The sequence below is a fragment of the Hemiscyllium ocellatum genome, chromosome 8 (assembly GCF_020745735.1).
Source record: "Hemiscyllium ocellatum isolate sHemOce1 chromosome 8, sHemOce1.pat.X.cur, whole genome shotgun sequence".
NCBI classification, from domain to species: Eukaryota; Metazoa; Chordata; class Chondrichthyes; order Orectolobiformes; family Hemiscylliidae; genus Hemiscyllium; species Hemiscyllium ocellatum.
The window spans coordinates 69438486-69510574 of record NC_083408.1 but is presented as its reverse complement, the minus strand read 5'-3'; the positions used below and the strand labels follow the sequence as shown (position 1 = coordinate 69510574).

Genomic DNA, 72089 nt, shown 5'->3' with positions numbered 1-72089 from the left:
AAATAAGGATAAACTGTCATTTAAGTCGGGATTTTAATACAAAGCACTTCCATTTTTTTGTAGCAAAATATGATCAAGACCTTACTTAAAAAGGTTGCAATTGTACAATATGTTGCCATTTATCTAATGATAGATTTAAGTTTAAGTCTGATGTGAATAATTAGGATATGTCGTCAAAATTACTGCTACAATACATAAGAGGGGAAAAACGTGACTTGAGATATCTTTGGCAAATAGGGTGAAGGAGAATCCAAAGAGATTCTACAAATGCATTAAGGGAAAATGAGTAACTCGGGAGAGAATAGAGCTCCTTAAAGATCAACAAAGCCTTATATTGTGTGGAACCATAGGAGATAATAAAGGAGCATTGTGTGTCAGTATTTACGGTGGAGAAGGATATCGAAGCTAGAGAACTTGAGGAAGACAGTGATGTCTTGAAAAGTGTCGAGAGTGTGGTACCGGAAAAGCACAGCAGGCCAGGCAGCAATCGAGGAGCAGGAGAATCGACATTTTGGGCATAAGCCCTTCATCAGAAATTAGGCTTGTGGGCCAGGTGTTACTGAGAGATAAATGGGAGGGGGTGGGGGGTGGGATTGGGGGGAAGGTAGCTGGGAATGTGATAGGTAGATGAAGGTGAGGGCGAAGGTGATAGGTCAGAGAGGAGGATGGAGTGGATAGGTGGGAAAGGTGATGGACAGGTTTGGTGATGGGAGGTGAGGTTGTGGTTGAGGGGACAGTAGGTCCATATTACAGAAGAAAAGGTGCTGATCGTCTTAAGATGCTTAAATGTCGATAACTCCTTGGTACCTGATCAGATGTATTCTGGAACTTTGTGGAAAGCTAGGGAAAAGATTGCTGGGCCCCTTACTGAGATATTTTCGTTTCTTGATGGTGGATAGGATAATGAAGAAGGCATGGCACACTTGCCCTAATTGGTCAGTGCACTGAGTATATGAGCTGGGATGTCATGTTACACTGTACAGGACATTGGTGAGGCCACTTTGACAACACTGCATTCAATTCTGGCCTCCCTGCTATAGGAAAGATGTTATTTAACTTGAAAGGATTCAGAAATGATTTACAAGGATGTTGCTGGGATTGAAGGGGGTGAGCTATAGGGAAACACTGAATAGACTGGGGCTGTTTTCCTCAGAGGCTGCGGGGTGACCTTAGCGAGGTTTATAAAATTTTGAGGAGAAAGGATAGAGTGAATAGCCAAGGTATTTTTACCCCTTGCAGAGAAATCGACACTAGAGGGATTTGGTTTAAGGTGAGAGGGTAAAGATTTTAAAGGGACATAAGGGGCATCATTTTTACACTGAGGGTGGTGCATGTATGGAATGAGCTGCCAGGTAGAGGCAATTACAACATTTTAAAAGGCATCTGGGCAGTTACGTGAATAGGAAGGGTTTAGAGGGATGTGGTCCAAATACTGGCAAATGGGTCTAGATCAGTTTAGGATATCTGGTTGGCATGGATGAGGTGGACTGAAGGGTCTGTTTCTGTGTTGTATAACTCTATGACTAAGATATTATCTATCACAGCGGAAATCAGATAAGGTCATATCGCGAGGATAGAGGGAAACTGTCATCACAACTGGAACAAGTGACTTAGGACAACATGTCATTTGTTATTGGTGAGGTCCACTCACAAGCTGTACTTTCACTGTTTCTGTGACTTCTTATACATGGACAACAAAACAAGTACATACATTTGTAGAATTCAAGACAAATAATTCCACAGACCATTGCTGCCCTCTCCCCACCACCCAATCATAAATAGTTAACCTCACTATTTTCTCCCTATTGACTAATGGGTCACAATTTGCTAAACAGCCATTCAGTAACAGCCATCTTACATACACTTGATTAATGGGGGGTACGTTGGGGCAGAATTGGGTGAGATGTTCTTCGAGGCTTATCTTTACATTGGGACCAACTCACGGCAGTTTGTAACTAACTTTCAAGCATCACACTCAGCAACAGCCAGTTGACTATTAAGGGGGTTGCTGGTTAATGACCTTATTAACTGTAGATTTTGCCTCAATAATATTCAGTTTCCTATCCTACCACCCAGCACAAAAAATGCGCACTGAGAATTCTCAACATGGAAGTCAGAGCTGTAACTGGTAACTGAGGAACATGAGAGGTTGGTGGCAGATAGGATCAAGGAAAACCCTCAGACCTTCTACAAGTATATCAGGAATAAAAAAATGACTAGAGTAAGATTAGGGCCAAAATCAACGAGGTAAAAACAATGACTGCAGATGCTGGAAACCAGATTCTGGATTAGTGATGCTGGAAGAGCACAGCAGTTCAGGCAGCATCCAAGGAGCAGTGAAATCGACGTTTCAGGCAAAAGCTCTTCATCAGGAATAAAGGCAGTGAGCCTGAAGCGTGGAGAGATAAGCTAGAGGAGGGTGGGGGTGGGGAGAAAGTAGCATAGAATACAATAGGTGAGTGGGAGAGGGGATGAAGGTGATAGGTCAGGGAAGAGAGGGTGGAGTGGATAGGTGAAAAAGGAGCTAGGCAGGTCGGACAAGTCTGGACAAGTCATGGGGACAGTGCTGAGCTGGAAATTTGAAACTAGGAATAGGTGGGGGAAGGGGAAATGAGGAAACTGTTGAAGTCCACATTGATGCCCTGGGGTTGAAGTGTTCCGAGGAGGAAGATGAGGCGTTCTTCCTCCAGGCGTCATTCAGGTAGGCAGCGTTGTGTATAGTGCCAAAGAATGTTGTAGGTTACAGAGGGCCATAGATAAGATGCAGACCCGGGCTGAGAAGTAGCAAATGGAGTTTAATGTGGAAAACTGTGAGGTAGTTCACTTAAGAAGAAGTAACAGGAATGCGGAGTATTGGGCTAATGGTAAAAATCTTGTCAGTGTAGATGAACAGAGAGATCTCGGTGTCCAGGTGCATAAATCCCTGAAAGTTGCCACCCAGGTTGATAAGGTTGCTAAGAAGGCATTTGTTGTGTTGGCGTTTATTGGTAGGGGGATTGAGTTTCGGGGCCACTAGGTCATGTTTTAGCTGTACAAGACACTGGTAAGGCCACACCTGGAGTATTGTGTACAATTCTGGTCACCGCATTATAGGAAGGATGTGGAAACTTTGGAAAGGATTCAGAGGAGATTTACTAGGATGTTGCCTGGAATGGAGGGAAGGTCTTACACGGAAACACTGAGGGAACTCAGGCTGTTTTTATTGGCGAGAAGCAGGTTGAGAGGTGACTTAATCGAGATGCATAATTGGAGGGTTAGATCAGGTGGACAGTGAGAACCTTTTTCCTTGGGTGCTGAAGGCTAACACGAGGGGACATAGCTTTAAATTGAGGGGTGATAGATTTAGGACAGATATCAGGGATGGTTTCTTTACTCAGAGAATAGTAGGGGTGTGGAATGGCCTGCCTGCAACAGTAGTAAACTCACCGACATTAAGGGTGTTTAAATAGGCATTGGACATACTTATGGATAATAATGGAACGGTGTACGTTAGATGGACATCCATCAACTTCACAGGTCAGCGCAAACTCAAGGGACAGAGGGTCTTTACTGTGCTGTAAGGTTCCATGTTCTATGTTCTAAATTCCATTTGCCACTCCTCAGCCCATTGGCCATCTGATCAAGGTCCTGTTGTATACTGAGATAACCTTCTTTGCTGTCCACAACACCGCCAGTTTTGGTGTCATCTGCAAACTTACAAACGTTCCTCCTATATTTCCTCAACATAGTATCCTAGGTTCAAACATCTTCAGCTACTTCATCAATGACCTTCTTCCATCATTATGTCAGAAGTAGGGATGTTCATTGACGATTGCACAATATCCAACAACATGCATGACATCTCTTTGTAGCCATCCCTGTCATATGCAACAAGACCTGGACAACATTTAGACTTGGACTGTTAAATGGTAATTAACAATGCACCTCAAAAGCTCCAGGCAATAACCATCACCTATAAGAGAGAATCCAATAGTCATCCCTTGACATTGGAAAGGCATTACCAACACTGAAAATCCCACTATCAACATTAGAGGGGTTACCATTGATCAGAAACTGAACTGAGCACCAGTCATTTATAGACTGTATCTACAATAGGTAAGTCAGAAGCTGAAAGGTCTGAGGCAAGAAACTCAATTCACAACTCCTCAAAGCCTCAAAACCATGTGAGAAGTACAAATCAGGAATGTGATGGAATACTCTCCACTTGCCTGGATGAATGCAGTTCCAATCATAATAAAACAACTTGACACCATTTAGGAAATGTTACTCACTTAATGGGCATACCATCTAACACCTTAAATAATCATTTCCTCTGCCCTTGATGTACAATGGCAACAGTGTGTATCATTCAGAAGATGCTTTGCAATAACTAATGAAGGTTATTTAGTTAAGATTCCTTAGATAATACCTCCCACTTAGAAGGACAAAGGCCCTGGATCCGTGGGAATACCACTATCTGCACATTCTCCTTCAAGCCAGACACCAGCCTGACTTGGAACTATAACACAGTTCCCTCACTAACATTGACACTAGAAATCCATTCTTAACAGCCTTGTGGGTCTACCAACACCACAGCAGTATTCAAGAAGGTAGCTCACCACCATCTTTCCAAGGGATGGTAAACTCCAAAAATCCCAGATCTGAATGCTTTTGGACTTCACCCTGAGATACAGCCTCAAATAAAGCAGAACACCATTGTTAATTGTGGAATGAAATGTTTGTTCTATTTGATTTGATGAACATTTTTGGTTCATGCTTTTTCATCCTAATATCTATCTTCATGGACAAGGTAGAACATATTCCTTCATAAATCTGAATAGTTTTTGTTTGCAATAAAAAACAATGTTTAGTTCTGAATTTCATTAAATATGACATTGGTTTTAATAATGTAAAGATAACTTTCATGTTGAATTCGAACAAATCTGGAGATTATTAAAAGTGGGTGTGGAACTTATGGTTGTTATACAGCTAAGATGACCCCACAGGGGCATTTACAGTAATAGCCACTGTTTAATCCAACTGCAAAAACAATGTTGTTTAACAGAAAGAGATCTAAGAAATAAGCAATAAGCCCAGTATCCATTACTGTCTGATTTTGCAGATAATCCAAAACCAATTTTTACATGAACAGAAATGCTCATCAAAATAAAAAAAAGACCATGGCAGAAGTGAATAAATGTGCCATACATTAGAAGTGATGTTAATAATGTAAATGTTATTCACTGTAGAACTATAATACACCCCACTTGTCAGATGTGAATGCAATTGCAATGGAAATTAAATTCAGTGAATGTATGTACGTGACTTACTAAAGCAGTTAGTCCATTTAATGCAAAGCTAGCCCTTACATAATAAATAAGATTTTAAGAACAGCTGTGGCTTTGAAAACACTACAAATCTGATTAATCTAACATCTAGGTGATTTGGAACCCTCCCTAAAATATTGCCTGCTGCAGCTTCCACTGTGTATGTCATGGGAAACAAAAACTGCAAACAAAACCTTTAGGGATGATTTTATAGTGAAAGAATATCTTTTGAACAAATTAAGATTATTTTAATGGGCAAGAAATATCACCATACGAAGAGACAAAATGTAATGAGAAATCTTAACCTAATAGATTCCTCCTCAGTTCAAAAGTTACAGGTTCATTAAGCTTTATGATTTACTGGGTTAAATTGTTGGGGATATTTATATGATGGAATATTTGTGCTTTAAGGCAATATTATTGCAAGTGGCTTGTTTCAATGTGACAAAAAGAGAGTTAACCCCTTCCTTCCCATCTCTTCTAAAGATGGGGTGATATACATTCAAAAGTGGAACATGAGACACATTGAAAAGTCATGAGAAGTCGGGATTGGATGATGTTTGGCATGAGGTAATTAATGGCAGGTAAAGTGGGGGGGGGGGGGGGCAGCAATTGTAAACCGTATTCTGCAGGTCTGTGAGTGAGAGTAAGATAAATGACATCCAACAACTATATCCATTTTCTTTTGCGATAGCATTTGTAGTGATGATAACAAGGTCAGCCAGGTTGACCTCATAGAACATGAGTTCCTTGATGGGGGCTGTAATCTGGTTCAGTCAGAGAGCCCTGGCTGCCAGATATAAGCAACAGTGTCAGAGGTTCTGTTCACTCTGAGAGCTGCTTCTAAAGGAGCTGGATCAGTGTCAGTGACACTGACTGCTGACACGTCAGCCTCAGGACTCTGGTGTTGCAGTGGTAGAGTCCCTACCTCTGGACCAAGTATACCTGCTCCAGAGATGTAATAACACCGCTGAACAGGTTGATTAGAACATTTCTGGCACAGCTGCATCACAACACTGTGGAGCTCCTTAACAGGAAGGGCTTCGATTCACACATAATCTGCAATCACTGATTCCACTTTTTTAACGTGCTTGACTGCTAATGTGGCAACCATTCCTCTGTCCTGGAACACTCTTAACTACCCACTGCATTTGAGGGTCCAGTGGCTAACAATGTTGTTTTCTGGGTGATAAAGACTGCCCCACTGTGACCATAACTGATGACATCATTGTGCAAGACCCTGACTGACGTGGAGCACAGACATAGAAAGGGAAAATTCAACAATTGTAAAAGGGAAACCATTTGTAACTAATTGTAGTTCCTTGAAAGAATAACATTTTCTGTGGATAAAGGGGAGAGTTTAGACATGCTGTATTTGATTTTCCAGGAAACATTTGACAAGTTGTCTTATAACAGGTTCTTGTAGAAAGTGGATACTCTTGTAGAGTTTTACAGTTTAGAACAGGTAGATTATCTGGTGGGCAAAAAATAGAAGTTGTACATAGATACGTATTTTTCTGATTGGCAAGATGTGGCAGATTGTATCCACTGGGGTCTGTATTAATGTCTCTGCATGTTACAAATTATATCAATGATTTAGATGAGGACAGTGAAGGCATTGTAACTCATTTTGCAGATTATACAAAGATAGGTAAGAAAATATGTTGTGAAGGAAAAACAAGGAGGTTGCAGATGGATATGGATAGATTAAGTGAGTAGGCAAAAATCTCTCAGATGGAATACAATCTGGGAAAAATACGAAGTAGTTAACAATAAAGACTGAAAGAATTGCAGATGCTGTAAATCAGAAACAAAAACAGAAATTGCTGAAAAAGCTCAGTAGGTCTGGGTACATCTGTGGAGTGAAATCAGAGTTTTGGGTTGAGTGATCCTTCCTCAGAACTCCCATAAAGTTCACTTTGGGAGGAAGAGTGAACAGGCAGAGTATTACTTAATGAAAAATGCAGAATTTCAAGGTTCAGAGGCATTAAGGTATTCTAGTGCATGGTTTACTAAATATTGGGTTGCCGGTACAACTAATAATTAAGAGGAGTTAATGGAATGTTACCTTTTATCACAAGAGGAATGGAACATAAAAGCAAAAATGTTATGCTTCAGGAATGCAGGGCATTGGCGAGTCCACATTGGAGTACTGTGTAAAAGTTTGATTTTCTAATTTGAGGAACAATGTAAACATAACTGGAAGCAGTTGAGAGAAGGATTTTCTTTTATTCATTCATGTGACGTCTGCACCATTAGATCGGCCAGCCCTCATTGTTCTTGAAACAGTGGTGGTGAGTTGCCTTCTTGAACTGCTGCAGTCCCATTAGAGTAGGGACAGCACAATGTTGTTATGGATGGAGTTCCAGGATATTGAGCCAGTGACAGTGAAGGAATGGTAATACATATTCAAGTCAGATTGCTGTGTGGTTTGAAGGAGAACTTACAGGTGGTCATGTTCTCAGACAACTGATGCCGCTGTCCTTCTACTTCTTCTGGTAGAGGCTGTGAGTTAGAACATAGAACATAGAACATTACAGCGCAGTACAGGCCCTTCGCCCCTCAATGTTACGCCAACCTGTGAAACCAATCTGAAGCCCATCTAACCTACACTGTTCCATTATCATCCATATGTTGTCCATTGTCCATTTAAATGCCCTTAAATTTGGTGAGTCTACTACTGTTGCAGGCAGGGTGTTCCATACCCTTAATACTCTCTGAATAAAGAAATTACCTCTGATATCTGATCCGCATCTATCACCCCTCAATTTAAAGCTATGTCCCCTCGTGGTAGCCATCACCAACTGAGGAAAACGGCTCCCACTGCTCACTCTATCTAATCCTCTCATCATCTTGTATGTCTCAATTAAGTCACCTTTCAAACCTTCTTCCCTCAAATAAAGAAGCCTCAAACTCCACTGTCTTTCCTCATAAGACCTGCCTCCATACTTGGCAACATCCTGATAAATCTCTTCTGCACCCTTTCCAATGTTTCCACATCCTTTCTAATGTTTCCACATCCTTCCTATAATGTGACAATCAGAACTGTACGCAATACTCCAAATGTGGCTACACCAGAGCTTTGTGCAACTACAACATGACCTCATGACTTCAAAACTTAATCCCTCTACTAATAAAAGCTAACACACTGCACAACTTCTTAACAACCCCATCAACCTAGGTGACAACTTTCAGAGATCCATGTACATGGACATCAAGATCTCTCTGCTCATCTATACTACCAAGAATCTTACCATTAGCCCAGTACTCTGTATTCCTGTTATTCCTTCCAAAGTGAATCAACTCACACTTTTCCTCATTAAACACTATTTGCCACCTCTCAGCCCAGATCTGCAGCTTATTTTTGTCCCTCTGTAACCTGCAACATCTTTCCGCACTGTCCATAACTCCACCGACCTTAGTGTCATCTGCAAATTTATTAGCCTATCTTTCTGTGTCCTCATCCAGGTCATTTACAAAAATGACAAACAGCAGCAGCCCCAAAACAGATCCTTGTGGTACTAGTAACTGAACTCCAAGACAGACACTTCCTATCAACCACCACCCTCTATCTTCTTACAACAAGCCAATTTCTGATCAGAACAACTAAATCACCCTCAATCACATGCCTCCATATTTTCTGCAATAGCATACAGTGGGGAATCTTATCAAATGCCTTACTGAAGTCCATATACAACACATCAACTGCTTGACCCTCATCTACATGCTTGGTCACCTTCTCAAAGAACTCAATAAAGTTTGTGAGGCATAACCTACTCTTCACAAAACCACGTTGAATATCCCAAATCAAATATTCCTTTCTAGATGATTATAAATCCTATATCTCAGTCAAGTTAAACCTTGATGCCAAGACTAATCCTTCTCACCATTCACTCTATGATTCAACTCTTTACCCGATGTTCGAACCAAGGCTGTAATGAAGTCAGGAGTTGAGTGGCCTAGCAGAACCCAACTGGGTATCAGTGAACAGGTAATTGGTAAGCAAGTACACCTTCTAACACTTACTGATGGTTGAGAGTAGATTGAAAGACCAGGAAATTACTGGCTACTTTCGTGCACAGGTCATACCATAGCAAGCTTCCACATTGTTGGGTACATACAGGTATTGTGACTGTTGTGAACATAGCTAGTCTGGGAGACAATTTGTCAATATTATTGAAGGACCATCATCAGAGCCCATAGCCTTTGTGGTATCTAGTGCTTTCAGCCATTTCTTGATATCATGCAGAGTGAATCTATTCGGCTGCAAGCTGGCACCTGTGATGTCGGATATGTCTGAAGGCAGCTGAGATGGCTTATCCTCATAAAGTCATAAAGTCATAAAGATGTACAGCACAGAAACAGAACCTTTGGTCCAACTCGCCCATGCCAACCAGATATCCCAACCCAATCTAGTCCCACCTGCCAGCACCCAGTCCATATCCCTCCAAACTCTTTCTATTCATATATCCATTCAAATGTTGCAATTGCCTTTTAAATGTTGCAATTGTACCAGTCTCCACCACTTCCTCTGGCAGCTCATTCCATACACGCACCACCCTCTGCATGAAAAAATTGCCCCTTAGGTCTCTTTTATATCTTTCCCCTCTCACCCGAAACCTATGCCCTCTAGTTCTAGACTCTCCCACCCCAGGGAAAAAACGTTGTCTATTTATCCTATCCATGCCCCTCATGATCCATTCAGGAATTCTAGTTGAAGGTGCAAGGCTGATGTCATCCATTGTTCAGGATGGGAATATTTGTGGAGATTCTATGTATTTTTAGTTCCTTAATTGCTCACCACCATTCACGACTGGATGTGTCAGGTCTGCAGAACTATGTTTAGCCTCATTAAATTAACCCTCATTTTTAGGCATGCCTGGCACTGCTCCTGGCATTCCCAATTGAGTTCCTCATTGATCCAGTTTGGATCTCCTAGCTTGATGGTAATGATTGAGTGAGGCTTAAATCGGATAATGAGGTTACAATTAAAAACAATTCGGCTGCTTTTCACGACAGCGCATCATGGATACCTAGCTTTGAGTTCTTAGATCTGCTTAAAATTTGTCTGATTTGTAATGGTGATACTGCCACACAACATGATGGAGGGTCTCCTCAACATGAAGATGAGAATTTGTCTCCACATGAGATGTCTGTCAATTAATCCGAATGGTATTGTCATGGGCAGATCCATCGGTGACAGGCTGATTGCTGTGGACAAAGTCAAGTAAGCTTTCCCCTTTGTTGGTTCCTTTATTACATGCTATAAACCCAGTCCAGCATCTGTGTCCTTCAGGAATTCGCACGCTCAGTCATCAGTGGACAAAAGATAGAAGAACTGGCGATGGTATAAATCAAAAACAAAAACAGAAATTGATGGAAAAGCTCAGCAGGTCTAGTAGCATTTGTGGAGAGAAATCAGAGTTAACATTTTGGGTCAAGTGACCCTTCCTCAGAACTGTAAGTAAAAAATGAGGTCTGCAGATGCTGGAGATCACAGCTGCAAATGTGTTGCTGGTCAAAGCACAGCAGGCCAGGCAGCATCTCAGGAATAGAGAATTCGACGTTTCGAGCATAAGCCCTTCATCAGGAATAAGAGAGAGAGAGAGAGCCAAGCAGGCTAAGATAAAGGGTAGGGAGGAGGGACCAGGGGGAGGGGCGATGGAGGTGGGATAGATGGAAGGAGGTCAAGGTGAGGGTGATAGGCCGGAGTGGGGTGGGGGCGGAGAGGTCAGGAAGAGGATTGCAGGTTAGGAGGGCAGTGCTGAGTTGAGGGAACCGACTGAGACAAGGTGGGGGGAGGGGAAATGAGGAAACTGGAGAAATCTGAATTCATACCTTGTGGTTGGAGGGTTCCCAGGCGGAAGATGAGGCGCTCCTCCTCCAGCCGTCGTGTTGTTGTGTTCTGCCGGTGGAGGAGTCCAAGGCCCAAGGCCGACCCATTGTCTCAGCCTGCTCCTGCCCCACCGAACTCATCTCCCAATACCTCGACACGGTCCTGTCCCCTTTAGTCCAAGAACTCCCCACCTACGTTCGGGACACCACCCACGCCCTCCACCTCCTCCAGGATTTTCGCTTCCCCGGTCCCCAACGCCTTATTTTCACTATGGACATCCAGTCCCTGTACACCTCCATCCCCCATCACGAAGGACTCAAAGCCCTCACCTTCTTCCTTTCCCGCCGCACCAACCAGTACCCTTCCACTGACACCCTCCTTCGACTGACTGAACTGGTCCTCACCCTGAATAACTTCTCTTTTCAATCCTCCCACTTCCTCCAAACTAAAGGAGTTGCCATGGGCACCCGCATGGGCCCCAGCTATGCCTGCCTCTTCGTAGGATATGTGGAACAGTCCATCTTCCGCAACTACACTGGCACCACCCCCCACCTTTTCCTCCGCTACATCGATGACTGTATCGGCGCTGCCTCGTGCTCCCACGAGGAGGTTGAACAGTTCATCAACTTTACTAACACCTTCCATCCCGACCTGAAATTCACCTGGACTGTCTCAGACTCCTCCCTCCCCTTCCTAGACCTTTCCATTTCTATCTCGGGCGACCGACTCAACACAGACATCTATTATAAACCGACTGACTCCCACAGCTACCTGGACTACACCTCCTCCCACCCTGCCCCCTGTAAAAATGCCATCCCATATTCCCAATTCCTTCGTCTCCGCCGCATCTGCTCCCAGGAGGACCAATTCCAACACCGCACAGCCCAGATGGCCTCCTTCTTCAAGGACCGCAGATTCCCCCCAGACGTGATCGACGATGCCCTCCACCGCATCTCCTCCACTTCCCGCTCCTCCACCCTTGAGCCCCGCTCCTCCAACCGCCACCAAGACAGAACCCCACTGGTTCTCACCTACCACCCCACCAACCTCCGCATACAACATATCATCCGCCGCCATTTCCGCCACCTCCAAACGGACCCCACCACCAAGGATATATTTCCCTCCCCTCCCCTATCAGCGTTCCGCAAGGACCACTCCCTTCGTGACTCCCTCGTCAGATCCACACCCCCCACCAACCCAACCTCCACCCCCGGCACCTTCCCCTGCAACCGCAGGAAATGTAAAACTTGCGCCCACACCTCCACACTCACTTCCCTCCAAGGCCCCAAGGGATCCTTCCATATCCGCCACAAGTTCACCTGTACCTCCACACACATCATCTATTGCATCCGCTGCACCCGATGTGGCCTCCTCTATATTGGTGAAACAGGCCGCTTACTTGCGGAACGCTTCAGAGAACACCTCCGGGCCACCCGAACCAACCAACCCAATCACCCCGTGGCTCAACACTTTAACTCTCCCTCCCACTCCACCGAGGACATGCAGGTCCTTGGACTCCTCCACCGGCAGAACACAACAACACGACGGCTGGAGGAGGAGCGCCTCATCTTCCGCCTGGGAACCCTCCAACCACAAGGTATGAATTCAGATTTCTCCAGTTTCCTCATTTCCCCTCCCCCCACCTTGTCTCAGTCGTTTCCCTCAACTCAGCACCGCCCTCCTAACCTGCAATCCTCTTCCTGACCTCTCCGCCCCCACCCCACTCCGGCCTATCACCCTCACCTTGACCTCCTTCCACCTATCCCACCTCCATCGCCCCTACCCCTGGTCCCTCCTCCCTACCCTTTATCTTAGCCTGCTTGGCTCTCTCTCTTATTCCTGATGAAGGGCTTATGCTCGAAACGTCGAATTCTCTATTCCTGAGATGCTGCCTGGCCTGCTGTGCTTTGACCAGCAACACATTTGCAGCTGTTCCTCAGAACTGGTCAGTTTATATGCAGAAAATGGGGTGGGGTACACAGTAAATGACAATGGGGACCCTAAAGAGAGAGACAAGAACAGTGCACAAAGGAGTGGAGAACAATCTGGCCGGAAGGATGAATAACTAATAATGGGGACTGTTAGTGGCTAACAATTGGTTGTGTGTAGTAGCAGATTTATGAGGAAGGGTCACTCGACTGGAACCTATTTATCTCTGTCTTAAATACACTCATAGAGTCATAGAGTCATAAAGACGTACAGCATGGAAATAGACCTTTCATTCCAATCCATCCATGCCGACTAGATATCCCAACCCAATCCCACCTGCCAGCACCCGGCCCATATCCTTCCAAACCCTTCCTATTCATATAGCCATCAAAATGCCTCTTAAATGTTGCAATTGTACCAGCCTCCACCACTTCCTCTGGCAGCTCATTCCATTAATGTACCACTCCCTGTGTGAAAAAGACCCCAAGGAAAAGACTTTGCCTATTTACCCTATCCATGCCCCTCATAATTTTGTAAACCTCTATAAGGTCACACCTCAGCCTCCAACAGCCCCAGCCTGTTCAGCCACTCCCTGTAGCTCAAATCCTCCAACCCTGGCAACATCCTTGGAAATCTTTTCTGAACCCTTTCAAGTTTCACAACATCTTTCCGATAGGAAGGAAACCAGAATTGCACACAATATTCCAACAGTGGCCTAACCAATATCCTGTACAGCCGCAATATGACCTCCCAACTCCTGTACTCAATACTCTGATCAATAAAGGAAAGCATACCAAACGCCTTCTTCACTATCCTATCTACCTGTGACTCCACTTTCATGGAGCTATGAACCTGCACTCCAAGGTCTCTTTGTTCAGCAACACTCCCAAGGACTTTACCATTAGGTGTATAAGTCCTGCTAAGATTTGCTTTCCCAAAATGCAGCACCTCACATTTATCTGAATTAAACTCCATCTGCCACTTCTCAGCCCATTGGCCCATCTGGTCCAGATCCTCTTGTAATCTGAGGTAACCCTCTTCGCTGTCCGCTACACCTCCAATTTTGGTGTCATTTGCAAACTTACTAACTGTACCTCTTATGCTCACATCCAAATCATTTATGTAAATGGCATAAGGCAGAGAACTCAGCATCGATCCTTGTGGCACTCCGCTGGTCACAGGCCTCCAGTCTGAAAAACAATCCTCCACTACCACCTCTGTCTTCTACCTTTGAGCCAGTTCTGTATCCAAATGGTTAGTTCTCCCTGTATTCTGTGAGATCTAAACTTACTAATCAGTCTTCATGGGGAACCTTGTCGATATAGATCACATCTACCACTCTGCCCTCATCAATCTCCTTTGTTACTTCCTCAAAAAACTCAATCAAGTTTGTGAGACATGAGTTCCTACACACAAAACCATGTTGACTATCCCTAATCAGTCCTTATCTCTGGCACCTCACCTGTGACTATCGATGATACAAATATCTTAGCAAGAGGCCCAGTAATGACTCCTCTAGCTTCCCACAGAGTTCTAGGGTATACCTGATCAGGTCCTGGGGATTTATCCACTTCTATGCGTTTCATGACCCCAATGTGGACAATGACCTCTTGCTGGCCCCTCTCCCCCATGAGAACATTCTACACCCTCTCTGAGACATCCTTGATCCTGGCACCAGGGAAGCAACACACCATTCTGATTTTTCGCTGCTGGCCACAGAAGTATCTGTCTGTATCTCGAACTAGAGAATCCCCTAACACAATTATTCTCTTGGAACCCGACGTACTCCTCATTGCATTAGAGCCAGTCTCAATACCAGAAACTTGGCTGTTCGTGCTACATTCCCCTGAGAATCCATCACACCCTACATTTTCCAAAACAGCATACCTGTTTGAAATGGGTATATTCACAAAAGACTCCTGCACTAGCTGCCTACCTCTCTTACTTTTCCTGGAGTTAACCTATCAATGTAACTGTATCTGAGACTTTCCCCCCTTCCTGTAACTGCCATCCATCACATACTGTTGCTGTTGCAAATTCTTCATTGCTTCTAACTGTCACTCCAACTGATCCATTCGATCTGATAAGATTTGCAGCCAGCAGCATTTATGGCAGATGCAATCCACAGTAACTCTTAATCTCTCTTTAAACTCCCACATCTGACAAGAAGTACATACCACGCTATTAAAGGCCAGTTTTGCTCCATCACAATCTACAGATCCAGAAAATAACACTATCTTATTCCTCTACAAACACTGCCCCAGGTTAAATTAATAGTTATGGCTCATATTTTAAGTTTAATCAAGAGACATATCTCCAAAAATATATAATCAAGAAAGAACCCACTCTACTCACTGCTGCAGATTCCCTGTAGGCCACACTTAAAACAACAATTAACTTGTTGTGGTTCTGTTTGCTGAACTGGGAGTTTGTGTTGCAAACGTTTCGTCCCCTTTCTCGGTAACATCCTCAGTGCTTGGGAGCCTCCTGTGAAGTGCTTCTGTGATGTTTCCTCCAGCATTTATAGTGGCTTCTCTCTGTCACTATAAATGCCGGAGGAAACATCACAGAAGTGCTTCACAGGAGGCTCCCAAGCACTGAGGATGTCACCTAGAAAGGGGACGAAACGTTTGCAACACAAACTCCCAGCTTGGCGAACAGAACCACAACAACGAGCACCCGAGCTACAAATCTTCTCCCAAACTTTGAACAACAATTAACTTATCTGATTCTGTGCTGTGAACTTCACCCAACAGTTCCTCCAAGATTAGTTGTGAATTTCACTGTTGTTATTTTCCCAGACGCACTCCGATGCCCAGCGATACATGAATTCAAACAGCAAAGGTAGTAATTGTGCAGATTCTCTCTCTCTCACTCTCCTGCACTGTCCTCACCATGTGCTTCCTTTGTCTGTTCTTCTCCCTTTTAAAACTGCTGTTGGTTTGACTTTTTTTTCCCAAAGTTCCAAAACAATGCGACAGCATATGAAACAGTAATTGCTGCTCCTGGAATTTGAAGAAATCACCTCCAACACCTAAAATACCTCAATAAAGGCGAAGCTGTTACAGCCAGAAATTTTTCCTGTCCTCCATCTTGGATTCCCCAGAATCCTCTCAATACACCCAATGACATGGCCTCTACAGCCTTCAATGACACTGAATTCCACAGATTCACCACCTTCTGAATGAAGAAATTCCTCCTCATCTCTGTTCTAAAGGGCTGTGACTTCACTGTGAGGCTATGGCCTTAGGTCCATGTCTCTCCTATGAGTGGAAACATTTTCTCCATGTCTACTCTATATAGTCCTCTCAATATCCTGTTAGTTTCAATTAGATTCCTCACTTATCCTTCCAACTCCATTGAGTACAGACCCAGAGTCCTCAACTGCTCCTCATAAGCAAGCCCTTCATCCCCAGGATAATTCTATCAAACTTCCTCTGCACTTCCTCCAAGGCCAATCCATCCTTCATCAGATATGGGGCCCAATACTATGGTCTGACTAGAGCTTTTCACAGCCTCCGCAGTAGATCTCTGCTCTGGTATTCTAGATATCTTGAAATGAATGCCTTCCTAACTGCCAAATGAACCTGCAAATTAACCTTAAGAGAATCCTGAACCAGAACTCCCAAGCCTCTTCAGATTTCTGAAGTCTTTCCTTCTTTAGAAAATGGCCTTCTTATCTCACTTCTGGGGGGTAAAATACAACTAAAGAAACCATTCTTCTCAGGAGTCCTGCCATGAGTATCATTGGATTGTGCTAAGTCTAGAAACAATGGGTGAAAACTGGGAGGGTGGGAATATTGATTTTTTTCTCTCAGAATTCTTACATGATAATTTAAAATATATATATATTTCAACATTAGAGATATGAAACTACAAACAAAACAAATAGCTTTCAGCATAGCTTATATGGCTAATACAACTCATTGTGGATACACTTTCATATTTGCTTGGCCCTCTCTTCCTCTCTTTTCATTATGCCGTTGCAACGCTGCAACAAGTCAATGATTTACAATTAAACATTTTCTCATTTCCTATTATGTTTTTATAGAGACTGTTTTGCGTTTTCAGCTGGGACAGACATTATAATGTGCTTCCCACTTCAAAAATGGGTGGCTTGAATCCAGAATGATCATGATTTCAAAAGCTAACCACAAAAGTGAGTGTTAGCCCCCCTTTCCAATGTTACTGTTGAAATCAAGCATCTATCAGGCTGCCTAAAGAAACTGATTAGCTGCAACCTGCTGTACCAGTAGACATTTCAACTAACACAGAATGCTGTGGTTGATGCCAACTGTGCATAGATGTTCATGGTATACACTGAAAAATGCATGGACTAGCAATTGTAAAATTAGCTAAAGTATTAATTTTTGGTCTTTCTGAATAATTTGAAGGGAGCCATGGCAGCAACACAGTGCCATGGTTACAAAGACATGAACGAAGTAGAAAATATGTCAAAAGGTTATAATAATTTGACTTGGAGTTCGGGTTTTGAAAATGTTTGGATTCAGAATATTGTAAGACTGATTGAGAAGGAACACTCAAGTATTTTACAATTAGGAGATCTTGTGAAAGAATGAATTAGTGTATGGTAAGAAGGTTGTTTAAAATATTACATTCAGACAGCACTTTAACGATATTAGTTAATGAATATGGTGTCATGAAATAATTGCAGATTTTTGTGTAGGCCACGGTTGAACCAGTAAAAATTCAAATGCAACAACTCTTGCATTCATAGATAATTACTTAAAAATAGTAGCAACTTTTATGATACCACATCTCTTTCCTGGCTGGCTGAACACAGAAAGACAATTTGGAAGAATGAAGGAAAAATCTAAACAATGGAAAAAGTTTGCAAAAAAGTCACAAAAAATAGTTATATATCTTAGAAATTACAAATTCTCTTTATATAATGATTTGAACACAGTAACTTTCAGGGCATGCATTTCTTAGTGTTTTATTTTAGGATTGAGCCTTCTGATTGACTTATTTACTTTAGAGCAACTGGAATTGAATTGGTAACTTCAATAAACTTTATAACAATTCCTTAATGAGCATCCTTTCAAGCTTACCCTATTAAAAAGCGTTTCATTCTTAAGAGTCTGACTAATCCCAAGGGATCATGCAAATCCTCATTCTAAGTGGCCTGGGAAATACAAATTCTTTTCAAAAATCATATCAGCCATTGTAAATTATTCATTTTGAATATTTTCAGACATCTGTCATATGCAGGTGCTAGAGGGATTTGTTCAGAGAATGCCTGGAATACTTCTATAAGTAAAGAGTGATTATTAACTGCTGGTGTGAGCCCTTTGTGCCACTACCAGCTATTAGTTGTTGGCTCAAGTCCAGGAACGTCCACTTTGCAGTGGATTCTGCCACCAAGGGAAAGGTCATGAAGGGCTACTCTTTATTCCTGTTAGTACGTTCCAACATAATTAGCAGAAGTTGTTCTCCAGATGGTTTCCTTCCTGTCAGCAAGTACCTATGGTTTAATGATCTGTCTTGGATTCCTCATTTCATTGGGTGAGGTTTAGAACAAAATTATACACTTTGATCCACCCTAATGCTTTCCTAAGAATTCATGAGATTGTGAGAATTAATAGCTGGTATAGGAAGAGAAAGCGACTGCACAGCTCTCATTGCAACAAGTTCTTTTGACATACAATAGTTCTTTATAAAAATAGTGTGCGCACAGTGTCTATTCATTAATCCTGGCTACAAATTCTCATCAAACCAATTTGAGAGTTTTAACATAATGAAGTTTTGGAAATGATGTCTGTGCTTTACAAGGGATCTCAAACTCACTCTTTTCCTTGTGCTCACTACACCTCTTGGGTAAACTGGTAACCCTTCAAAGTCAAAATGTATTCAGCAAGCATCAAATGCGATCACATTTTGCATTTTTAAAATCTGCATTGAATATAAAGTTTTTATAGTCTGCTAATTATTTTGAAAAAACTATAAATGCCTTGATATAATTTGAAATTTTTTTGTCATGACCAGGAGTTTTGCCAAGTTGTTATGTTTCCAGCTGGGTTACCCCACTTTGGTCAAGCTGCTTCTTTATGTCCCTGTTTCCTTGGTTGGTTACAATAAGGTTCATTTTTGGAAAGATCCCCTCTCTTGTCAATACCTTTCACCCGCATGAAATGAATTTATGTTTCAAAAGGGAACCAGTTTAACCAACTGAATTAATGAGAGAGAGAGAGTTACTAAACACAAGAAGAAATATTAAAATGAAATATATTCACACAGCTTAGAATTAAGAATTAAGTCCAAAAGCAGATGAAATTTAAAAGATATGCAGAACAGTCTCTATGGGCTATTCATGAAGAGTAGGTAGTGAAATGTTGAAAGTTGAACTTTGCAATTCTTGTCATTTGAAATAATTTTATTCTCTTTTCTTTTGATGGTAGCTGGTGGGTAGCACCCAGAGTGAGAGTCCTTTACCTACAATGCAAGGTTGACTAGTGACTGTGACCTACACAGCATACTAGCACTCAAAGCCAGGTTGGTGTGCACAAATATCTCAGTCCACTGGCACACATGAGCAGCTGAGCTGATTAACACATACTCATTCACTAGCACACTTAGCTAAAGGCTCCTAACCACTTTTCTTATGCATTCTTGAAAGGGGAAGACAAAACATTTTTCATTTCCATTCTACTGACTTGTTTCCTATCATGTTTGCAATCTGAGATAATATTTAACTCTGTCACTTTGAAGCTTCCTTGGCAGCTCATCATGTGTAATACTCTAGACTGCCATTGAATTTCTATCCACGATCATCTTTTGGCTGAATATCCTTTTTAGTTGAAAAGAAAAAATCCAATATGCTTGAAAGAACTTTGGGATTTCTCTGACATCATGAGATGTTACTTTAAATACATTCAAATGAGATGGAAATTTGTGGAAGATGGCCAGCCAGTAACTCAACACCAGTAGGATACAATTGAAAGACAGAACAGAGAAGTTAGAAGAAAACTTTTTCACATAAAAGTTAATAAGGTATGGATACATCATTTCTAACTATTTAAACCAAGATTATAACATGACTTGAAAGGAAAATGAAACTTGAAAGGAAAATGAATAAACATTTTGAAATGAAAGAAAGGGTAGTGAAATAAGATTAATTTGGGTGGCTCTAGTTGAAAATCTAGCATCTGCAACAGCTCAATTCTCCAAATGCCTTCCTTTTATGCTGTAAAATCTGTTTCCAAGGAGCTTCTATTTCCTTCTTTAACACAGATATCTTCAGTTTCAAAATGCATCCTTTTGACTTTGAGTATAATAATTTCATGATGGGCACTTAATTCCTGAAAAGTTGAGCTCAGAAGCCCAAGGCCTTAAACCTGCTTGAGGTTCTCAGTATGTGCTTGTGCAGGTGATGAGCACAAAAAGAGGCAGGAACCTGTGCACAAGCTGTGCACTTTGCTCATTAGACCCTTTACATCTATGTTCATTAACCAGCTGTCCTGTAACATAGCTGGAATGTTTAAGCAGCACTGCAGCTGCACATTGCCAGTTTGGAATAGGTCCTGAAGGAAAGGCCAGCATTAAAATGAAAAGTTTAAACTGGAACCTTTGCTGTTTGTCCCCATTGCCTCCTAGTACAAAAGTGCACAATGCACGCATGCCTATTATTATCCCTCAACACAGTCACCGGTGTCACATCATACACCTGAAATCTTCTAGTCTACAATCGAAAGCCAGGAGTCCTTTACTCAGTTGTTGCTGCTCAGTAACTATTCTCCTGGCATATTGTGATACATCCAGAATGTGCCAGTGGATGACCTTGTATGATTTGTTGCTTTGCTGTTTAATACTGAGCTCCAATACAAACAAAATCATTACCTGTAAATTTCTATGTTTTTTTAAGAATGCTTGACCACAAACCAAAAACAGTGATCAGAATGTACTCTCATTTAATTTTGTTAGGTGTCGCACACTCTTTTGATTATTATACTCCCAAGAAGTGTGCTTTTGAAACTTGCTTTCCAGTTTCTTCCATCTTCCATCTGAAGGGTCCACATCTGAAGGAAAACATGCCATTTAGTCCATTGAGCATGCATTTGTTGTGTCGTTAGGCCTTTGTCTGTATTGCCCCAACTTTATTGCTGTCCTTTCTTCATATGCGTAATATTCTTACATCCATGGGCCCATCTCCCTTTTTATAGCCAGGAATGATTGTGCATCCATGAACTTGTAGTATTTTACAATTGTATACTTTGTGTGAAACTGTTTGAATTTTTGATTCCATTTAAAATATTATAGCCTAGTAATTGGTCTGCAACGCACCCGTATTACAGTACTGACAGCCTGTGGTTCAGGAACCTATTTAAAGACATCCAACCTGATCGTAGATTGAACAATTTTTCAGGTATCCAGGGTGCCACATAGTAGTTATGGGTCCTTGCATATATTAATTCTAGGGTTAATGCCAGATTTCAGACCCCTCTGATTTTGGCAGCCCCAAGACTGACTGACCAAGCACTCTCCTCTATGTTTTATCAACATGAATCCATCCAAGCAAACAATTGCCATCAAAAAGGTTAGCGAAAACTTCTAAAATTTAAATTTAGATGGGGAGCCAGTAAGAGCAGAATTTTTTTCTTTCATCTCTGCAGCCCTCCTGAATACAACCACCAGTTCAATCACGACCACTCCCTTCCCATTTCCTGAGGCTGATCTAGGTAAGATGGCAAGGCTCAAAGTGATTTCTGTAGAAAAACATATTGTCTATCAGACCATCACTAGTTGGTCACTCTGAATGTTAGATCTGGTCCAATTTCAATCAGCCTTAGACCTTGGGCATGTCAAGTCGCTTCCCTGCCTTCACTCCCAGAACCTGGCTCCAAGCAGAAAGGAGATACTCAGTAACATTGGCATCATGTGTGGAGATTGAAAGAGAGCTTGAAACCTATATGATTCTTCTTCAGAACTGAAGAGAGGTGGAGCATTATGGGTTTTATGTTGTTGAAAAGTAAAGGAGGAACAAGTAAAGGAGGAAAAGGGAAGGTTGGGTAAATGTTAGAGGGTGAGGGAGACTTGAAATCAAAGATATCATAGAACTAAAGGCAAAGGGAGTGGTAATGGTTGTAGGAAAGGGAAAAGCATTAGTCCGGAGTAGGTGTTAATGCCAGAATAAAACTCAGCTCTGTAACTGAAATCCAAAATGTGAAAACATGGTGCAGACATGTTGGCGAAAAATAATGTCAAAATGGAGGACAATGTTCAGTGTCTGAAGCTGTTAAATGCAATGTTAAGTTAAGAAGGCTGCAAAATGTCACCATCAACATGGTGCTATTATCAAACACATCTTCCACTGCGCTCTCTGTCTGCATTCTGAAGAGATTGTTTGGTTCTGGTTTACTCCTCTATCAGCCCAGCACTTCATCCTTATCCATAGCAATGTATGTTACAATTACCCAAGGTGTAACACATGTCCTTTTACATGTCCAAGGCCCCAAACACTCCATCTGGGTGAAGCAGAGAATTGCTTGTACATCCTTCAATCTAATTTACCATATTCATTGCTCACCATCTCTATGCTGGGACGTCCAAACACAGACTGAGTGACTACTTTGTCAAGCACCTCAGACCCTCCAGTCACTTGCTGTTTCAGTGCACAATTTTGCTTTCTGTATGAAGTCTGATGCAGTATTCCAGCACAGGTCAAGGAATAAGGTCTCATTTTCCAATCTGGCACGTTAAATACCTTAATTGGTTCATTTTTAAGCTCTTTCACCTCCAAGCAAATATAACTCCATTGTATCCAATCTCTCACCAGAATTCTTCGCAAGAAAACTAATTTTTCCTCACTACCAGATCTATATTACATACTTAACTCATCAGTATCCCAAATGCACAGAGATAATTTTCATGATTATTAAACAGTTGATTCTTGTATAATTCTTGTGCAGAAATGTTTGGCATTCTCAGTCACCCATGTGACCACTACAAAAAGTGTTAATGGACTATCTATTTCCTTTTGCACTATGGATGTTTGCACCTCGAATAGCAAAATGAAAGTACTATATATAGATTTCTTACTGCCATAGCAGTTAGGTATTAAGTATGTTCAGATCTCGCTGCTGTGCAATAGTTAGTTCATTTGCACATTTTCTCATTTGTACATAGCCTGCAATCTGGCTCTGCCCTGGTTTTATGACAGGAACTTGACACATAGCTGCAAATCTTACCCAATGAAACCCAATCTTCTTTGTAAATGTTTTTTATTGACTGTTGAGTTTACTAGCTTACCTTATTCTAATAAATTTCTACATACAGGATCTCCTATTTATTTTAATTCCCATTTCCCTTCCCATAGTCATTTACCACCATTTCAATTATTCATGTTTACATTTCAATGTCTAATTGCAATCAAAAAATGTGAATTAGCAATTTGCTATTCAGATGGAAATATGTTGCCTTATGTGAGTTTAATGCTCTCAGTAAAATAGTCTTTAAAATGCTGCCAGCGAATCATGCTTGCTTCAGTCTCCGATGCCTTATGACCTGGTAGTCTCCTTCTCTCAATTCTGTGCCATTGCTGATTAAACGGGGCACTAGGAGGTGCCCAAGAGCTATGTGGGTTCTTTTTTCCCCTCACTCTGGAGAAGTATCTCATACCTGTTTAAATGAGCTGTCTCCCTATGTTGCTGAACAGAGATGGGCATGTTCTTGCACCTTACTGCTCCTTATATAGACCACAGCATAATCACAAGCTGCTTTTAAAACAGCTCCATCTCTTGTTTCTCACGTTAACCGGATGCACCCAACCCTTTAAAGGCTAAATGTTTACTTTGCAATACCTGAAGACAGAGCTCTATATCTTTCTCAGAACTCGTTTGGACTTTCACCACACAATGAAATGTTTGCCTTTCCCCAAAAGAGGAATAAATGCCTTTGTAAGTGATAAATGTTTAGAAAGCAAAATTGGGATTTCAATATTTCAAAACATAATTATCACTAATAGTGTATTTAGACTAAATGTCATCAATTGTGGTTGCCTCAGCAGTTTTCACATAATTATTTTACTAATGCTGACATTACATGGAGGGGTGAGGGGAGAGGTAGGGGTGATAGCAATATTGCAATCAAGCCCAGAATCTTAACCACAATAGTATCACACTCAATATTCAGAGACAGGCACACCCATAAACTGAGATCTACACATGTCCTGACTTAACAGATTCAGAAATAACATAGAATATTAATAGTAGTCCAAGCAACTTGAGCCTATTATACTCTCTTGTTTTAGTGTGGTTCAGATAGCTGGCTGCACAGACCTCATTGTGTTCTGTCTGTGAATTGTAACAGAATAGGATTCAGTGGCTTGAGAATTATAGAGTCACAGAGATGTACAGCATGGAAACAGACCCTTCGGTCCAACCCGTCCATGCCGATCAGATATCCCAACCCAATCTAATCCCACCTGCCAGCACCCGGCCCATATCCCTCCAAACCCTTCCTATTCATTAAGTGTTGTAATTGTACCAGCTTCCAACAATCCCTCTGGTAACTCATTCCCTACACATACCACCCACTGCGTGAAAATGTTGACCCTTTGGTCCCTTTTAAATGTTTTGCCTCTCACCCTAAACCTATGCTCACATGGTGATGAAGGGCTTTTGCCCAAACGTTGATTTTCCTGCTTCTCGGATGCTGACCAGCTGTGCTTTTCCAGCACCACACTACAAACAACATAGAACCTTGGACTATACAGCACAAAACAGGCCCTTCGGCCCTCGATGTTGCGCCTACCAGTGAACTAATCTAAGCCTATCCCCCTACACTATCCCATCATCATCAATGCGTTTAAATCTCCCTAATGTGGCTGAGTTAATGATATTGGCAGGTAGGGCATTGTACGCCCTTACCGCTCTCTGGGTAAAGAACCTGCCTCTGATATTTGTCTTAAATCTATCACCCCTCAATTTGTAGTTATGCCCTCGTACAAGCTGACGCCATCATCCTAGGGAAAAGACTTTCACTGTCTACCCTATCTAATCCTCTGACCATCTTGTATGTCTCTATCAAATCCTCTCCTAGCCTTCTTCTTTCCAATGGGAATAGATCCAGTCTTTCAGCCTTTCCTCATTAGACCTTCGCTCCAGACCAGGCAACATCCTGGTAAATCTCCTCTGCACCTTTTCCAATGCTTCCACATCCTTCCTGTAATGGGCGACCAGAACTGTACACAATATTCCAAGTGCGGCCGCACTAACATTTTGTATAGTTGCAGCATGACATTACGGCTCTGGAACTCAATCCTTCTCCCAAAAAAACCTAACTTACTGTTTGCCTTCTTAACAGCACTATCAACCTGGTGGTAACTTTCAAGGATCTATGTACATGGACTCCAAGATCCCTCTGCACATCCACATTATCAAGAATCTTTCCATTTACCCAGTATTCTGCAGTTTATCCAAGTCCCCCTGCAACCTGCAACATTCTTCCACACTGTCCACTTCTCCACCAACTTTAGTGTCTTCTGCAAACTTACCAACCCATCCACCTATGCCTGTATCTAAGTCATTTATAAAAATGACAAACAGCAGTGGTCCCAAAACAGATCCTTGTGGCACACCACTAGTAACCGGACTCCAGGCTGAATATTTTCCATCAACCACCACTCGCTGCCTTCTCACAGAAAGCCAGTTTCTAATCCAAACTGCTAAATCACCCTCAATCCCATGCCTCTGCATTTTCTCCAACAGCCTACCATGTGGAACCTTATCAAAGGCCTTACTGAAGTCCATGTATACCATGTCAACTGCCCAACCCTCATCTACATGCTTGGTCACCTTCTCAAAAAAACTCAATGAGGTTTGTGAGACATGACCTGCCCTTGACGAAACCATGTTGACTATCTGCAATCAAATTGTTGCTTGCCAGATTATTATAAATTCTATAGCTTATAATCCCTTCCAAAACTTTTCCTGCAACAGAAGTAAGGCTCATTGGTCTGTAATTACCTGGGTCACTGTCGACTCTAAACCTATGCCCTCTATTTCCCCAACCCAGGGAAAACACCTTGTCTATATACCCCATCCATGTCCTTCATGATTTTATAAACCTCTATAAGGCCACCTGTCAGCCTCAGACACTCCAGAGAAAACAGTCTAAACCTATTCAGCCTCTCCCTGTATCTCAAATCCTCTAACTCTGGAAACATCCTTATAAATCTTTTCTGAACCCTTTCAAGTTTCACATCTGTCTGATAGGAAGGAGACCAGAATTGCACACAATATTCCAACAGTGGCCTAACCAGCATCCTATACAGCTGCAATATGACTTCCCAACTCCTGTACTCAATACTCTGACCAATAAAGGAAAGCATACTAAACACCTTCTTCACTATCCTAGCTACCTGTGACTGCTTTCAAGGAGCTATGAACCTGCACTGTAAGGTCTCTTTGTTCAGCAACACTCCACAGGACCTTACCATTAAGTGTATACGTACTGACTTTGATTTCCCAAAATGCAGCATCTCACGTTTATCTGAATTAAACTCCATCTGCCACTCCTCGGCCCATTGGTCCATCTGATCAAGATCCTGTTGTACTCTGAGGTAACCTTCTTGGCTGCCCATTACATCTCCAATTTTGGTGTCATCTGCAAACTTACTAACCATACCTTCTATGTTCACTTCCAAATTATTTACATAAGTGACGAAAAGCAGTGAACTTCTATAGATAAATTTGATCCTATCAGACATCAATCTTTCTGTTATCACTGTTCACTGAAGCACATCACAGCAGAAGTAAACTTATAAGTTTAAACTTCTGAACTGGATGAGGGGGGAGTGAAGTACAAATATTTTATTTCACAATTAATGAAATATTTAACAACATGAAGGACAGTCAATTAGGTTCATTGATGTCATCTCCTATAGGGGGTGCTGCTGTCAGTTCCTTCATCCTTAAGCAGACTGTTTGACCACTAACATGGTGCAAGTACATTAACTTTATTGAGAAGTTCTTTTCCTCCGTCCCAATTTTCTGCCCTTGTCAGTCAGGCCTGATCTTTTTAATGACTTTTTCATTCCAGCACAGTTCGTAGCTTTATCCTCTGTAGCCCAAATTCCAGGCATGTTTAAGCAGAAAATCAGGGAAAAGGTCAAATAATTATTTTTGTTTAATTGGCTGACATTTTTACAAGGTACAGTACTAGATAGCATTGGTTTACTTGTTGCAGACATTGCAAGCACAGCAACTCAACATTGATCCCCTGCACAATTTGTTTTGCGCAGATATTTCGGGGGAGAGGAGTCAGAAATTTTATGTCCTATATTAAATCTAAAAATGATTTGATGAGATTTTATTTTCCTGCTTTGTTTTGCTCTGAGAAACATGCATTTTCCCTTAATCTCTCTGTTGGATGTTCCCCCACATAAAATACAAGTTGTGATTTATTTCATGGCATTACATACATCTGAGTGTCATGAAGTTCACTTTAAATGGTGCTTGGAAGCCACCCTCTTATGTTTACAGCAGTTTTCTTTGCGATTAACAATAGAAATTAGCAAAAGAAATTGCTGTTAGCAGACCATGACATAAATTGCTTGGGAGGCTCTCATCCTCCTGTAAAAACTCACATGCGATTTATTTTAAGATAATGATTTAAGTGTGTGTGTGCGTGCGTGCGCGTGTATGTATGTGTGTGTGTGTATGTGTATGTGTGTATCTGTGTGTGTGTATGTGTATATGTGTATTGGTGTGTATGTGTATGTGTATGTGTGTATCTCTGTCTGTGTGTGTGCGTGCGTATAAAAAAAACTCCGTGATGGTTTACTCTGGAAATGTTTTTTCTTAATGTAAGTTTGTAGCTCTTTCCCAATTGGAAGTAGTGCTTTATCCTCCACTGTCCACTTCAATTAACATAATGACAACTTATGCAATCCTGTCACCACATTGCAGAAGTATGGAAGGTAAGATTGAGCACAGTTTAGCTATTCTGAAATGAAGTTTATTTGTTTTGTATTATATTTCCATTTTCTGTAGTAATTGGTAGCTGGTAATAGCTCATGCATTCTGAGGTTTGAAACAGGTTTTCTGCATTTCCTATGATTTTGCCAAATCTTAACCACATTTAAATTTCTTTTGAATACAATGTGCCTCTTGCCAACAATGCAGTTGGGTTTGGCAAGCTTTGTTTCTTGAAAAATGAAGAAATTATAAAGATTAGTTTTCATCAAAAACATTTTAGTCTAAAGCCTGTTTTTTCTCAATGAACCATTGTGTCCTTCTGTCATTTTTCATTTCAGTTGTACTTTAATTCATTACAGACTGGGTAACCATGCTAACATCTCCTGTGTTTGACTGTGGCTCAGATCTTTCTCTTTATTGTGATGGTTTATACTCTAAATCAATCCAATACCACTTGTTCTCATACCCAAGCTATGTCAATAGTCAAAAGCTGAGTCAGTTGTACAGGAAGTTGTACTGAAGGAAAAATCCAGTGTAATTTTTTTAACTGACCTCTCAAGAAAGTGCTGCCATAATTTGAACCAGCCATGATGTCAAGGAGCGAAAAGGACTACACTGGCTCCTATGTCTTTAACCTTTATTAGTTAATCAAATGAAGATAGCAACATCAAATGGTTTCAGAAATGGAATTGATTTGTTTTAATTTTGAAGTTGGCTGTTTTTCTTTAATTAATCAGAATTCAAAGTGAAATGCCAAGATCCAAGGTTTGAGTCATACAACAAGGACACAGACCCTTTGGTCCAATCCGCCCACACCAACCAGACAGGTCAATCTGACTGTGTCCCATTTGCCAGCAAATCCCTCCAAACCCATCCAGATGCCTTATAAATGTTGTAATGGTACCAGCCTCCACCACTTCCTCTGGCAGCTCATTCCATACATGCACCACCCTCTGCTTGAAACATTTACCTCTCAAGTCCCTTCTAAATCTTTCCCCTCTCACCTTAAACCTACGTAATGTACATATAAGTGATCTGGAGAAAAATGTAGGTGGTCTGATTTGCAAATTTGAGGATGACATCAAAAGTGGTGGAGTTGCAAATAGTGAGGGGGTTTGTCAAAGCATCCAATGGGGATAAAGACAGATTGCAGATTTCGGCAGAGAAATGGCAGATAGAGTTTAACTGGACAAATGTGAGCCAATGCATTTTGGAAGATTAAATTATACAATAAAAGATTGGGACCTTAAGGACATTTAAATACAGAGGGATCTGGGCACACAGATGCACAGCACTGTGAACGGGGCAACACAGCTGGCCAAGAAGGCAAACAGCACGATTGCCTCCACTGGCCAGGGCACTGAATATAAAAGTTATTGTTATAGCTGTCAAAAACATTAGTTCGGCCACATTTGGAATATTAAATGCATAAGGATGAGGATGCTTTGAAGAGGGTGTAGAGAATGTTAACCAGGACATTACCTGTCTGGAGGGTTTAGATATGAGAAGGGGTTGGATAATATAACAAGATGGCAGCGGACTAAGACGCTCCAGCCAGAGCTCCTCTGCTCTACCCATTCTGCTGTTTTCGTTCCTTCTTTTTCTCCTTTTCTCTTTTCTCCTTTCGGTGTTAGAGGAATGGAGGAGCTAGTGAGCACAGGAGGTGAAACATGGAGCCGTGACAAGCCTGGGGGAGGGTAAGCAATCCCGGATCAGTGGTTGGCAGGAGTAGCAGCTCGCACAAGGAAGCAGTCCCGGAGTAGCAGCTCGCACAGGGAAGCAGTCCCGGAGTAGCAGCCGATACGGGGAAGCTGTCCTGGAGTAGCGGCCGACATAGGGAAGCAGTCCTGGAGTAGCAGCCGATACGGGGAAGCAGTCCCGGAGTAGCAGCCGATATGGGGAAGCAGTCCCGGAGTTGCAGCTGGGACGAGGAAGCAGTCCCAGAGTAGCGGCTGATACCATGAAGCAGACCTGGAATAGCAGCCGGCACGGGGAAGCAGTCCCGGAGTAGCAGCCGACACGGGGAAGCAGTCCTGGAATAGCAGCCGATACGGGGTAGCAGTCCCGGAGTAGCAGCCGGCATGGAGAAGCAGTCCCGGAGTAGCAGCCGGTGTGGGGAAGCAGTCTTGGAGTAGCAGATGGGACAGGGAAGCAGACCCGGAGTAGCAGCCGGGACAGGGAAGCAGACCTGGAGGAGCAGACAGCACGGGGAAGCAGTCCCGGAGTAGCGGCCAATATGGGGAAGCAGTCCCGGAGTGGCAGACGGCACGGGGAAGCAGTCCCGGAGTACTGGCCGGAGTGGGGAAGCAGTCCTGGAATAGCAACCGATACAGGGAAGCAGTCCCGGAGTAGCGACCGGTGTGGGGAAGCCGTCCCGGAGTAGCAGTCGATACGGGAAAGCAGTGCCGGAGTAGCAGCCGGGACAGGGAAGTAGTCCCGGAGTAGCGGCCGGTGTGGGGAAGCCGTCCCGGAGTAGCAGCCGATATGGGAAAGCAGTGCCGGAATAGCAGCCGATACAGGGAAGCAGACCCGGAGTAGCAGCCGACATGGGGAAGACGTCCCGGACTAGCAGCCGATACGGAGAAGCAGTCCCGGAGTAGCAGCCGGGACAGGGAAGCAGTCCCGGAGTAGTGGCCGGTGTGGGGCAGCAGTCCCAGAGTAGCAGCCGACACAGGGAAGCAGTCCCAGAGTAGGAGCCGATATGGGGAAGCAATCCTGGATTAGCAGCTGGCACGAGGAAGCAGTCCTGGAAAGGCAGCCGATATGGGGAAGCAGTCCCGGAGTAGCAGCCGGCACGGGGAAACAGTCCTGGAAAGACAGCCGATATGGGGAAGCAGTCCCGGAGTAGCAACCGACACGGGAAGCAAGCCCGGAGTAGCAGCCGACACGGGGAAGCAGCCCCGGAGTAGCAGCCGACATGGGGAAGCAAGCCCGGAGTAGCAGCCGACATGGGGAAGCAGCCCCGGAGTAGCAACCGACACGGGGAAGCAGCCCCGGAGTAGTGGCCGGTGCGGGGAAGCGATCCCCGAGTAATGGCTGGTGTGTGGTATCAATCCCAGAGTAATGGTCGGTGTGGGGAAGCAGTCCCAGAGTAACGGCCGGTGTGGGGAAGCAGACCTGGAGTAGCGGCCTGTGTGAGGAAGCAGTGCCGGAGTAATGGCCGGTGTGGGGAAGCAGACCTGGAGTAGCGGCTGGTGTGGGGAAGCAGTCCCGGAGTAACAGCTGGTGTAGCAAAGCAGTCCCAGAGTAATGACCGGTGTGGGGAAGCAGTCCCGGAGTAACGGCCGGTGTGGGGAAGCAGTCCCGGAGTAGCAGCCAACATCGGGAAGCAGTCCTGGAGTAGCAGCCGGCATGGGGAACCAGTCCCGGAGTAGCAGCTGAAACGGGGAAACAGTCCCGGCGTAGTGGCTGGTGCGGGGAAGCGGTCCCCGAGTAATGGCCGGTGTAGGGAAGCAGTCCCAGAGTAGCAGCCGATAGGGGGAAGCAGCCCCGGAGTAATGGTTGGTGTGGAAAATCAATCCCGGAGTAATGGCTGGCGTGGGGAAGCAATCCCAGAGTAGCGGCCGATACGGTGATGCAGTCCCGGAGTAGCAGCCGGGACAGGGAAACAGTCCCAGAGTAGGAGCCGACGGGGGAAGCAGTCCCGGAGTAGCAGTGGCCCGGGGAAGCAGTCCCGGAGTGGCAGCCAACACGGGGAAGCAGTCCCGGAGTAGGGCCGGTATGGTGAAGCAGTCCTGGAATAGCGGCCTAAACAGGGAAGCAGTCCCGGAGTAGCAGACGACACGAGGAAGCATCCCGGAGTAGTGGTCGAAACGTGGAAACAGTCCCGGAGTAGCAACCGATACGGGGAAGCAGTCCTGGATTAGCAGCCGGCACGTGGAAGCAGTCCTGGAGTAGCGGCCGGTGTAGGGAAGCTGTCCCGGAGTAACGGACAGTGTTGGGAAGCAGACCCGACTAATGGTCAGTGTGGGAAAGCAGTCCCAGAGTAATGGCCGGTGTGGAGTAGCAGACCTGGAGTAGCGGCCGTTGCGGGGAAGCGGTCCTGGAGTAGCGGCCGATAGGGGGAAGCAGCCCCGGAGTAATGACCGGTGTGTGGCATCAATCCCGGAGTAATGGCCGGTTTGGGGAAGCATCCCGGAGTAGCTGCCGGTGTGGGGAAACAATCCTGGAGTAATGACTGTTTTGGGAAACCAGACTCGGAGTAATGGCCAATGTGGGGTAGTGGTCCCGGAGAAGCGGCAGGTGTGGGAAAGCAGACCCGGAATAGCGGCCGGTGCGGGAAAGCAGTCCCGGAGTAATGGTCGGTGTGGAAAATCAATCCTGGAGTAATGGCTGGTGTCAGGAAGCAGTCCTGAAGTAGAGGCTGACGCGGGGAAGCAATCCCAGAGTAACGGCTGGTGCAGAGAATCAGTCCTGGAGTAGCGACCGGCACTGGGAAGCAGACTTGGAGTAGCAGCCGATGAGGGGAAGCAGTCCCGGAGTAGCAGCCGACACAGGGAAGCAGTCCCGAGGTAGCAGATAACACGGGGAAACGCTCCCGGAGTAGCAGCCGACACGGGGAATCAGTCCTGGAGTAATGGCTGGTGTGTGGTATAAATCCCAGAGTAACGGCCGGTGTGGAGAAACAGTCCTGGAGTCACAGCCGGTGTGGGGTAGCAGTCCCGGAGTAATGGCCGGTGTGGGGAAGCAGTCCCAGAGTAATGGCTGGTGTGGGGAAGCAGTCCCGGAGTAACGGCTGGTGTGGGGAAGCAGTCCCGGAGTAATGGTCGGTGTGGAAAACCAAGCCCAGAGTACTGGCTGGGTGGGGAAGCAGTCCCGGAGTAACAACTGACACGGAGAAACAGTCCTGGAATAGCAGCTGACACAGGGAAGCAGACCTGGAGGAGCAGCCGAAACGGGGAAGCAGTCCCGGAGTAACAACTGACACGGAGAAACAGTCCTGGAATAGCAGCTGACACAGGGAAGCAGTCCCGGAGTAGCAGCCAACGCGGCGAAGCAGTCCCGGCGTAGCGGCTGACATGGGGAATCAGTCCTGGAGTAGCCCCAGAGTAATGGCTGGTGTGTGGTATCAATCCCGAAGTAATGGCCGGTGTGGGGAAACAGTCCCGGAGTCACGGCCGGTGTTGGGAAGCAGACCAGGAGTAATGGCCGGTCTGGGAAAGCAGTCCCGGTGTAGTAGCCGACAGGGGGAAGCAGTCCTGAAATAGTGGCTGGTATGGGGATGCAGACCTGGAGGAGCAGCCAGCACGGGGAAGTAGTCCCAGAGTAGCGGCCGATATGGGGAAACAGTCCCGGAGTAATGGCTGGTGTGTGGTATCAATCCCGGAGTAATGGCCGGTGTGTGGTATCAATCCCGGAGTAATGGCCGGTGTGGGGAAACAGTCCCGGAATAATAGCCAGTGTGGGGTATCATACCCGGAGTAGCGGCCGGTGTGGGGAAGCAGACCCGGAGTCATGTCCGGTGTGGGGAAGCAGTCCCAGAGTAATGGCTGGTGTGGCGAAGAAGCCCCGGAGTAATGGCCGGTGCGTGGTATCAATCCCGGAGTAATGGCCGGTGCGTGGTATCAATCCCGGAGTAATGGCCGGTGCGTGGTATCAATCCCGAAGTAATGGCCGGTGTGGGGAAGCAGGCCCAGAGTAATGGCCGGTGTGGGGAAACTGTCCTGGAGTAGCAGCCGATTCGGGGAAGCAGCCCTGGAGTAATGGCTGGTGTGGGGAAGCAGTCCTGGAGTAGCGGCCGATGTAGGGAAGCTGTCCCGGAGTATCAGCCGATAGGGGGAAGCAGCCCCGGAATAATGGCCGGTGTGGGATATCTATCCCAGAGTTAATGGCTGTTGTGGGGAACCAGACTCAGAGTAATGGCCAATGTGGGGTAGCAGTCCCGGAGTAGCGGCTGGTGTGGGGAAACAGACCCGGAGTAGCAGCCGACATGAGGAAGCGGTCCTGGAGTAGCGGCCATTGCGGGGAAGCGGTCCTGGAGTAGCGGCCGATAGGGGGAAGCAGTCCCGGTGTAATGGCCGGTGTGTGGCATCAATCCTGGAGTAATGGCCGGTGTGGTGAAGCAGTCCCGGAGTAATGGTCGGTGTGGAAAATCAATCCTGGAGTAATGGCTGGTGTCAGGAAGCAGTCCCGAAGTAGAGGCTGACATGGGGAAGCAATCCCAGAGTAGCGGCTGGTGCGGGGAATCAGTCCTGGAGTAGCGGCCGGCACTGGGAAGCAGACTTGGAGTAGCAGCTGATTAGGGGAAGCAGCCGGTGTGGGGTAGCAGTCCCGGAGTAGCGGCCGGTGTGCGGAAGCAGACCTGGAGTAATGGCTGGTGTGGGGAAGAAGTCCCAGAGTAATGGCCGGTGTGGAGTAGCAGACCTGGAGTAGCGGCTGGTGTGGAGAAGCAGACCCAGAGTAGTGGCCGTGTGGGGAAGCAGTCCCGGAGTAATGGTCGGTGTGGAAAACCAATCCCGGAGTACTGGCTGGCATGGGGAAGCATTCCCGGCGTAGCAGCCGACATGGGGAATCAGTCCTGGAGTAGCCCCAGAGTAATGGCTGGTGTGTGGTATCAATCCCGAAGTAATGGCCGGTGTGGGGAAACAGTCCCGGAGTCACGGCCGGTGTTGGGAAGCAGACCAGGAGTAATGGCCGGTCTGGGAAAGCAGTCCCAGAGTAATTGCCGGTGTTCGGAAGCCGACCCGGAGTAATGACCGGTGTGGGAAAGCAGTCCCAGAGTAATGGCCGGTGTGGTTTAGCAGACCTGGAGTAGCGGCTGGTGTGGGGAAGCAGACCCAGAGTAGCAGCTGACACAGGGAAGCAGTCCCGGAGTAGCAGCCGACACAGGGAAGCAGTTCTGGAGTAGGAGCCGGTGTGGGGAAGCAGTCCCGGAGTAGCAGCCGACATGGGGAAGCATCCCCGGAGTAATGGCTGGTGTGGGGCAGCAGTCCCGGAGTAGCGGCCGGTGTAGGGAAGCTGTCCCGGAGTAGCAGCCGATTCGGGGAAGCAGCCCCGGAATAATGGCCGGTGTGGGGAAGCAATCCCGAGTAGCAGCCAACATGGGGACGCAGTCCTGCAGTAGCAGCCGACACCGGGAATCAGTCCTGGAATATTAGCCGGCATGGGGAAGCAGTCCTGGAGTAGCAGCCGGCATGGGGAAGCAGTCTCGGAGTAGCAGCCGATAGGGGGAAGCAGCCCCGGAATAATGGCCGGTGTGGGATATCTATCCCAGAGTTAATGGCTGTTGTGGGGAACCAGACTCAGAGTAATGGCCAATGTGGGGTAACAGTCCCGGAGTAGCAGCTGGTGTGGGGAAACAGGCCCGGAGTAGCAGCCGACATGAGGAAGCGGTCCTGGATTAGCGGCCGTTGCGGGGAAGCGGTCCTGGAGTAGCGGCCGATAGGGGGAAGCAGTCCCGGAGTAATGGCCGGTGTGGGGAAGCAGTCCCGGTGTAATGGCCGGTGTGGGGAAGCATCCCGGAGTAGCGGCCGAGTGGGGAAACAGTCCTTGGAGTAATGGCTGTTTTGGGGAACCAGACTCGGAGTAATGGCCAATGTGGGGTAGCAGTCCCGGAGAAGCGGCAGGTGTGGGAAAGCAGTCCCGGAGTAATGGTCGGTGTGGAAAATCAATCCTGGAATAATGGCTGGTGTCAGGAAGCAGTCCTGAAGTAGAGGCTGACGCGGGGAAGCAATCCCAGAGTAGCGGCTGGTGCGGGGAATCAGTCCTGGAGTAGCGGCCGGCACAGGGAAGCAGGCTTGGAGTAGCAGCCGACACAGGGAAGCAGTCCCGGGGTAGCAGATAACACGGGGAAATGCTCCCGGAGTAGCAGCCGACACGGGGAATCAGTCCTGGAGTAGTAGCCAGCAAGGGGAAGCAGACTTGGAGTAGCAGCCGGTGTGGGGAAACAGTCCCGGAGTCACGGCCGGTGTGGGGAAGCAGACCAGGAGTAATGGCTGGTCTGGGAAAGCAGTCCCAGTGTAATTGCCGGTGTGCGGAAGCAGACCCGGAGTAATGGCCGGTGTGGGAAAGCAGTCCCAGAGTAATGGCCGGTGTGGAGTTGCAGACCTGGAGTAGCGGCTGGTGTGGGGAAGCAGACCCAGAGTAGCAGCTGACACGGGCAAGCAGTCCCGGAGTAGCAGCCGACACAGGGAAGCAGTCCTGGAGTAATGGCCGGTGTGTGGTATCAATCCCGGAGTAATGGTCGGTGTGGGGAAGCATCCCGGAGTAGCGACCGGTGTGGAGAAACAGTCCCGGAGTAATGGCCAGTGTGGGGTATCAATCCCGGAGTAACGGCCGGTGTGGGGAAGCAGACCCGGAGTCATGTCCGGTGTGGGGAAGCAGTCCCAGAGTAATGGCCGGTGTGGGGAAGCAGTCCCAGAGTAATGGCTGGTGTGGGGAAGCAGACCCAGAGTAACGGCCGGTGTGGGGAAGCAGTCCCAGAGTAATGGCTGGTGTGGGGAGCCTGCCCTGTGCAGGGTAGGTGCTGTGAGTGAGTCCCAGAGTAGTGGCTATTATGAGGAGGGAGGTCAGAAAGGGCAAGCAGTCCTGGAGGAAACATACCCAGGAGCAGCTGGGACTTGGTGCAGAGAGGACTTTGTGGCTTGGGGCAGAGGAGGGATGGTTGTTAGACTGTGGTCTGGCACAGACAGTGCTGAGCTCCCACCGTGTCATGTTTATGTGTAATTTGTTTATCTGACAGTAATGTCAATCCTTTAACTATGCCTCATTTCCGATTTTTCTTTAAACACTGTAAAGTATTACAACTAATTTTATTTTTTATTCCTCTTTTTGAGTCTAAGATTTGTTCCTATGCACTTGTATGTAAGATTGCGCCATAAAAGGCAGCATTGCAAAACTTTTCACTGTACCCCTGTACTTCTGTACTTGAGTACACATGACAATAAAAGATATTCTAATTCTAGTTCTCAAGTTGGACTGTTTTCACTGGGAAAATGGAGGCTGAGTGGGCAAAATTATGACAGGCCTAGATAGGATGGAAGGTGAGAAGCTTTATCCCAGGACAGAAAGGTCAACTAAAGAGGGCACAGGTCCAAGTCAAGAGGGGAAAGGTTTAGGGGAACAGTGTGGGGAGAGTGGTGTGCATCTGGAATACACTCCCAGTGGAGGTGGCTTTTTGGAACAGCTTGTCATGGAGCCCACAAGGGAGCAGGCTGTTCTGGACCGAGTGCTATGTAATGAACCAGACTTTATAAAAAATCTTAAAGTAAGGGGACACGTAGGAAGCAGCGATCATAATATGGTAGAGTTTGCAGTTTGAAAGAGAGAAGGCAAAGTCGGATGTAATGGTGTTACAGTTAAATAAAGGTAATTATGAGGGCATGAGAGAGAGGAACTGACGAAAATGGACTGGAAGCAGAGCCTAGCGGGGAAGACAGTAGAGCAAAAATGGCAAGAGTTTATGGGTATAATTGAGGACACTGCACATAGATTCATCCCCCAGAAAAGAAAGATTATCCAGGGAAGGATTAGACAGCCATGGCTGACAAAGGAAGTCAGGAAATGTATTAAAGAAAAAGAGAGATCCTGTAAAGTGGCCAAGAGTAGTGGGAAATCAGAAGATTGGGAAGGCTACAAAAACAAACAGAGGATAACAAAGAGAGAAATAAGGAAGGAAAGGATCAAATATGAAGGTAGGCTTGCCAGTAATATTAGAAATGATAGTAAAAGTTTCTTTCAATGCATAAGAAACAAATGACAGGCAAAAGTAGACATTGGGCCACTTCAAACTGATACTGAAAGCCGAGTGATGGGAGATAAGGAAATAGTTGGAGAACTTAATAAGTACTTTGCATCAGTCTTCACAATGGAAGACATGAGTAATATCCCAACAATTAAAGGGAGTCAGGGGGCTGAGTTGAGTATGGTTGCCATTACAAAAGAGAAAGTGCTAGAAAAGCTAAAAGGTCTTAAAATTGATAAATCTCCTGGCCCTGATGGGCTACATCCTAGAGTTCTGAGGGAGGTGGCTGAGGAAATAGCAGAGGCGTTGGTTGAGATCTTTCAAAAGTCACTGGAGTCAGGGAAAGTCCTGGTTGATTGGAAGATCGCTCTTGTAACCCCCTTGTCAAGAAAGGATCAAGACAAAAGATGGAAAATTATAGGCCAATTAGCCTAACCTCGGTTGTTGGTAAAATTCTAGAATCCATCATTAAAGATGAGGTTTCTAAATTCTTGGAAGAGCAAGTGTCGGATTAGAACAAGTCAACATGGATTTAGTAAGGGGAGGTCATGCCTGACAAACCTGTTGAAATTCTTTGAAGAGGTGACAAGTAGGTTAGACCAGGGAAACCCAGTGGATGTGGTCTATCTAGACTTTCAAAAGGCTTTTGATAAAGTGCCTCACAGGAGGCTGCTGAGCAAGGTGAGGGCCCATGGTGTTTGAGGTGAGCTACTGGTATGGATTGAGGATTGGCTGTCTGACAGAAGGCAGAGAGTTGGGATAAAAGGTTCATTTTCGGAATGGCAGCCCATTTTCGGAATGGTGTCCCGCAGGGTTCAGTGTTGGGGTCGCAGCTGTTCACGTTATATATTAATGATCTGGATGAAGGGAGTGGGGGCATTCTAGCGAAGTTTGCTGATGATATGAAGTTAAGTGAACAGGCAGGTAGTGCTGAGGAAGTGGGGAGGCTGCAGAAGGATCTAGACAGTTTGGGAGAATGGTCCAGGAAATGGCTGATGGAATTCAATGTGAGCAAATGCGAGGTCTTGCACTTTGGAAAAAAAGAATACAAGCATGGACTACTTTGTAAACGGTGAGAAAATTCATAAAGCCAAAGTACAAAGGGATCTGGGAGTGCTAGTCAAGGATTCTGTAAAGGTAAACATGCAGGTTGAGTCCGTGATTAAGAAAGCGAATGCAATGTTGTCATTTATCTCAAGGGGGTTGGAATATAAAAGCACCGTTGTGCTACTGAGACTTTATAAAGCTCTGGTTAGGCCCCATTTGGAGTACTGTGTCCAGTTTTGGTCCCCACACCTCAGGAAGGACATACTGGCACTGGAGCGTGTCCAGCGGAGATTCACACGGATGATCCCTGGAATGGTAAGTCTAACATACGAGGAATGGCTGAGGATCCTGGGATTGTATTCATTGGAGTTTAAAAGATTAAGGGGAGTTCTATTAGAAACTTACAAGATAATACATGGCTTGGAAAGGGTGGACGCTACGAAATTGTTTCCGTTAGGCGAGGAGACTAGGACCCGTGGACACAGCCTTAGAATTAGAGAGGGTAAATTCAGAAGAGAAATGCGGAGACATGTCTTCAGCCAGAGAGTGGTGGGCCTGTGGAATTCATTGCTGGAGAGTGCAGTGGAGGCCGGGACGCTAAATGTCTTCAAGGCAGAGATCGATAGATTCTTGATGTCACAAGGAATTCAGGGCTATGGGGAGAATGTGGGTAAGTGGAGTTGAAATGCCCATCAGCCATGATTGAATGGCGGAGTGGATTCGATGGGCTGAATGGCCTTACTTCCACTCCTATATCTTATGGTCTTATAGGTGGTGGAAGCAGGTACATTTTGTTCGGCAATGCTCCCTAAGGCCCACCATGAACTGTATAAATCCAGCCCCTGGTTGGCCTTACCTCCATAATCATGGAGTGATTTGAGAGGCCCACATCAACTGCAGTCTTCCTGCCTGCCTCGATCCCCTGCAATTTGTCTACCGGCATAACAGGTCCACAGCGGAGTCTATACTCTTAGCCCTGCACTCATCCCTAAAACATCTGGACAACAAGGACACCTATGTCAGACTCCTGCTCATCGACTATAGCCCCGCCTTCAACACCATAATTCCTTCCAGACTGATCTCAAAATTCCAAGGTCTAGGTCATGGCTCCACCCTCTGTAATTGGATCCTCAGCTTCCTCACCCACAGACTGTAATCAGTGAAGATAGACAACTGCACATCATCCATGATAACACTCAACACTGGAGCTGTTCCAAGGATGCACTCTCAGCCCCCTACTGTCCTCATGCACCCATGACTGTGTAGACAAATTCCAAATGAATGCCATTTCCAAGTTTGCTGACAACACCACCATGATCGGATGGATATCAAACAATGATGAGTCAGAACACACAAAGGAACGATGGCTTGGTGGCGTTGTGCAATGGGAACAACGTCTCTCTCAAAGAACTGATCATTGATTTCCGAAAGAAAGGAGGAGGACATGTCCCCATTTACATCAACAGAGCTGAGGTTCAGAGGGTGGAGAATGTCAAGTTCCCTGGAGTGACAATAACAGACAACCAATCCTGGATTTCTCACATCAATGCAATGGTCAAAAAGACACAACAACACCTCTTCTTCCTCAGGCAGCTCAGGAAGTTTGCCATGTCCATAAAGATCTTCGTCAATCTTTACAGATGCACTATAGAAAGCATACTGTCCGAGTGCATAAAGACCTGGCATGGCAACTGCTCTGGCCAGGACTGTAAGAAACCACAGAAGGTTGTGTGTACAGGCGGGCCATCAGGGAAGCCAACCTTCCATCCAGCGACACCATTTACACCTGTCGTTGCTGTAGAAAGGCTACCAACATCATCAAAGATCCATCCCGCCCCAGTAATGCACTCCTTCAGGTAGAAGATACTGAAGCTTGAACCACGCACTAGCAGGTTAAAGAACAGCTTCTTCCCTGTCATTATTAGACTAATGAATGGATTCTCTAGCTTCAAATCATATTGATCTTGTTAATTCATCTTGCCTCGCACACATCCTGTGTGGTGTAACCTGTATGCCTCACTCTGTCCAAGTTTGTTTCACCCTATGACCTGTCTGTCACTGCTTATTATGATCTATCTGTACTGCCCACAAACAAAGCTTTTCACTGTACTGTACTTAGGAACACATGACATTAAATTATATCAATCAAGCAATCAAAATGTAGCACCTCACATTCATTCAAACTAAACTCCATTGCCATTCCTCGGTCCATTAGCCCATCTGATTAAGATCCCAGTGTGCTCTGAGATAATCTTCTTTGCTGTCCACTACACCTCCAATTTTGGTGTTATCTGGAAAACTTTCAAACTATACCTCCTATATTCACATCCAAATCATTTATATAAATGACAACAAGTAGTGGACCCAGCACTGTTCGTTGTGGCAACCACTGGTCACAGGCCTCCAGCCCTCCACCACCACTCTTTGTCACCTATCTTAGAGTCAATTTTATATCCAAATGGCTAGCTCGCTCTCCCTATATTCTATGTGATCTAACTTTGCTAACCATTCTACCATGTGCAACCTTGTAGAAGGCCTTACTGAAGCCCATATAGACAATGACCCATCGTTCTGCCTTCATCAGACTTCGTTGTCACTTCTTCAAAAAAACTCAATCATGTTAGTGAGACCCGATTTCCCACACACAAAGCCATGTTGACTTTCCTTGCCTTTCTAAGTACATGTAAATCCTGTCCCTCATAATCCCCTCCAAAGACTTACCCATCACTGATGTCAGGCTCAGTGGTCGACAGTTCCCTGGTTTTTCGTTACCACTTTTCTTAAATAATGGCACCGCGTTAGCCAGCCTCCAGTCTTCCAGCACCTCACCCGTAGCTATCAATGATACAAATATCTCAGCAAGGGGCCCAGCAATCACTTCCCTAGCTTCCCACAAAGTTATCTTATCTAGGATGGTAGTAAAATTGTGACTTCTAAGTTTAGCAATTCTGGTTAATGGAATTCTGGTTAGCCTGGAGTTCTGGGTGTGGGTCACCAGGATCAGCACAGGAACTGTGCAAGGACAGGACCAAGTGCAATTGATAGAGTCCCCATGCCACCATGAGCCCTGTTGCCTAGTTACATTCAGTGTCTTGAATTTGCATGCATTTTATTATGTCAGAATATACCCTCGGTGATATATTGGGTGTGGGCGTTTGCACTCCCTTTTTGATTTTCTTAAAAACTTCCTCCTCTGCTTTTGGTTGCACTTCAGTCCCGCGCTCCTGATCTTCGGGCACCCAGTACGGAAGAGGGAGGGCAGGTCTGCTCCTGGGCCTGGCCAAACTGGCCATAAACAGGTCCAGGCAGTGGGTGGCGGAGGTGGTCGTAAGGGCCGACTGCCTGTCCCTCTTCCACAGTTACGTTAGAGCCTGGGTGTCTCTGGAGAAGGAGCACGCGGTCTCCACCGACACCCTGGAGTTGTTCAGGGAGAGGTGGGCACCGCAGCAAGTGGAGTGCATTATTTCCCCCTCCAACTCTATTTTGATTTAATCTCTGCCCTCCCCTTCACTGTTTGATCACACAGCATTGCCCTTTGATGTGAAGGGCACTGCTTATCATTGACTACTCGGGTGTTTCCTTTCTTCCTGGTGGTGGAAATTGAATAAAGATTTGTGCATCTTGTGTCTTTCTCTGTGTCTCACATCTGCACACACACACACAACATGGGCGCTGGGGGAAAAAAAAAAGCACTACCGCAGTTAGGTGGTAGTGTGGGGTTAAAAAAAAAGTATATATATATATATATATATAATATATATATATATACCCTCGGTGAGGTCCATTCTGAACCAGGACTTCATTCCATTGTTTTTATTCCTTGGGTGCTTACATAGGTGTTCTAGTTTGGCATGGGTGGGAGGTTGGCTGGCTAACAGGAAGCAGGAGGCAGAATCTTGCCCGTTTTCAGTTAAGATGTTTCATCCAGTGCAATTTGTGGTGCCCAGTTGCCATGATACATAGCAGATTTTCTCACACATTCTTCACCACATTAATTATGGAACTGGGCACACTCACACCTCCTTGTGGAATCATAAGGTAGGAAAGGTGAAAGTGCCCGCCATTACAGGGACCTTTGAGCATTCAGGCCTCTAATTAAAAGCTCAGCTATACCTGACATAGACAATCAAGCCAAGGACTGTCTCACATGGTGTGATGCTGAAATATGGCCTAGAGGAAAGGAAGGTTCATTCCTCTCTTCTTGATCTGGGACCTGGAGGTGCTGGTAGATGGGATGGTGCTGGGGAGAAGGCCCATCCTTTTTCTTACACTCTCCCACAGGAGGCCACACCAGCAGACCAAGAGAACTTGGATCCAGATAGCAGCTTTATTTCAAGTGCAGGGTCAACATGAATGATGCCCTGTGCTCTCCAAATGTAAGTGCTACTGTTTTCCCATTGCTATTTCAGAGTCACAGGGCGTCCCACTGACTCTAATGCTGTCATTGCACATATTTCTCACCAAGACTTGTGGATTACAATGCTCGCCGCTGGATGCATATTTTACACTCAATGCGTTTCCACCACTTCATTTTCCTAAATTACTCATTCTTCCTGCTCTCTGCACGTCCTATTCTCTCAGTGGGAGCACTTCACCACTTCTCCTGCTCCTGCATCACCTCTAACTGCTCTTCCATCCACTTCCAACATGCTCAATCCCTCCCTCTGTGTCATTGCAAAAAGACTGGCTCATGACCAGGCCAAAAGATCCAAGACCAACATGGGGTGGGGGCAGAGATCAACCTCCATGATCCAAGTGAAGTGAAGATTCTTGAATTCGATGGAGAACAGGGTTATGATATCAGCCAATGTTATAACTGGACAGGTCAGATCCCAGACTGAAATCTGGCTTGGTATATTATGGTTCTCACTGAAACATAAGTGCAGAACACTCCAGATTTGCTTTTAACAATAAAACAGAATATATTAAGCAAATTAAATGAAGATAAAATGAATTAAACCAATTTACATGTCTCAAAAATTTAAAGGCTTTGAGCTATATGGCAAAACACAAAATCCTTTTGCGGCTTGCATAACAATTTTGCATCTACAGGGTTCATCCTAAACTGTGGTTTCAATTCAGTAGGCTGTTCTGGAGCCTTCATTCAGCTGAGCTTATATTTTCTTAGCTTCGAAAACACTCTTCAGGGTTTTAAACAAACATTTCTGATCTTGAACATATGGATGGATTTTAACTTTCAATATTATGGTAATCTCTTTCCTAACAGCCCTAACCACCTTCCTTTCTTAAGAGCGGTTATTTTATTCATCCAGCTTCAGCCAAAGCTTCTGCAAAAAAAAATCAAATTGAACTGAAAAGCTTTCCTTCCCAGGCCATGGGTGTTTCCCCTAATCAAAAGAAAAATAATCCATTCTTAACTTCTTAAACTGAATCAAATGCACAATTTTTGCTTTTGGTCACTTGTAAAATTCGCCCAATGTAACCAAATTCCTAATATCTTCCCCAAATGATTCTTCTCAGACTGTTTAAAAAAAAAGTTGCTGGTCTTGGACCTTTTTGGTCTGGTTATGGACCAATCCTCTTCCACCATGGCTACGGAAATACCTACAAATTAATCATGAAATGTCTTTAAACACACAGAAAACCCAAATGTCACTAGTTCAAAATTCAGGAATCAAAAATCAGTGAGAAATACAGATACAAAACACACATCTCACACTACACCTCTCCACAAAGAAGAATGAAAATGTATTTTTAAGAGGCATTGCTATTCCTCATCAAAATGATCTTAAGACTACATCTATGGCTCACTAACAGTACTAACATGTTGACACTAAACATACAATGAGTTATACAACAATCATGTTTGATATAAGTCCATCGGCACCAATGTGCTCTCAAGAAAGCATCTGCTATAGTGTTTTAGATTAGACTAGACTTACAGTGTGGAAACAGGCCCTTCGGCCCAACAAGTCCACACCGACCCGCCGAAGCGCAACCCACCCATACCCCTACATTTACCCCTTACCTAACACTACGGGCAATTTAGCTTGGCCAATTCACCTGACCCGCACATCTTTGGACTGTGGGAGGAAACCGGAGCACCCGGAGGAAACCCACGCAGACACGGGGAGAACGTGCAAACTCCACACAGTCAGTCGCCTGAGTCGGGAATTGAACCCGGGTCTACAGGCGCTGTGAGGCAGCAGTGCTAACCACTGTGCCACCGTGCCGCCCCTAGGCGCATGAATGATATTCAAATTATATGATTGGACAATAAAGCTCCAGTGAAATAGTAATTAATTCTTGTATAAGGTTCTCCAAGAAAATCAAATGATCATGGTCCTTACAAAGAACAGTGTCTTCCACCTAGTTGGTGACCTAAATGTAAAAATGATGTCGAGCCGGCAGTCGGCTCAATGTCTTCTTCACCATGGAATACTTTTGCTGACAGTCAGTCAGTTTCCTTCAAACAGAACTGACAGGCTATTCAAACCCCCACCTTCTCACATTGCAGTAAAAACTGTCCCCACACTGAGGTCCTTGACAATCAACAGCTAGTTTGAACATCTTTGAATAACTCTGCACAGCTAAAACCAATGCAGCTGTCAGCCCAGCTTTCATGTTTGCAAAGGCATTCAAACGTTCTGCCCTTTTCAACAATTTCGTTAAAGATGTAATGATAGTGTTGAAGTTTGGAACAAGCTTAATATAAAATGACCCATGCCAACATAACACGAAACGTCATATTTTGTCCTAGGTACAGGAATACCCAAAGTAGCCCGTACTTTCATCTCTGCAGATACAACATGCAGAATTAAAAGAAGTGCAAAGCCAGGGGTATTCATTTGTGAAGCATGCCTTACAGAGGTGAGCTCTAACTTCTGGAGCTTGATGAGGCATTATTCTGTTGTCTTCTCTTGGACAGCGCTCCTGAACTGAAGTTCTGAAGAGAAGTCATATCGTTCTCAAAGCATCAACTCTGTTTCTCTCTCCACAGATGCTAGCAGATCTGCTGAGTTTCCTCAGCTCTTTGTTTTTGTCGCAAGATTCCAATTTTGTTTTTATTTGTGAATGACTGGCAGTCTCTTCCTGTGACATATGTTCCCTCTGGTGTTGCTATCCCTCTAGCCTCTATGCTGACTCAGCCTCACTCTATTTCCATTGAGTCCCTTAAATGATTATTAACATCTCCACTTTACCACCAGAACCCACAATTTTAGAACTTTCCATGCTCTTGTTTCCTTGCTGTCCACTCATGTGGAGTTCAGAGTTCCTGTGGCTTATTTAAATCTATTTCCAGAGCTCTCAATCCCCCCAATTCACTGTGAGGTTTCATCCTACTGTCTTGAGTTTTCTATCACTGTCACCATTTCCCCAGCAAGCCAGCACAATGAAGCCAAAAGCCAAACATGAGTTGCCTGCTTTGCCCAAGAATCCATGGACTGCACTTTGATAAGACACCAGATCATTAAGGACAAAATTGCAGGACTGACTTGGCAGGATGGTCCAGATTGGTCATGGCCCACCCTTCAGACCAATGTCTCCAAGCAACCTGACTGAGCTACCTGCAATCCCTGGTCTGTTTGCATATGGCCCAATCCCGGACTGCCAGGACATAGCTCCCCGAATTCTGTTCGGATTAATAAACCAACTGACCATTGTCAAACCCCTAGGCTAGCATGGGATGGGCCCTTTGACTAACTGTGACACTACCCTTTGATTGACTATAATGCCCCTTGACCTCACTAAGAACTGCTCCACTTTGACTTTCAGACATGGCCATTTGCTTAAACCACATGCAGTGAGTCGGAAAGAAAACAAAAAGTGCTGAAGAAGTTCAACAGTGTCAGTGGAGAAAGAAACAAAATTGAATGTTTCAAGACCCATATCAGTCCCAAAAAGAGTCACATTAGACTCAAGATGTTAATGACATTCTTCTTTCCATAGATACTGCCAGGCATGCTGAGTTTCTTCAGCACTTTCTAGATTATAATAGGGGATATTTTCCTAATCGATCTGCTCAGAAATTACATTACAACCCTCTAGAGCAGTTTAGTCTCGAATGTAGGCCTCTTGACTTGGAGGTAGGGACACTACCACTCCATCATTCTGCCATGAGAACGCTCCTAACAGTAGATATTTGTAACCAACCTGTTCAGAGATGTTATTACACACCTCTGGACTAGGTGGGACTTGAACATGGGCCTCCTGGCTCAGACATGGGGAAAATACCACTGCACCACAAGAACCCTGGCCTCCTAACAATGGTCTTTTGTTCAATACCTTTAATCAATAGGTTCAGACATATTACGAAACACCTATGGAACAGATAGTACTTGGGCTCATTTCCCCCGACTCCCAACAGTGTTCTTTTCTTGATGATTTGATGCAGTTGGCGAGTATTACTTAGAGATTCACTTGAACGCTTAATAATTGGACAAACAAGATTGATAGTTCTTAGGTTCGGAGGTTTATATTTGCAATGCATAACTCTGAAAATAAAAAAAATGTAAAGATTGCCTCCAGTTTTAGCCTTCATCAATATTTTTTGGAGTACTACAATCTTCCTTGACATTTGTGAATTTAAATTGGAAACTAATATCAGCAGGAAGTGATGAAGTAATAGGATAATTGATACAGAATTTACTAAGTATTCAAACCATTGTATATAACCTTGACCTTGTCAGAGCCCGGGTGTCCCTGGAGAAGGAGCATGCAGTGTCCATCAACACCTCGAGATTTTCAGGGAGAGGTGGGCAGGGAGTGGAGTGTATTATATCCCCCCCCCCCCCCCCCCACCAACTCTATTTGATTTGATCCCTGCCCTCCCCCTCACTATTTGATGACGCAGCATTGCCCTTTGATGTGAAGGGCATTGCTTGCCACTGGCCACTTGGGTGTTTCCTTTCTTCCTGGTGGTGGAAAATGAATAAAGATTTGTAAACCTGTTGTCTTTCACTGTGTCTCACACCTGCAAAAAAAATACAACCTTGACCATGTGAATCGCTATTTGCAATCCATTTTCCTTTCACAGTTATGTTATGCAATAACATCTCAAACAGATTTTTGAGTAAAAGCCTAATGACTAAATGGATAGCATGGACTAAAATAATCACTAAAGGCCTTGGGCAGGATTTTCCCACTTCATCTTGAGGGTGAATCATGACAGCAGGGCTTTCGTGATTGTTGTGGAGAACAATTCTGAGATCTGTGTCTCCACTATCAACCCTAACTTGAATCATTCTTGGAATGGTTTTCACATCAGGCTGTCAATTATTGCCTGCTCTGCTGTAGAAATGTGACTTTTCAGACCTTCTTCAGTTTTCAAGGAATCAACTGATTCCATAGAGCCATGTGATTCACACCAGCTCAGAGGTGCCGGGACATAGTGGAGTTTGTGACTGAATGGTTATCTGTCTCTCCCCTTCCTCCCCCATCCCACCCCCCAGATAGTGAAAACCCAGCAGTGAGAGAGTAGAAAGCTTAGATCACTGTTTTAAATTGGGCAGTTCTTTCCCTTATCCTTTGTTTGGATATAAAGATTTAAATCTTTCAAGATGTAATGACTTCCACTGATCAGCTCCAAAGACTGGTTTTAATAATTGGACTAAAGTACTTAAAACCAAGGGCTAGAACTAAATCTGTCAGATTGATGTATGAGTGATCTCCCTATTGTGTACATTTAATGGCAGCATTAAGTACACTTTGAAAATTAGCAAAACAAATGCTCGTTATACACTTGGGATAATATGCTCATACATTGCCTACATTTTTCTAGCACCTAATTTCACTTCTCAGTTGTCATTTCCATCACTTTCCACATGCCTATAAACCGATACATTCTTTTCTAATTCCCAAGCATGGAGTAAATTCCAAACCTTAGCTGTTAAGCTTTGTTTTTGTTCAACTTTCACACTTACTTTCTCCACATTACACTGCTTCAGCCATGCCAGCCAGCAACTGACTTAACAATTCTTTCAAAACTCACAAAGGATGGAATTTAGATATATTGAAAACATTTGACCAAAGTAAGAGTGAAATGCTTACTTTAAGCTTGTATGTAAAGTAGCCGGAGAATTGAAATTTTGTTGAAGAAAATCCACCTCATCTGTAATGGTCAGAAACTTCAATCAGTCCATTCCCTTCATCAAAAACAAGTCTCATATGAATTTTATTTAAGCTAAGATGAGAAATCATATTGAAAGGAGGGGAAATTGGGTTCAGTTTTAAAATACAGGAGAAAGGAAATGTATAGGAATGTGACTAACTTGGACAGGACAAGTGGAAAATGGGAGGCATTTGTAGCATTAACAGAATAAAAGCAAGACTGAATGCCGGATGACAAGAAAATCAATTCAAATGCAACTTATCTCAGGCTGTTATATAAATGAAAATTGTCTGATCATCCACAGGAAGTTGGAGGGTGAGCATAAATTTAAAAAACAGTTTACCCAACAATTTTAGACAATGTCCTGAGATTATAATCACAAATAATTTTCAAAGCATAGAATACAAAATGTGTTCATTCACCTCATAATTTAAAATTTCTTAGTTTAGAAGGTTTGATAAATGTAAGATTAAAGATGCTTTAACGTCTGCTGTTAATGGTCATTGTGGAATTGCATGAACATTTATTTTTAAAATTTCCTTTATTATGAATAGAAAGAGAATTTAGAGTACCTCAGAAAATATTTTTGTGGAATGATCAGAGATTTTTAAAAACATGTACTTATTTGTTATGTCACGAAATGGCAAATGTATTTCACATCAATTATTTCATCACAGAATCTCTACAGTGTGGAGACACACCATTCAGCTCATCAAGTCCACACTGTCTCTCTGAAAAACATCCCACCCAGACTGATCCCCAACCCTACCTCTGTAACCCTGCATTTCCCTTGGCTAATTCACCTAACCTGCATATCCATGACACAATGGGTAATCCACCTAACTACAGATCTTTGGACTGTGGGAGAAACTGGAGCACCCAGAGGAGATCTAAACAAACATGGGGGGGATGTACAAACTCCACACAGACAGTTGCCTGAGACTGGAATCGAACCCAGGTCCCTGGCACAGTGTAGTAGCAGTGCTAACTACTGAACCCTGTTATAGTGTGTCTCCAAACAAATCCATAAAGGTCTTTTAAGACTTTTTTATAGGGTCTTTCAAAATACTTAACAAATTCTCATTGGACACAAAGTCATTTTTCTTTTAGTTGGAAAATCTACAAGCATTTTAAAAACTATCTTACAGCATTGTTTAGATGTACCTATTGGTATGTTTGTTAAACTGCACCACTAGGAGGGATGTAGTTTTAAAATCCTTTTCAAATACAGATGGTAGTTTTCAAGGAATACTGTCTCTGCCAATGTGCCTTACTTATAATGCTATGGGGAGGGCTGGAGGGAAGAGTCAGTCATTGGGTGGCCAGGTTTTTATGTACAAGAGTGTGACACAAATTATTTTCATACAGTGGAAATACAGAACAGCTGTTTTCTACATTTTGCTTTTTTCCTCATAACATTCAGAATATTACATTGAATTTTGTGAAAAAAATTCAACGCAAACCCTTTATTTTCACATGCAGGAAAATTACACTGCAGCAGTTACTTGGCATCTGAGTCTCCCTGCTGGTTTTGACTGGCTAAGAATTGGAGCAGTTATTTTGGAGAAAGGGTGAAAATGAGTATGAAGTGCTCGCCATGCTAATTAAATAGAGTTTGTCTAAAATTTTGGTTTAAGCCGATAGTTTCAAGGTTAATTGCTGATCGCTATGATTTAAAGATGTTTGGTGGCACGAAATGGAAACCTTCATATTTGTGAGCCAAGCACAGTTTAGGGGCAATTTGCCTGGAGCAGGTTACGTAGCTTCCATGTATGCACTTGCACTGAAAGGGAACAGCTCACTGGCTGACAGACAATGGCACATATCAGAAAGGTGCCAGGTTTTCTGATGTGGCTTTGGAGTGTTGCTGGAAGAAGGATATCCTGCATTCATTTGACTTGTGGTGATGTGAAGGGTGAGAGGTGGAGGAGAAGTTCACTAATGCAGCAAATGTAGGAGGAGATCATCATTTAGACTGACATTCATACAGCCCGCAATATTCCTCCACAGGTACCAATTGAATCTCACTCAACTCTCTCAACTCTTCAATTACTTGGGGCAACTGGAGAAGGGGCTCAGTGCAGAAAACTCCACTGCACCAATTGTTAACATTGCACTCGCACTAGACTGGCTGCAGGTCACATTCAATGTTAAGGGCACTGTAGGTGCCACTTTGCTGGTGAGGAGGTGGGGGTAAGGTTTCATATAGGTTCCACTGCAGAGGAATCAGGTGAGGACCTCACAGGGCCAAGCTTCAACAGAGGCTAATGATTGCAATGAACTAAATATTACATACAATGAATGCCTTACCAGAAAAGTTGTGGGCTGTGGCTGCGTAGATTACCAAATAGAGTCTATTGTGTTGCCGGCATGGCCCATGGAAATGATAATTGGTTTGTTCTGGTTTTAAGAATGATGTCCCTTTAAGAAGTTCAGCACGCTGTTGAGTCAAGTATATGGATGCAATTAAATAATGGGGAACCGTGGTCACTTTGCATTGCAGTACCAAAACAAAGGATGTGTCCAGAGATTAGTCTGTACTGTTTTGCTGCAAATAAGCCCAGAGATGTTTATGTGAATAGAATTGTCATACTCCATTTGCGTTACACATAAGTAGTACAATCACGATACAGTGAGCAGCAGCCATTGTCTCGTTTGAAAAGCAGAACAAAGAAGACAATGATATAGCTTGCAGATCATGGGGAGTAACAGCAGACAAAATTCAAAAGTATTCCAACTGTTAAACATACTTACCAGACAGAGAATAACAGAAAAGATACAGAGAAAAGAAGATTTCTTCTTAAACAGAATGTATACAAGCAGGTCAAAGCAGACAAGCAGCTGTCTCAAAACTGCACCATCTGAAGTCGATTGCACACCCCCTGGAGCAGACGGAACCTGAATCCAGGTCTCCTGGCTCAGAGGTAGGGGCACTACCAATGTGCCCTAATAGCCCTCATACACATGGAGAGGCACATTTTTAATCAACGTGTTATAACACCCTCAGGAGTACATAGGATTTCAACTCAGGCTCTGTGACCCAGGGGTAGGGGCACCATAACTGTACCACAAACCTCATCATGTGGAGTGAGAATGGACACTTTGGAAACTAAATTCACCTGCACAGTATTTGTTGTTGACAGGCTCATATGGCATTGCAAGGAGAAAGAAATCTATGATGGGACAAGCACCGCTATATGTTTTTCAAATCCATGTTCTTACGTGTTATTCTGCATGCCTTGGATGGGACCACATATTCACAGCTTTGGGGGAGTCACATTCAGGCCCTGGGGCTACCTGTCAGGCAAGCCTGGTCTGGACAGTTGATCTTATCCAGCAGGGCACTCAGTGTTACGGTGCAGACTGAAGCAGATTGGTCCATTGTGTCAGCATCATATCCCGAAGCATTTCAATTTTGTGCCAATTGCTGGCCTTCTTCTGGTAACTTGGACATTGTTTCTGTGTCATTAATCACCTGTGCCCTGGTGAATGCCTCAACTGAATGTACCTCCTGCTTCCAAAACATTCCAAACCCTAGCTCCTACTGGGAGAGAAAGCTTTTGTGCAACTTACATTGTCTTTAAAATTTTGCCTTCTGATTTTTGATCCTTTAATGAGTCACAACAGTTTCGCGCTATCTTCTCAGTACAGACCCCGTAATAATTCTGAAAGCCTCTATCAGCTCTCCTGTTAGCTTGTCCTCTCCCAGGAAAATAGTCCCAAATTCTCCAAGCTATCTTCCTAAATGAAGTGTCTCACCCAGGAAGCATTCTCATAAACCTCTTGTACACTTTTTCTAATGTGTTCACATCCTTCCCACAGTGTGGCATCTAGAACTATATACAATATTCCAGCTGAGGTCTAACAAGTGTCACATATATATTTCATCATAATCTCCTTACTTTTGTACTCTGTGTCCTTGAAAATAATCCTAGAATATTGTATGCTTTATTAACAACTCTCTCTCTCTACTTTATCCTGCTACATTTAATGACACACCATTAGCTACATACCATGCTCCTGCATCATTCAAAATATTTCCCTTTATGTTATACTGATTCCACATTTTCTACCAAAATGTTTCAATTCACATTTCTCCACATTGAACATCATCTCTCACCTATCCACCCTCTCCAACAATGTGTAAATGTTATTTTGAAATCTTACTCTGTCCTTGTCACAGTTTACAACTCTTCCTAGTTAAGTGTCTTCACAAATTTTGAAATTATCCCCTGCACACCAAGTTAAGGGAAGAACTCCAGCACAAACCTTCTTCCAGGTGGAAAGATACCATGGAAAGCAAAAAAAAACACAAAGAACTTCAGATGCTGAAAATCAGAAACAAAATTAGAAATTGCTGGAAAAGCTCACAGGACTAGCAGCATCAGTGGAGAGAAAGAAGAGTTAACATTTTGGGTCCAATGACCCTGCTTCAGAACTGTTACTCTCTGTTTGTTATCTGTAAGCCAATTAATATCCATGTTGCTACTGTCCCTTTTATTCCATGACATAGCTTTCCTCTCAGGCTTGCTATGTGGCTCTACATTGAGTATCTTTTGGAAGTCCTTGTACAATACATCAACAGCCTTACCCTCATCATTGAAAAACTCCAGCAAGTAATTAGACACAATCTTCCCTTAAAAACTCCATTCTGACTCATTCAAATCAGCCAACGTTTTAGTTTACCCAGCACTGAAATTAAACAGACTGGTGTGTATTAGCTCGACTGATTGTTACAACCTTTTTTGAATAAGGGAGTAATGTGTGCAATTCTCCAGTCACTGGCACTACCCTTCAATCTAGGGAAGATTGAAAAATTATTGTAAATACGTCTGCAATTTACACTCCCTTCCTTCAATATCCTCAGATGCATCTCATCCAGTCCAGTAGCCTTATCAACTAAGCCAATGGTATAACCAAAACTCCTTTTAAATTCACGAACCAATGAACAGTGAAAACTGAGGATGGCTTTAACGCTACTCGCAATTCTTACCAATGGCTACTCCTGTATAGCTAGTCACTGTTAGAACAGGACAACACTTGCTGCATGCACAGGCAAAATAGCAAGCAACTCCTGTTAGGAGTTGTGGAAGCCATTGTTGATCAGTGGTTTAATCTGTCCAGAGGCACACAATTTCTTTATGATGATGATGTATTGCATTAAATGTGAGTTAATCAATTTTTGCTGTTCAAGATCCCCCCTTTTAATTCTTTAGCACTTCAGCTACACATTATGATTGAAAATAGTAATTCATTAATGAATTTCAAAAATAAGTTGTCAGAAAAAGACATGAAAGCTGGATACTTATCAGAGTAGATCTTCATTTCTCGGCTTAAACCCAACTCAAATAGATGGGAAATAGGATTTTTCCTTTTGTAGTCAGATGAAGGTCAAAAGTGAAATGTATTTGGACAATCCAAGTCCCAGTGGATGGGAGTCTACAACACAAAAATCCTTTCAACTTCACTATTATTTGGGATTAATTAATTTGGCCATCCTTCTCTGGGACATGAAGAATCTGAGTGTGGAAAAATAAATGTGCAGGAGGTATTCTCCTCTGATCTGAGACTTTAACACCTTTTATGCATATTGGAGGCTGGGGAACTCTGTGAATGTTTACAAATGTTCCATTCCCCGGCACTGTCATCCTTCATCTTGATGAGTGTATATATTTTCATTTCCCCTTCCCCCTCTCCCCCCCCCCCCCCCCCCCACCGCCCCCACCATTGTAAAAGGAAATTCAACTTGTTGCTCTGCCAATGATATTTTCTATAACATCCAAATATAAACACTTTAATTAATTCCTTCACTTCAGTAATTAAAGTTCAGGCAGGAACTTCATAGTCGTTGCACAAACGTCTACTATTTCCTGTTTGAAAAAAACAGCTGTATTTCTTTGTCCAACATCTGTCACATACCAGCTGTGCACTGAAATTATAACTGTTTAAAGAAACAACAGAATTTAGTTTATATAAGCATATGGAGTAAAAACTACCTAATGAATGGTAAAAACAAGAATTTAAACAAATAATAATCCAAAATTAAAAATTTGGGGAAAATAAAGTTTCTATACAATGTAATTCCAAGCTTTAAATTAGATTTTAAAAACTGAATCACCAAATCTACACACCACAAAGGCTGATTTGAAAACTAAGTGTTTGAAAAGCAACTGGTATTTCAGGTTTGCAGACACCATAGAACTGTTTGGTCAAACCAAGTCTAACCTGACCTTTGCTTGGGTCATAATTGTGTAGATCTGTTTTCCAATTGGAAAATGGAAACTTGAAGATGAGCCAAATTTTCACTTTACTATTGAGCTGGAGGAAGAAGTAAACATTTCAGAGGTTCAGATCTGACCCAGATTGTTGAGAAGCCATTAGCTCATCCCAAATGTTTTCTGTGATTCATTTTTATGAATCTAGTACTGTATGCCCCTTTCCTCTCTATGACCTTAACTACTTAAAAGAAATGTTGTAAATCTTGTGTTTCATCGTTCTGTTCAGAATCAACAATAAGGAATTCAAAAGAACATTTTTACCCAAGTGTCACTTCCCCTCATAAAACATTGGAATTCTTTCATGTTTAAGAGGTTTTATTACCATGTAGTTGTTTATAGGGTTTGTTCCCTTGTTAGTTCAATAAAGCACCATAGCGTTTTGGAACAAATTCAGCAATGCTAATTTCAATCAACATTAAAACTCCTTAGATGAGTGATTTTCTAAATATGTGGATAAATTATCTTGATGTAACCTTAGTGAAAGGAGCGCAAGAGTGTTGATGGTTCATACTTTAGAGATGAATTATTGCTGAAGGATTGGTACTGCCTATAGCTTGACCACAATATGGTTAATCAAATATCAATTAATTACAGTTTTGTCAGTTGAATTTATTTCATGCACACCACTAAACCATCCTCAGAGTTATTTATTGCAAGAAAAATATCAAACGGGAAAGGACCAATGTGACCAAAAAAAGATAATTTTACCTGCTCAGGAGCTAGTCTTTATGACTTAACTGATCTCTTGATTCATGTTCCTAGGTATTTAATGACAGAATGTCACCAGTATTTTTCTCCAACAATATTTTATAATCTAAAAAAAAGTTGAAAAATATGTCCAAACACACTGAATAAGTTCGGATCTAATTTTCACAAATTTACAATCGAATGTGCCTGAAATGAACTGGTCAGTATAAAGATAGCGATGGACTTGCTAGCACCATACGTAGGAGAATAATGACTGATTTTAAGATCTCAATTCCCAATTGAATGAAAGGCCCTCCTGGCTGAAATTAATTCAGAAATTCTCAATATAAACTGACCAAAATTGAACAAGAGCTGTAAAACAATGCAGAAAGATTCCTCACGTTATGGTATGAAGCTTTTCTTAATTTCAAAACAAAGTACATTGCTGAGACAAAATAAAGAATAGTCTTTTCTATATTTGAGCTGAGAAAAGTTGATGCTGATATGAGTACAATAAGCAGAAGGTTGTTCCTGTCTGGACTGAAATCCATCCTAATTTTCTCCAGTTTAGGCACCTAAATGGAAATGCGGAGGCAGCAGAGAGAGGGATTGACCTAGGTGTAGTGATGTAGTGGACCAGTGATGTTAAAGATTAATACAGACAAGCTGCAGTGGATAGATGAGGATGGCACTAGTCAAATGAGCATGGCAGTCCATGGCAACAGTTCTCCTGGCAGTAGCTACATAACAGCAGCTGTATATTGTTTCCTTACTGCAGCTGTTCTCCATTGATGGCAAAATGTTGGTCATGATCTTGACATTGAAAGGTAGCAACAAAGATGATACAGTTCTTGTCCTCACTCAACATCCATACAGATTTAATTCCTGCAAGGATTCCTGGCTAGTCACGAGGAGGTAAAGCTGACTTTTGCTTCTTTGGTGCAGAGGTTCAAAGTAGCTCCTTACTGCTACCCTAGTTGATATATAGGAATCAATATAAACCGATGACCACGGACCTGGTTTTTATAGTTGAATAGTACACTATTTTTACCAATTAGACATCTTGGCTTGGAAACTGGATCAGTTTCTTTTACAAAATGGCCACCTAAAGATGCAGCCACCTAAGGATGCAATCTGGTGGCATTTGCTCATTCAACAGAGTACTGTGCCACCCGCAGTATTGTTAGAGTTCCTCTATAGATATCCAGAAGGTATGTTTGAAAGTTAGGTTCACGGTAATTGCAAATGGGAGTCCAACATTCTGTCATAGACATTTTATGAAATTTAAGAGTGAATAATAGCAGCATATGAGCATGCGTGTGATTTTTTAAACCAGTGATTCTTAAAGGGAATGCCAATGGTTGCCACCTGAAAAATAACTTCTAAGTTTTCTTTAACTTATGTTAATAAGGAGCTACATCTTTATTTCACTCTTGTACAAACCAATTATACACTCTTTACCTCCTCCACCCTCCCTTACATCCCAAGGAATATATCACTAACTGCCAATTCCCCTCACCACCTAACATCCTGACATGGAAACATATCACCGTTTCTTCGCTGTTACGAGGTCAAAATCCTGGAATTCCCTCCCTAATGACATTTTGGGTCTATCCACAGCAGGTGAACTGCAGCAGTTCAAGAAGGCAGTTCACCACCACCTTCTCAAGGGCAACTAGGGATGGGTAATAAGTGCTGGTCTAGCCAGAAATGCTCACATCTCACACATAATAAGGAGAAAATGAAAATATTAAAGTGCATATTTTGGAATGAATAGCTGACAGTGAGACTTTCAAATGTCTCTGGATGAAGAAACTCCTCAACTGCAGGTATTTCTGGAACAAAGACTTCAATCCGGAACTCGCCATGTACAGAAGAGGATTGAACTAAGCTATGCTTTCCCATCTATATTAAATGATAACAGAGGAACTCTAACACTGAACTCTTGTTAAAACATGGTTTGCCCCAAAGTCAGCCTATGGTCAGTATTCACATATCTTTACCTCCCCCCCCCTGATGAAACCATGATCAAAAGCTTGTGGGTTTGTTTTGCTGCAGAAGACAGTAACATCCTATAACATAAAGCAAAATGATTCCTTCCCTTTCCTTTTGAAACTGATGCATTTGGATCTGCAAAAATGATCAATTCTGGTTGAAAACTGACTGAAAGCTGGAATCTTTCGAATATGGAAATCTGCTCCATCCAACTACATTCAGATGAACAACCAAACCAGCTCACTTATAATTCACTATTGTGGTTCTGTTCGCCAAGCTGGAAGTTTTTGTTGCAAACGTTTCGTCCCCTGGCTAGGCGACATCATCAGTGCTTTGGAGCCTCCTGCGAAGCGCTTCTTTGATGTTCCTTCCGGCATTTATAGTGGTCTGTCCTTGCCGCTTCTGGTTGTCAGTTTCAGCTGTCCGCTGTAGTGGTTGGTATATTGGGTCCAGGTCGATGTGTTTGTTGATGGAGTTTGTGGATGAATGCCATGCCTCTAGGAATTCCCTGGCTGTTTTCTGTCTGGCTTGCCCTATGATAGTACTGTTGTCCCAGTCGAATTCATGTTGCTTGTTGTCTGCCCGTATGGCTACTGGGATAACTGGTCGTGTCGTTTCGTGGCTAGTTGATGTTCATGTATGCGGATTGTTAGCTGTCTTCCTGTCTGTCCTATATAGTGTTTTGTGCAGTCCTTGCATGGTATTTTGTACACTACATTAGTTTTGCTCATGTTGGGTATCGGGTCCTTCATTCTAGTAAGTTGTTGTCTGAGCGTGGCTGTTGGTTTGTGTGCCGTTATGAGTCCTAAGGGTCGCAGTAGTCTTGCTGTCAGTTCTGAAACGCTCCTGATGTATGGTAGTGTAGCTAGTCCTTTTGGTTGTGGCATGTCCTCGTTCCGTGGTCTTTCTCTTAGGCATCTGTTGATGAAGTTGCGCGGGTATCCGTTTTTGGCGAATACCTTGTATAGGTGTTCCTCTTCTTCTTTTTGCAGTTCTGGTGTACTTGCAGTGTATTGTGGCCCTTTTGAATAGTGTCCTGATGCAGCTTCGTTTGTGTGTGTTGGGGTAGTTACACAGAAATAGAAAAACACACCGGTCATCAACGCCACACTCACAGGAATCCGATTCACGAGAGAAGAAGAAAAGGACAGCCAACTCCCATTCCTAGACGTGATAGTACAGAGAACACCGAACGGAGAATTCACCACAAGGGTACACAGGAAAGCAACACACACAGACCAAGTCCTAAACTATGAAAGTAACTACCCCAACACACACAAACGAAGCTGCATCAGGACACTATTCAAAAGGGCCACAACACACTGCAGTACACCAGAACTGCAAAAAGAAGAAGAGGAACACCTATACAAGGTATTCGCCAAAACGGATACCCGCGCAACTTCATCAACAGATGCCTAAGAGATAGACCACGGAACGAGGACATGCCACAACCAAAAGGACTAGCCACACTACCATACATCAGGAGCGTTTCAGAACTGACAGCCAGACTACTGCGACCCTTAGGACTCATAACGGTACACAAACCAACAGCCACGCTCAGACAACAACTTACTAGAATGAAGGACCCGATACCCAACATGAGCAAAACTAATGTAGTGTACAAAATACCATGCAAGGACTGCACAAAACACCATATAGGACAGAAAGGAAGACAGCTAACAATCCGCATACATGAACATCAACTAGCCACGAAACGACACAACCAGCTATCCCTAGTAGCCACACACGCAGACAACAAGCAACATGAATTCGACTGGGACAACAGTACTATCATAGGGCAAGCCAGACAGAAAACAGCCAGGGAATTCCTAGAGGCATGGCATTCATCCACAAACTCCATCGACAAACACATCGATCTGGACCCAATATACCAACCACTACAGCAGACAGCTGAAACTGACAACCAGAAGCGGCAAGGACAGACCACTATAAATGCCGGAAGAAACATCAAAGAAGCGCTTCACAGGAGGCTCCAAAGCACTGATGATGCAACAAAAACTTCCAGCTCGGCGAACAGAACCACAACAACAAGCACCCGAGCTACAAATCTTCGCACAAACTTTGAATATAATTCACTAACTGAAGAACTGGAATTATTTGTTCAATTTGGCCTCCCCTCATTCAGTTTGCTTGCATGTTAGTGTATGGGTTTTTAGCCTTGAATAAAATTTATACTTAACTTGAGTAAGTTTACAATAAACTAATCTTTAATTGTGATTAACTGAAGGAGATGTCTCTAACCTGTTCTTCATAGCTTGAACACATGTTCAATGTATATTGAATTGGGAAGAAAACACATCTGTTTAAAAACTTAAAACTGTTATATCAGCCTCAGGGATGAAAAGAGAGGAATTTGTCCACCCTTCCAGATTTAGTCCTAATGTAATATCATGGCCTCATCAAATGCATGCAGTGTGAAATGTGTTGGCTTATAGCACGTTCCAATTCATGGACCTCCAATTTAATGATCATGTGGACATGTCAGAAAAAATGTTTTTTAAAGGTTGGGTTTTTAAAATCAAAAGTAGTGGCTAAACTCTGAATGATTAACTTAGGAGTACACCAGAAGCTGGAAAATGAGACAGTTGCATCATGCCTTTTGGACATTAGTTTTAGTGCAGAGAGAGATCTGTTATTTCAAAAATGTTCTGTGATTTCTCATTTGTTAAATTATTACCCATTTGAGATATCAATCCAAACACACTTGTAACGCAATGAAACTATTTGGTTAGTGATCCAAACACTTTGAGAAATCAAACTCATAGATGTTGACTAATTTTCTCAGGCAGTCTGTCTGATAAATCCATTTATCCTCCTCATCCCATGGTGCAGCAACTATAGCCTTAAAGTGCAAGTTTTGGACTGACATGTAAAACAGAACATTCAAATGCTGTAGCAATGTGTGCTTTTTACCAGGTTTAAAAATGAACACACAAAGCTTTAGAGTCCTTTTAACATACAGAGCAATACTTCCCGTTAACTGTGGTTTGAAGGTCTGGGGCAATGGGCACTGAAAATTGTGGAACTGGACGGTGTGTCAGGACTTAACAAAAAATATTTTATTTTGACTCTAAGAGTGGAGGTGGACATAAAAGCAGGAGGGACTTCCACTCAGAGGCAGATATAGGTACAGAACAACACCAATGTTATTGGTAAGGATGCTCTGAAAGCTGTTGGGATCTTCCTCCAGTGGCTTATGACTTTTGGATGTCATATTAAACCTTCAAGGAGAATCAATCAACCTCTGTTCAGCATTGTCACCTAGCTCTAGGGATGTCTGATAGCAGACAAAAAGCAGTGCTACATTTTAGTGATGTCCCCTAAAGCTGCTGTGGAGAGAAGTTCTTGCCAGAAATAACATGCTGACTGATGAAAGCAGCCTGGAGAGGGGGAGTTGTGAGGTCAGGGCCTAGGGAAGGCTCCAGTGCTGCAAGCGAATGAATGTTGTGCTGCCCTTTGCTGGAGGATGAACCACCTTGTGATTATATGAGTCCCCATTAATATTGTGAGGTTGCTGCTGTACAGGGCAGTCATGAAGAGATTAAGTGGTTGACATCTCCAAAAGATATCTCTCAGGTGTAATTCGTAGCTGTCAGTTAATTACAGATACCAATGAGGGTTTCTGGTACCACAGCTGTATTGCCTCTGACACATCCCAATGAATCCTTTCTGAAATGGTTCCACAGCAAGAATTTCCTTTCTTTAGTAAGGATACCAAAAGAAACTCATTCCTTCAGGTGTAGTATTGCCAATAGCAGTTGCAAGACCTCCTTACCTCTACATTCCGTCATCTTGCAATAAAAGCCAGCATTCCATTTGCCTTATGGATACTTGCTGTACCGGCTCACTTTTTAGATTCCTGTATAAACATATCCAATCCCTCTATGCTTCAGAATTCTGCAGCATTTCACTATTTAAATAATATTCTCCTTTTCAATTCTTCCTGCCAAAGTAGACAACTTCACATTTCCACGTACCACTCTCCATCTACCCATACTCAGTTAACCGATCATATCCGGTAACGTGGCAGCACAGAGTAAGATGCTCAAGCTGGAACTACTTCGCTCTGCCCATTCGTTTTCTTACTTCCCTTCTTTTTTCCCTCCCCTCGCTTTCCTCCCCTCGCTTACCTCCCCTCGCTTTCCTCCCCTCGCTTTCCTCCCCTCGCTTACCTCCCCTCGCTTACCTCCCCTCGCTTACCTCCCCTCACTTACCTTCCCTCGCTTACCTCCCCTCGCTTTCCTCCCCTCACTTACCTCCCCTCGCTCCCATCTCTCAGCCTCAGACACCTGGCTCCAGCCTCCAATTCCCAGCCTCGGAAGTGGGGTTTGCAGTCGGCGGAGACAACATTGACCAGAGCGGGGATACTGGAGATTCCAGTGACCAGAGTGGGGAGGCTGGAGATTCCAGTGGCTGAAGCGGGGATGTTGGAGATGCCAGTGACCAGAGTGGGGAGGCTGGAGATTCCAGTGACCGGAGCGGGGATGCTGGAGATGCCAGTGACCGGAGCGGGGATGCTGGAGATGCCAGTGGCCGGACCGGAGATAGTGGAGATTCCAGTGGCCGGAGCGGGGATGTTGGAGATGCCAGTGACCGGAGCGGGGATGTTGGAGATGCCAGTGACCGGAGCGGGGATACTGGAGATGCCAGTGACCGGAGCGGGGATACTGGAGATTCCAATGGCCGGAGCAGGGATGTTGGAGATGCCAGTGACCGGAGCGGGGATGTTGGAGATGCCAGTGACCGGAGCGGGGATACTGGAGATGCCAGTGACCGGAGCGGGGATACTGGAGATTCCAATGGCCGGAGCGGGGATGTTGGAGATGCCAGTGACCGGAGTGGGGATGTTGGAGATTCCAGTGACCGGAGCGAGGAGGCTGGAGATGCCAGTGACTGGAGCGTGTTGCTGGGATCAGAGCGATAATGCTGGTGACCTGCAGCCCAGTGTAGAGTGGGCTAATGGCCCAGCACAGAGTCTGGTGGCAGCCAGCAGTCAGACCATGTGGAAGCCCCTGCACTGGGCTGCTGCAGAGTGCCTTTGGAGAGCGACTGTGATGTTTGTCTTATTAACTTTGTGTCTTGCTTTTTCTGACCTATGGTCACACTGCGTACAGCTGTAATGTAACATTGTTTTCTGCATTTCTCTATTCTGTAATAAAGAATTATAGCTCGGTACCATTGTACCTAAGATGGCACTTTAATTGGCGGCTTATAAACTTTTCACTGAACTCTTGTGAGTACCATATGACAATAAAGTTAATTCAATTCAATTCTGTACCCCTTTGCAGTCACAACGTATCCTCTTCACAACTTGTTTTCCCATTTATCTGTAATACATTCAGTCACTTTACCCACATCATTAATACAAATCATAAATAATTGAGATACTAACACTGTTTCCTGTGGCACTCCATTTGTTACAGTTTGCAACATGAAGGTTCAGCGATCCCATCTCTGTTTCCAGTTAATTAACCCTCTATACTTGCTTACCTTCTGCACAAACCTTTTATGTGACACTTTACTGAATGTGTTTGGAAATCCAAAAACATCCTACCTACGGATTTCTCTTTACATCCTCGAAAATCTCTAATATGTCAAATGTGATTTTCATTTCACAAATCTATATTGAGTCTGCCCTGATATATTATGATTTTCCAATTATTCTGATATTACTACCTCAATGATGGATTGCCATATTTTCCCAATGGCAGATGTTGAGCTTACTGGCCTACATTTTCCTCCTTCCTGTCTCCTTCATTTTTTTGAATAAAACTGTTAATTTTGCAGTTTTTGAATCCACTGAAACTTTTCTTGAATCTGGAGAGTTTTGAAAGATGACTATCAAGGTCACTATTATCTCTGTAGCCATTGCTTTTAATATCCCAGGCTGTAGACCATCAGCTCCAGGGAGCTTATTGCATTTAGGTTACCCAACACTTTGTTTCTCAAGTGATTGCAATTCTCACACAGTCCCTCTCTGCTTTTTTCACTATTCTACATTTGGTGTCAGATTGTGAAAACAGAATAAAATTTGTGCTCAAATTTTCTGCCATTTAAACATTTCCCTTTATTAATTCCCTCAACTTAACCTTGAAGGTACCAACACAAATTTACTATTCTTCTTTTTATAAGATTGAAAATGTTTTACCTCCCTATTCTTATTTTTCTGGCCAGCTTTCTTTCATTTTGTAATCTCTTCCTTATGTTGTCACTCTTTGTAAATTTCTTAAAGTTTCCCAATCTTCACAGTATTGCACATCTTTGCTTTCAATTGGATGTCATCCTTAACTTATATTACTTAGTCACAGATGATGAACCTTTCTCCCAGAGTCCTCTTTTCTGAATGGAATTATCTATATTTTGAATCACAAAATATCTCCCTAAATGTATGCCACTGCTTCTTTGCTGTCTTATCTTTGATGCTTTGTTCTCATTCAATTTAAGGCAACTCTGTTTACATACCATTGTAATTGCCTTTGTTTACATTTAAGACTCATTCACATCTCTCATCTTCAAATGGAATGTAAAATTCTGACACAACAAAGCATAAATTTGGAAACCAGACGTGACATATTTTTACTATTGGGATTCTTGTTCAAATCTGACCAACACATATGGAAATTACCTGCTCTGCTAACTTTAAGCTCTTGTTAGACATGGGTTCAGCCAGTTTCCATTTAGGTTCTGAGTGAATATTGACTTTGCACAAAACTGTCCTATATCTGATACAAACAAATTTATTTTGCAAAAAAATCCAGAAAGATGGTTGAGAGGAAGAGTATGAATAATACATTGGTGAAGTAAAAGGATGCTCCCTGAAATTATTGCACAGAAGCCAGGTCCTCATTTATTTACTGATGGCTATGGCCAGTCAGCTTGGAGTCAGTCCTCAACTGAGGAGATTGTCATCTCCTGGTCTTTTTTTTAAGAGACTAAAAACGTTTATTGGAAATTTAAACAGTGACAATCTAATACCTCAATGCATAAGACAAATAGTCCCTCACAGATAATACAGCGCTCGTCACTATCCCTTGACATTCATAGATGATTCTGGATCAGTGGTGCTGGAAGAGCACAGCAGTTCAGGCAGCATCCAAAGAGCAGTGAAATCGACATTTCGGGCAAAAGCCCTTTATCAGGAATATTGGCAGAGAGCCTGAAGCGTGGAGAGATAAGCTAGGAGAGGGTGGGGGTGGGGAGAAAGTAGCATAGAGAAGCAAATGTGGATGTGGTACCGAGTTTGTTTCACGCCATGGTTGAAGAGCTTCAGGGCAGAGGAAATGACCAGGGAGTTGCAGTGGGAGAGGGACTCCCTGAGATTCTTGTAGAGAGAGGAGGAAAACTTCTTCAAGGCAGGCATCCTTGCAAGAGGATTCGCAGTAGGGTTAAAATCAACAAGGTAAAAACAATGACTGCAGATGCTGGAAACCAGATTCTGGATCAGTGGTGCTCCTCCTCTCTCTACAAGAATCTCAGGGAGTCCCTCTCCCACTGCAACTCCCTGGTCATTTCCTCTGCCCTGAAGCTCTTCAACCATGACGTGAAACAAACTCGGTACCATAGCCACATTTGCAACTCTGTGCTACTTTCTCCCCACCCCCACCCTCCTCTAGCTTATCTCTCCACACTTCAGGCTCACTGCCTTTATTCCTGATGAAGGGCTTTTGCCCGAAATGTCGATTTTGCTGCACTTTGGATGCTTCCTGAACTGCTGTGCTCTTCCAGCACCACTAATCCAGAATCTGGTTTCCAGCATCAGTAGTCATTCATAGATGACTCCCAATGGAAAGTCTACAAGGCCTCTTCGCATGGGCTGAAATTTTGGGTTCAATAGCGGGCTGAGTATACATAAGTAACGGTTGAATTTTTGACCTTGCTCATGACGCCAAACATGTCACCTTCCCTGTATTCTGTGTTGTTACTTGTCTGGTGAGACCCCACCACTGCCTACCCTCCCCACATTCCGCCTCCCCACACTCCACCCTCATACCCCCTTTCTCCTGGTCATATTGGTCAGCCAAGGCTTTCTTAATTGACCCGGGTTAACAACCCCAATCAGGAACCTCATAATTAATCTAATCTACCTGGTCCCAATCAATACATCCTTCCACCACCTCCTCCCACCAATCCACCTCCCCATCCACCCCAAGTGCGAGGATGGAGGCCTGGTCTTTCATTTATAGCTTTTCTTGTGACATTTACACCCGGGGACTGGGTTTTTTTCTGACTCGGACTCAGACACTGGCAATGTGTATTGGACAGTAGCTTGCATCTTGCGTCTGGAGGGTATCAGAAAGTCTCTTCCTCTTCTTCTGGCCGTAATGGTTTTGAGGCTCCATCCATCTTGGACTCTGAGATTTCCTCGACACTAGACAGAGGATGGGAACCTATGGTTTCTGCCAGGCCATCTGGCTGTTCTGAGAGACCAAGTATGTTTTGCTCCTGTCTTATTTGCCTGGTAACAGCTTTCAGGTGATCCAAGTGCTTGTTCAGGACTGTATCATCTACCTGAACTTTGTAAGTCATGGGATTTAACCTCCTCTTGTACCCATACAGGACCATTTCTATGGTTCCAGCACCAATCTTTATCCCCTTTATTAAATTGTCTCTCCCACTTAGAGGAGGCATTTGGCTGGTACTGCTGTTCCTGCTGCCATTTTACCCTGCTCCCTCCTCCTCTAGGTCTGGGAAGATCAGGTTTAACATGATGTGGAGTCTTCTCCCCATCAGTAACTCTGCTGGAGCTATCCTTTTAGTCGCATGTGGGGTGGACCTTTAGTTGAACAGGTACCAGGACAGTATGGTCTGAATTGACACTGACGGCTACTTCTTTAAGCCTGCCTCTTTCCGCTGGACCATTAAATGATGGATGATATGGAACTGTCCAAACATACCAAATGTCATTGGACTTTAGGAAATACTTGAATTCCCTGCTGGTAAATGATGTCCCATTTTCCGTGACCAATACCTCTGAGAGTTCGTGCATCATGAACGATGCTCGTAGTTTCTCAATCGTTATCCCTGAGTTTCCTGAATGAACTTTATGCACATCCAACCACTTTGAATGATCAGGAACATTAAGCCCATGAAAGGACTGGCACAGTCAACATGCACTCCAGGGTTTACCCACAAATGTGTGATGCTGCTGGTGGCAACTTATGTCCTTATTGGCGCTCTGGGCACTGTTCCACCAACACAGTCATGTCAACATCCAACCCTGGCCACCAGTCATAATTTCTTGCCAGCATCTTCATCTTGGAAACCCATGGATGACCATGGTAGAGTTCAGCCAATACCTGGCGGTGACCTTTATTTGGGACAACCCACCCTTGCCTTGCTCCCCCCCACCCCCCGCCTTGCTCCCCACAGTAATATGCAGTCCTTTACAGTGCTCTGGTCTCACCAGGTCCTGAAAGGTTTAAATCTGGTTCCAGTGGCCCTTCTGTTTGCCTCATTACCACTAGCTGTTTTAGTTTTGGTGGATTCAGCCAGAAAGTCTTGACAGCACCATCTTGTCTTCCTCAGTAGAAGGGTTATATGATCTGTTCCCGTGATGGATTCCTGCCAATAACAGTACTGGTGAAACTTCCTCACACAAAGGACGACTGCTAAGACTTCCTTCTCTATCTGGGTATCCTTGCGTTTGACATTTATCAAAGTCCAGGAAGCATACATTATCAAGCATTCCTCTCTATTGGGCCACCAGTGAGCCAACATTACCTTGATACATGCTGGGAGGCATTGCATGTCAGCACTACTTCTCACTTCGGGTCATAGTGGGCCAACCCCTGAGATGATGACAGCTGTTTTCTCACTTCCCAAAAGGCTGCTTCTTGGCTACGCGACCTTTTCCAAGGCTAATCCTTTTTCAATAGCAGGTGTAAGGGTAAGGAGGCCAGGTTGTGTAATGAGAGCAAAATCTTGGAACTCAGTCCCTAATAGCATTGGCACCAAATATGTAGTGTGTCATAAGGTTCTTAGAGGGTGCCACCTGTTGGATGCCAATGGGGAGCATGTGGGTCTATGTGTCATGCCGTAAGATGTTTGTGCCCAGTGCCCAATGTGGAGGTTTGATTTGATTTGATTTTTTGTAGTCATGTGTACTGAAGTACAGTGAAAAGCTTTGTTTGTGAGCAGTACAGGCAGATTATTGTAAGCAAGGACATAGAGATCACAGGATGCTTAGACAGAGTGAGGCATACAGGTTTCATGACACAGAACATGCATGAGGCAAGAACAGCATTAACAAGATCAGCATCATTTGGAGATAGAGAGTCTATTTGCCAGTCTAACTACAGCAGCGAAGAAGTTGTTCTTGAACTTGTTGATGTGTGTTCAACCTTCTGTATCTTCTGCCTGATGGAAGAGGTTGTTCCTGCAGCAATGAGAGGTGTAAATGGAGACAATGGATAGGAGGTTGGTTTCCATAATGGATTAGGCTGTGAACACCTTCTTCTATAGTTTCTTACAGTCCCTGGGCACAGCAGTTACCATACCAGGCTGTTAGGCACCCAATCAGTATAGTGCACCTGTAAAGGTTGGTAAGGATCCTTATAGATATGCCAAACTTCCTAAGCTGCCTGTGGTGCTGGAAAAGCACAGCAGGTCAGGCAGCATCCGAAGAGCAAGAGAGTCGACGTTTCAGGCATAAGCCCTTCATTAGCCTTATGTCTGAAACATTGCCTCTCTTGCTTCTCGGAGGCTGCCTGACCTGCTGTGCTTTTCAAGCACCACACTTTTCGACTCTGACTCTCCTGCATCTGCAGTCCTCACTTTCTCTTAGTTGAGGAAGAAAAGGTATCATTGTGGCTTCTTGACCATTGCATCTAGGGAGAGGCTGAACAGGCTGGGGCTGTTTCTCTGGAGTGTCGGAGGCTGAGGGGTGACGTTATAGAGGTTTACAAAATTATGAGGGGCATGGATAGGATAAATGAACAAAGTCTTTTCCCTGGGGTCGGGGAGTCTAGAACTAGAGGGCATAGGTTTAGGGTGAGAGGGGAAAGATATAAAAGAGACCTAAGGGACAACTTTTTCCATGCAGAGGGTGGTATGTGTATGGAATGAGCTGCCAGAGGATGTGGTGGAGGCTGGTACAATTGCAACATTTAAGAGGCATTTGGATGGGTATATGAATAGGAAAGGTTTGGAGGGATATGGGCTGGGGGCTGGCAGGCGGGACTAGATTGGGTTGAGATATCTGGTCAGCATGGACGGGTTGGACTGAAGAGTCTGTTTCCATGCTGTACATCTCTATGACTCTATGACAAGCTGTCAGTCATCCTAGGAACTCCTAGGAACTTGATGGTCTCAACCCTCTCAACCTCCAATTTGTGATGCTAATCAAGTGGGCTGCATTACCCTGGATGCTGTCAAATTTTTGAATGTTGCTGGAGCTGCACCTATCCAGGCAAGTGGTGAGTATTGCATCACAATTCCAACTTGTGCTTGTAGATGGTAGACAGACTGTGGGGAATCAGAAGGTGAGTTATTCACTACAAGATTCCTGACCTCTGTCCTGCTCTTGTCACCACAGTACTGACATGACGAGAGTTTCTGGTCAATGGTAAGTCTCCAGATAGTGGAAGATTCAATTACACCATTGAATATCAAGGAGCAATAGTTAGATTGTCTCTTATTGGAGTTGCCCATTTACTAGTACTTCTGTAGTGCATATTTGGACATGGACTGCTTCAGTATCTGAGGAGTCATGATTAATACTGAACATTGTGTAATCATCATCAAACATCCTTGATGAAACAACTAAAGATGGTTGGTCTCAGGACACTACCCTGAGGAACACCTCCAGAGAGGTCCTGCAACTGGGATGACTGACCTCCAACAACCACAACCATCTTCCTTTGTGCCAGGTATGAGTCCAAACAGCAGAGATTTCCCCCTGATTCCCATTGACTCCAATTAAGTCCTAGAATTCCTTGATGCCACACTTGATCAAATGCAGCTTTGATGTCAGGTGCTGTCATTCTCACCTCACCTCTGGAATTCAGCTCTTTTGACCATACTTAGATCATGACCATAATGAAGATAGGAGCTGAGTGGTCCTCCCAAAACCCAAACTGGGTGTCAGTGAGTTGGTTATCACTAACAAAGGGTTACTCCATGGTAATATTAATGAAATCTTCCATCCTTCCAATCATAATTGAGAGTAGACTGGTGGGCTGTAATTGAAGTGATTGGATTTATTCTGTTTTTCTGTGCTTAGGAAATACTGGGGCAATTTTCCACAGAAATATAAAAGAAAAGTAGACACTATGCTAGAGAGGAAGAAATGAGAAATGACTTCAGAATGTCAAAGAAATACATTTAAGGAGGATCCTATAGGAGGATGGAAGTGGATGAACTTAGGTACAAAATTCCAGAGGTTGAGTGAATGAGTAAGTGAGTGATTGCGTGTGTGTGTGTGTGTGTGTGTGTGTGTGTGTGTGTGTGTGTGTGTGTGTGTGTGTGTGTGTGTGTGTGTAGGGGGCTCAACTGTAGCAAAAATAGGCAAGATGCAAAAACGGCATGAGTTAAATTGGTGGTTTGAAGGGGTTGGACATGATGGTAGGACTGGTAAGATTACAGAGTATGGGTGGTTTGAGGCCAGAATATACTCAAGCTTAATTTTTAATTTTGAAACATCAAGCGATTGAAAACCAACCTAAGCAGTATGAATATGAGAGATAAGCAGCCAGGGCTAAGATAAAAGGCACTTGAAACATGAATGTTAAGTTCAATAAAATTTTCTTTCTTATCTTTTTAAATTATCAATTTTATTTTCCCAATTATTTCCCACCACTATTACTGCATTCCTGTTCTTATATCCAAACATGAAAATACCTGATAGTATGTATGCTTTGGTGATGATCAGCTGTCCATCCTTTCAGGAACAAGAGGAGGCCATTCAGCCCATTGAGCCTAATCCAACATTCAACTAGATCCTGACTGATCAGCTACCTCAATGCTGCTTTCCTGTATTGCCTCCATATTCTTTGACGTCATTATTGTTCAGAAAGCCATTGATTTCTGTTTTGAACATGATCCCATCTAGGATTGAGAATTCCAAATATACACTACCTGCTAAATGAAGAAATTCCTCCTCATCTTCATCATCTTAAATTCCTCTTCAACATCATCTTAAATGGTCTATCCCTTATCTTCTGATTATGTCTCTCAGTTTTAGACTCATTGGTTCAAGGAAACATTTTACCGACATCCACTCTGCCTTGCAATGTAAAGTTTGATGTTTCCCTGAAGTCATCCCTCATTTTTCAATCTCACATCATAAGACAATCCTGCTAACATAGGTGCTAATCATGTTGCACTGTCTCTATAGCACATATACCCCTCCTTGGAAAAAGGGCAACCAAACTATACACAAAAAGAGGATTCTGGGTAATCCAAGATGGAGGACAGGAAAAATTGTGACTGCAAGAGCTGCTCCTTTTTTTCAGGTATTTTCAGTGTTGGAGCTGATTTCCTCGAATTCTAGGAGCAGTAATTACTGTTTTGCATTGTTTTGGAATTTTGGGGGAAAAAATCAAAACAACGGCACTTTAAAAAGGAGGAAGACAAATAAAGGCAGTGGCCACATGGGATGAGAATAAATCTGCACTGCTATCTGCTCCAGCAGTGAATCTGCACAGCTAACTGTTCTGCTGTTTGATTTCAAGTATCTCTGGACATAGGAGCTCTTCTAAGAAAAATAAATAAGCAGTGAAATTCATGGCTGACCTTGGAGAAACCTATGTGAGAGAGCTTAACTGCAAGGGAGCAGCTAAGTGTTTTTTTTTAAAAAGGTGTAACCTTACTGTTCTTTTTTTGTAAATTTACAAAGTGAGTAGAGTGGGTTCCTTTTTGATTACATGTTTAATCGAGATCTGTCTCTTGAGTAAACTTTAAAAATAGAGGTACTAAGTTTTTAGATTACATTAGATTCCCTACAGTGTGGAAACAGGCCCTTTGGCCCCACAAGTCCACACCGACCCTCCAAAGAGTAACCCCAGTCCCATTTCCCTCTAACACTATAGACAATGTAGCATGGCCAATTCACCTGGCCTGCACATCTTTGGACTGTGGGAGGAAACCGGAGCACCCGGAGGAAACCCACGCAGACACGGGGAGAATGTGCAAACTCCATACAGACAGTCGCCTGAGACTGGAATCAAACCTGGGACGCTAGTGCTGTGAGGCAGCAGTGCTAACCACTGAGCCACCATGCCACACTGGAGCAGTGCTGTTTTCTGGGCCTGTCGGTTGTGAAGGAGCTTTAGTCGAGTAATGTGCTCTTCCTGTTGGATGTG

General features: G+C 43.8%; 1 protein-coding gene across 1 annotated transcript; it reads left to right on the top strand.

The window, feature by feature from the left end:
- Positions 1-27924: 27924 nt before the first annotated feature.
- On the top strand, positions 27925-62909 carry LOC132818187 (involucrin-like). The gene is made up of 2 exons (XM_060828966.1): positions 27925-28009; positions 62069-62909. The coding sequence occupies exon 2, from the start codon at positions 62214-62216 to the stop codon at positions 62907-62909; it is 696 nt and encodes a 231-aa protein (XP_060684949.1). The 5' UTR covers positions 27925-28009; positions 62069-62213.
- The last annotated feature ends 9180 nt before the right edge of the window (positions 62910-72089 follow it).

Excerpts from the sequence above, each read along its gene's own strand:
- LOC132818187 (XM_060828966.1), top strand. The coding sequence starts at position 62,214 with ATGTTGGAGATGCCAGTGACCAGAGTGGGGAGGCTGGAGATTCCAGTG.